A 72,089-nucleotide genomic window follows, 5' to 3' on the forward strand; every position below is an offset into this window, starting at 1 on the left:
AGGATAGGAGGTTGGAGGTTGCAGACTTTCGACTTGTGTGTCCAATCTTCAGTTATTAGGCTTGAGTGATTAGAGCTAAAGATCTGGTCTAATTTTCCTGTAACTTGAAACATTGTTAGGAATAAGGTAAGACAGGTTTATTATCTATCTCTACTGAGAATATCAGAGATAACAAGCTAAAGCTATCACAAGAGAGATAGAAAGAGATCTTACAAATGATTTTTTCTTCACGTGCACCCCAAGGAGTTTAGAAACTCTTTACACCCATACTAAAGGCACTTTCTCATAACTCCTTTGCTCTACTGAAACTTAGATGGAGTCCTGTGATTAAGCATAATGTAGTAGCCGTGGAGACCCAATACCATCATTTGGTTAATGATTCATATTCTGTTAGAAAATGGAGAGGAAGTTTGGTCCCAGCCCAGGTCATGATTCACATAGTAAGAGGAAATGATCAGACATCTATCTCCACTTGATAACTGCCAACTGTTCTGTTTACAGCCTAAAGGACAAGGCAAAGGTGGGTATTCCAGTACCCACAGTACTGTGTGCCCGGCCCACACACGGGCCTACTGCAAAAAGGCTTAAACACAGATTTTGAGAAGAAGAAAAAAGGGTGTAGATATTGTGAAAGAAAAAGAGGGAAGAATAAACATGAGTATCTGAGGGACAGAGCTTCATTACCAAGGAAATGAGACTGAAGAATTAAAGATAGGGATTCACAGAACTAACTCAATGATCGGGAAGTCTGCTTATTCTCACTCCTGTTTCTAGACTGAACTACCTGTAAGCCAGTCCAGACAAACTGATGTCTCTTATTCTTGATGCCTTGATGATAGCCCATCCAGATGAAAGAATCTAGTGTCTCCCAACACGGACAGCACATGATCCCTTTTTTCAAAATGTACACCTTTAATATTTCCTGTAGGAGTTTACAAGGCTCCCATAAAACTCATCCACATCGTGGAGGTAGAAGTAAGTAAGAAAGAGGAGAGGAAAAGAGGCTGTAGGTGGTCTTTTTTCGGGATTTATTCAGCTAAACTTATTTGTGGGAGGGAGGGGATGAAAAGAGAGAGGAAACGAGTTACAAAAGTGAATGGGCATTTTTCTTGGTATTATTTATCAAATAGCATCCCTCTTTTCTCCTCAAATCAATTGAACTGCTCCCTTAGACCACAAGAAGTCTCAGGATGCAAAAATGCTGCACTCAGGGTAATTTTTGTTCTGATGATCTTCCAAATGGCAGTGACATGGGAGAGGGTTAGAGGTGAGCAAGACATTGCCTATCTGTGAAGGAGTGTGAGAGCCTGTTGCAGGGGTTGGGGGTATGGAGAATGGGGGGCAGTCAACCGGCTTGAGGTGGAGTTTGTCCTCGTTGAAAACCGAGAAATTGGCTGTCCTGGGATTTCCCACAACCCCTTGCAAAAGTGGTGATGTCTATCTTGGCTGTGACTGCAGAAAAGATGCATAAGTTGCGGAAGGTCTTACAGGCCCCATCATGGAAACTCCGTTTCCTTTTTCTCTCCTCCCACGCTTGTTTTCACTCTCAGTCCCAATTCACAGGCACTGCTGGGGTATAGGCACAGTACAGCCAGAAGAGAAGAGAGGTCTGTCTGTCCCGGGAGGAGGCCCAGCGTGCTCAAGAGAAACCTAAGGCTGGGTTTTGGAAACCAAGAGTGAGGAGGAAGGCTGTGTGTTATAAAGGAAGAAAGCACACACCTGGGACTCAGAACTTGTGTGTGTCCTGTTGATAACAGTTAATATTCTATGTGACTTCAGATAAGCCTCTCTCTCTCTTTCTGCCTCTGTCTGTCTCTCTGTGTCAGTTTCCTTCACTGCAAAATGAGCGATCAGGATTAGATGATCTCTCTGATCGCTTTGGGCATTAAGTAAGAACAGAGGGCCTATTTACTGCTTATTTTTTATCTCTTCTGAACAGCATCATCCTTCTTTCACCATCTGGATCTGATGCACACTTCTGTACCCTGCTGCCCACTCCTTCTCCTTCCTTCTTTCCTTATTCCTGAAAATATTCCAACTTTAGTGAATGGCTTAGACTGAGGGGAAATTAATAACAATAATAACTATATTTATTAAGCACCTCCTTTATACATCAGGGACTTAGTATGCATTATCTGATTTTTGATTTTTAAACCCCAATAACCCAACAACTTTGGTACACTATCTGTTTTACATATGAAGAGACTCAGGTTTAGAGGGGATAAGGAATTTCACTGAGGACACATATGCAGTAAGTAGACAGAACTGTGATTTCAGACAAGCTTTACTCTGATTGCACAGCCCCACACTCTTTCTCCAGTTTTCCTCCTCAAGAGTTGGCCATCCTTCCTAGACCCCTTCAAAATATCCCCACGGTAAGACATCTGTAACTAGAGCTGATATTTGGCAGGTACAAATTGGTAGGCCCATATGGTTGCTAAGATATTAAAATATGTTCATGTCAGATTATGATAAATATTCATCATTCCAAGACTGCTGAGTGCCTATCACTAACCCAGCTACCCCAGCTCTTCCCACAAAACTCCCCAGATGGCACCAAAAACTCAGTGCCAAGCTAGCCATGCAGTTGTATGACCCAGTCGCAGCACCGTGACTGGTATCACCTCTGAGTTGCCTGTGCTGCTCCATAACCATTGCTAAATGTTCTGAATGCCACAACAGTCTAAAAGTAACGTGAAATTCCAGGCAGACTCTCTCCTCTGAACTAGAACCTAGGTGGACCCTGGCTGCTAAGCCACTCTAAGCCTGAGGAAGGCAAAACTGCTTCATAACCGTCTAGTTGGAGTCAAGAAGGAAAACTACACTAGTAACCAAACAAAGCAACTCTTCCTTTACTAAGATTGTCACAAAGCCAAGCATAAATTACTTTTGGTTTATCTGCCTCTTCTATACTAGACTATAAAATGGAGAGTTCATCTAGCATGTGAAATAGAGAATCTGCTAACATAGTTTCTCCTTCCTTTATCCTAAATTACATTTATCACTGACACCTGCATGGTGATCTTAGGTTATTCTCTTACTCTATTATTAGTGGAAAGATGATACAACTGGGGTCAGACTAATCTGAGTTTAAATCTCAGCACCACAAGATCCTAAATATATGACCTTGGACTAGTCACATATCTCTCTGAGCTTGAGATAACAATAATTAGCTCCAAGGAGATTGTTGGGATTAAGTGAAGTAGTTTGTGGGACAGTTTTATGGATAAATATAAGGAACTCTATACATCTCAGTTATTATGAGTACCTATTGCTTTGACTTGCCCATGTTTATATAAAGTGAATCTCTGACTACATTCCTTAGAAAAGAGACTGGAAGTAAGTGATGTTCTTGGTGTAGTAATAATCACATACCCATAAAGGTTTTCTCTGCTACTAAAGTTACTGCTTCTGCTGATGATTTTAGTTGGAAGATATTCCTTTCAAAGCTCTGAAACAACTCCCTAGTCTTTTTTTAAAAAATAAATTTATTTTATTTACTTATTTTTGGCTGCGTTGGGTCTTTGTTGCTGTGTGTGGGCTTTCTCTAGTTGCGATGAGCGGGGGCTACTCTTCTTTACGGTGCATGAGCTTCTCATTGCGGTGGCTTCTCTTGTTGCGGAGCACGGGCTGTAGGCGCTCGGGCTTCAGTAGTTGTGGCTCGCAGGCTCAGTAGTTGTGGCTCGCGGGCTCTAGAGCGCAGGCTCCATAGTTGTGGCACACGGGTTTAGTTGCTCCGCGGCATGTGGGATCTTCCCCGACCAGGGATCAAACGTATGTACCTTGCATTGGCAGGCGGATTCTTAACCACCACGCTACCAGAGAAGTCCCCAGCTCCCTAGTCTTAAACCATTAATGGTGATTTCTCTTGTCTAATGGCTGCTGCAATTTCTGCTTTGAACTATAACATCCTCAGAAAAAGAGAATTCTCTCCTACTGTACTTGGTTATAGGCAGATTCCAGAACACTCAACAGATTGTGGAGAAATATTTTGGGAGCAAATCCCTAGAAAAATGTAGGAAAGAAGAAAAGACAAAGGACTGAAAATGATAGCAGAGGGGGAAAGGAGGCTTTGGGGTGGTTCAGGCAAGTAGAAACAGAACCAGCGTGGCATTCGTGTTGTTGTTTTTTGGGGGGTAGGGGGGTGGTTAGTGGGAATGTCAGAGAAAATATGTCAGCAGGCATCAGACTTTCATCCCCACAGAAGATAGGCTAAATGTAATATTATAATCTAAACCAGCATCAAGAAAAATGGTACTCAAGATTCCAGAAGGAACTTTTGACCAGGGAATAAAAACTTACAATGAAAAATTCTGGAAAATATTTTTTTTAGAATAAGAGAAGTTGATAGTTTCAACTTATAAATTCAGTCAGATTTGTGTGGCCCTATGTTCTATCAACAAAGGGGTGGCGTGACTATGCCCCAAGCCTTTTTCCTTTTCATTAGAAGGCATCCAAAATATATACATTAGGATTTGAGACCATGTGGAAAGTCGGGAGCCCCTGGCCTATGATACACACTAGAGGGGGATAATATTTCAGCAGCAGTGTGACTCTTGGTCCTCTGCAGGTACAGTATCTACTGAGACCCTTCTGTTGCAATGTACCATGCACTGGCTTGAGGTAGGATTTAGGGGACGGGTTACAAGCAATGGTGGATAACGGCCAGAAAGGTAGCCACTTACGTCTTGTTGACTGTGGTCTAGGTGCATGTGCTGGGTGCTAGTGGTGGGCAAGAGAAAGGAGATGACTTGAGGAGCCCTTCAAAGTGTAGATAGAATGTGTTTGGGTAGAGAGGAAGGTGGCTGAAACTGGGTAAGCTAAAGCAAAGAAGCAGACAAGTTCAAGAAGTGCTGGGGGTCCTTGAGCTCTCCTGACTGAATCACACTCCTTTGGGCTCCTTCTCAGCCTCCCTCATCCAGGCTCACCACTTTCCTGGGTCACTGAAGGTTTTAAGTCCAAGAACCTCGTAAATCAGTGTTAATTTGAAAGGGAATTTGTTAAATGGCAAGTAACTCCAGAGGCCACTGGACCATTTCCTAATTCTTACAGGAAAAACTACACAAATGCATCTTTTGTACAGGTATTATTCCTACAAATATTTCAGACTCAATTGGAATAAATTCATAAACATTGGTATTAGAGGCGAACTTTTACAACATTGAGTCCCACCAATTCATTTTTTAGAGGATGAAGTCAATGCCCAAATAGAAAACCCAATTGACTTGCCAGAAGTCAGTTAATTGGACAGAAAGTCTAGAAGAACGCCCAAGACTCCTGACTCCCATCAGCGCTCTTTTCACTGCACCAGACTCCATTGTACATCCAGGTGTGTGTGTGTTTTTTTTTTTTAATTAATTAATTTATTTATTTATTTTTGGCTGTGTTGGGTCTTTGTTTCTGTGCGAGGGCTTCTTCTAGTTGCGGCGAGCGGGGGCCACTCTTCATCGCGGTGCGCGGGCCTTTCACTATCGCGGCCTCTCTTGTTGCGGAGAACAGGCTCCAGACGTGCAGGCTCAGTAGTTGTGGCTCACGGGCCTAGTTGCTCCGTGGCATGTGGGATCTTCCCAGACCAGGGCTCGAACCCGTGTCCCCTGCGTTGGCAGGCAGATTCTCAACCACTGTGCCACCAGGGAAACCCCCAGGTGTGTGTTTTTGTATGACTTGTTTGGAGGAAATATCTCCATGCCCTCTCTCTATCACAAGGGCCCCCCATGCTTTCAAAGGTGCCATCTTGACAGCTGTGTGCGTCCATCCTTCAGTTCTTTCTAACACTCTCACTGCCGATGTGCTCGTCTGATAATCATGTGCCACTTCCTCCAGACTTCCACAAAGAATACCCAGTTTCTCATCTCCAAACAGCACAGCTTCCCTCTGTTACCACTAACTAATAGACAATTCTATTTCTCCCGGCCTCCAAATAACTGCTGTACTTATAGTGTTCCCACATAATGCCCTGTGAACAGCTCTCTATAACCCACGTGTGGCAGAGATTGGGGAAAATCAGTTAGGTTCTGTTTTAGGCATCAGGGACATAGCAGTGAACAACCCAGACAAAAATCTCTGTCCTTGTGGAGCTTCTATTTTAATCAGAAGAATAAACAATAAATTGGATTAACAAATAAAACATAAAGTATGTTAGTGATAAGAACAATGAAGAAGAAAATCAAGCAGGGAAGGAGCTCAGTGGAAGTGACTATCATTTGGAGGCTGTGGAAGCCAGGCCTGGCTTCACGGAGAAATTGGTTAAGAGTTGGACTTTCAGGTTAAGTGTGCCAAAGGCTGAGAGGGAAGAAGAGGGAGGGGAAAAACATGGGGAAAGCCTAGGGTTGAGCGGGGGATAAGCATTTTCAGGGGGCAGAGGGGAAATGAGCCTGTATGAGTCTGACGTATTTTCAAAGATGTAGGAGGAGTGTGGGATAGATTCGCATCACAGAGGATGCTGAAACCAAAGTAGAGGCCTCCATCACTCATCTCAATTAGTGAGATTCTGACACTGTGCTAGGCTATAACATCCTCATTGAGAAACTGAGCCCAGAGAAAGGGATTGAATTTGCCAAGGCTATACCATTAGTAAGTGGCAGAATAAAGTGTGGGAGTTAAAGGTTCCTTCTTTCCTTCTTTTTCTCCTTCCTCCCCTCCTTCCTTTCCTCCTTCCTTCCCTTCTTCCTGCCTTCTTCCCTCCCTCCCTCCCTTCCTTCCTTCCTGAATTCCTGAATTCCTTTTAAATTCCCCTGATCACCAAATTAGTTCTTCTTGTGACCTGAAGCTTTCTTGTGATTTAGGTGAGATTCATTTGCTCTGGAAATTAAAGACAATAGGCAAGTCAGCCTTTGATATTTTCTTCCCTGGACTGACTGACACCAACCTATTAAATATTTTGGATGGAGGTGCAAGACTAGGTAAATGCACACTAACAAGGCTTTTTAGACTCTTTCCCTAAATTCTTTATAGTGGCAGTTTCGTCCTCATTTTATCACCTCATAACAGCTCTGGCCAAAGGACAACAAATTCTCTCTGCTACCCCTCTTTGTGGCTTCACTATGCACCACAGACTTCATTCAGTTTAATTTCCCCTCAAAGGCACAGGCAGTGGAGAAAGGGCCGGGTGTCCAGGGTTAATAAAGTTTCATAGTGCCAACTGCTGTCTCTCTTTGGGGGAGAGACATGCCTTAGGCTGGACCTGAAGTAAAAGAATTTAGATCAGACAGCAGTAATTATGTACTATTTTTCTCTGGCTATGTTTTGTCTGTAACAAGCAGAAACATCCAAAACAATTTTATTGCCCTAGGAATGCATTTTATGTTCAGGACTTTCTTTTCAAAAATTAGTATTTTAGTGCCTAAATCGTTGAATGCTTCACTGATGATTTTGTTTTTAAGTGTTTGAGAAGCAGAAGTCTCTGGAAACTGGCACTCTTCTTATTTATTTCCCCCTTTTATTTTTCCTTACTCCATCAGTTAAAGGTGTAGCCATGAGGATGAAGCGTTTATGGCAGCTCCAGTGACAAGGGCTGGTCCCATCTCCACCTGTTCACTGTGGGGATTGTGAGTGCAGCTGGTGTGGAAGAGGCAGGAGGACAGAGTATAAGCCTGTACAATGACTGTACATTAGCCTCAAGTCTTTTTAAGCTCTATTTGGACAATCGAATGATTCATCCTCTCTGTCTTCCTCTTTGAATAAGTGCTTCGTGCCATCAGAATGTATCTCTTGGAAGAATACAGAGGTGTGGATTAGGCAGTGTTAAATGAAATATTAGCACACTGATGAACTGGACAATTAACTCAGAGCCATGGAGAAGCCCAAGCTGACAAATTAGAAAGTGATGATCCTGAAAGTGGTAACTGCTAATTGCTTCAGGCAATGTCTCCTTGTTGTTTTTATTATGGGATTCTCCCCACCCTCATCCCTACCGCTCCCAGAGAAATCCTATGCTAAATAAGAAACAAAACAAAACAAGCCCAGAATGACTGTAGTTAGACTGACATCCCGGTTGTGAGACCTTAGAAAATCCGTTTAACCTTTGAGATCTGAGACTTCATATATCTTTATGAGGATCAAAGAAAGTGAAATTTACACATTGCAAATTTAAAGATATTTTAATTACAATGGAAGATTCTGGGAGATAAAATTCTTAAGAACTAAAGAAAATGTTTTCTAATACAGCATTTTACCTATCATGAGAAGTAGCAGCGCTTTCTCAGTGTCCCTTACATCATATGATATTTCCAGTTTCCAAACTTGGAAGACCTGGTGTTTAGATTGCTCAGAGCATCCCTTTCGTTGGAAGATGGAGGAAGAACCAGACATCTCCTCCCTCCTCCGGAATGGGCAGAGGGTTACGCTCCTTTCTGCAGAGGTGGGAAGATGTGGGGACAGCCCTGGGAGTGGTGATTACTGACCAGAGGATGACAGAGCATCACTGTGTTCCAACTCTCAGGACAGCATCCCTGTGGCGGGAGGCCCTGAAGTCTGAACCAGCGCCATGGAGGGCTCTGTGCTGAGCCCCACGTCCTGGGAGAGGCGACGGGCCTGGCTCCGACAGAGCCGCCACTGGCAGACCCAGGTCCTGGAAGAGGAGGCCGCCGCAGCCCTGCAGGGTGTCCCAGATCCCGAGCCTTCTGGCCTGGATGATGTTTTCCAGGAAGGTAAGAGGCCATTAGACATCAAACAGACTTGCACGTTGTCTTGTGATATGGAAAACATGCCAGATGCCCAGGTCTGCAGTGCGGGCAGCAGGTCCTGGGTTTAGGCTAGACCCCCCTCCCACGAGGCTTATTTTGACTGGGTTAAATGAGTTTAAGGGAAGATGAGTAAAGTAATATGAGGCGTGAATTATGTGAGAAGGAAACAGCGTACGATTGGGAAAAAGGACGAGGCACACTTTTGTCTCGTCCTGAGCAGCTATCTGTGAGGATCCGAGGCCAGGATTCTCTATGAATGTTTGGAGTGTTTCTGTGTTGTCTGTGTAACAAGGTTACACGCAATCTGGGTGCCTGGACTCTGGCTGCAACTCAGCTGTGTGACGTGACCTTTGGCAAGTCGCTCACCGCTCTAGGACATGCTTGTCTAATTGAAGTGTTAGTACCTGAAATAGTAATAGTACCTTTTCCACATGCCTCTCAGAGCTTCTTTTAGGTTCCAATGACACTACAGACATAAGAGTAAAAAGTAAAAAATAAATTAAAAAATAAATCTTATGTAAGTGAACCTACCCTCGCTTATTTGGTAGGAAACAAAAAGCGCAAACGCAAAATTGTGCTTTTTCTTTTTTCTTTTCCTTTTTTTTTTTAAAGAGAAGGATCTATTCCTGTTCCCAAACCTTGGGGTATTTTCCAAGTTTCTGGGAGAAAGGGGGCACAGAGGCAGAGAGAGAAGAAATATCCACTATTTTTATACACCGGTATATTCCTCTTTTATCTTAAAGAAAAGTTTTATGGGAAGAAAAAAGAGTCATGAGGTGGCTTATATAATGATAAGTTTGTGGAATGGGGTGAATTTCAGGGAGGAAGTCTGATTTCCTTCAGTTTCCACGGTGATCTGATGTCTGGCTTTTCTAGGGAATCCAATCAACAAGATTGAAGACTGGCTGCAGGATTGTGGGTAAGTGCTGGTGAGGCAGCTGGACTGAGCGTGGTTGATGGTCGGGTGTGCTAACAGGCTCTGACTCTTGAGAACTCAGAGAGCAGGGACATGAATTTTAATTGGGCGTAATGATTAGAAGTGAGGTTGAAATAAGGGAGAGGGGATTGTAAAAATTTGGGGTGAGTGTGGGGATTGGGGCTATGAATCAAGTGCGTCTCTGGGCTGAGACTAAGTTAGGGTGAGGATCTGGAAGTACAGGCTGGACCTGGTCTAAAACTAAGAAGGATGGAAATGCGTAGCCTTAGGGAAGAGCTGGGCTAAATTCCAGATCCCTGTTCCATTGCTTTTCCCTTCAGACTGGAGTTTTACACTGTGTAACAAAAGAGGAGTTAGAAACCTAATTGTTCTTATGGTCAGAGTACTTCTTCCTTATGAATCATTATGTTGTTTATTTCTACTGCAGAACACAGGAAGAGGGGCTAAGGGTTTACCCCAGCTATTCAAAGCAGTGATGAATTGGAGCAGGTACTTCAAGGCAAAATGTAGTATCTCTTTCCTGAGAAACACTTTAAAATTGGAAACCCTACACCCCCTCTGCCTGTACCATTTTAGGTTCAGTCTACCCAGACACAGAGGGAAAGCTTCTGTGACCTATTTAAGTGTGATCATTTGTGTGATAATGAATTCTCAGAACTTATCACTCCTGCCTACTCTTTATTTCCTCTTCAGAAATGTTTCAAGCTTTATATAGCCTTTCATCTAAACTTGTTTATTAACATATGAATAAACCCATCCTGGCTTATTTGGTAGGAAATAAATAGCACTGCAGAATCCAAGGTTGTTTATTTTAACTCTGCCCTGGGAGGTAAGGCCAGGAAGAATTTATTTTGTGTTTTTGTTGTTTACAAAACATGTTGTCTTTATTGTCATAATCTGGTTCGGAATTGCAAAGTCAATTAAGGGTAATCAAAATATAGGGAAGTAAATGGATGGTGGTAATGTTTGCAGGTTTGGGTGTGTGAGAACTGTCCCAGGATTTAAAATGCTTCTCCAGATACGTACAGGAGAACCAGTGGGCTCAGTTACTGTCTTTATCCCATTAACTATTCTTCAGTCTTATCAATTCAAGTCGATAATTATTATTAACTGTGCGTTTGCTAACTGTCTGATTGTCTAAATGGCCTAGAGGGGTGCCAAGTAGTTTAAAATATGCTCCTTGACCGCAAACATACTACATTCTAGTTGAAAAGAATAAATTCCCAGAAATACAAGATTGTAAATTCCAGAAATCACTTTTCCCACCTATATTCTACCAAGATAAACCCTGAACCAAAATTTATGATGAAAAAGTAGTCTGGTGAGTGGAAAGGCTCCAAGATTTGAGCCTAATTCTTGTGCTAACCATCTGTATAACCAGCTGTAAGCAGACAACTGAAATTCTATCTCAAACTCGTCTTCTGTAAAGTGGAGAGCTAGAATAATAAAGTTCCAAAAGATTCGTGTGAGATTTAAATGATATATGTGTACAAGTGCTTTATACTCTGTAGTAATATGTGAGTGGTGTCAGGGAGGAAAGAATTTTCCTCTACCCTTCTTTCTAGGTTCTTCTTTAATTCTTTAATCTGAGAATTAAATTGACATGAGACAGATTAACAGGAGAAAATCAAACAAAAGTTTAATAACATGTATACATGGGAGACACCCCGGAGAACTGAGTAACTCACCAAAATGGTGAAACCCTCACCTTAAATACCATCCTCAGCTAAAGACAAAAGATGATTTTGGGGATAGTGGTTTGGGACTTCAAAGGGGAGGAAGGCAATTCACATGGAGATGAAAAAGCAAATGTTTGGTAAACAAATATTTACTGGACTATGTAAAGACAATGGGATACCGAGCAGACTCTGATTTCCAACACACCTAGTTCATATTCTCTAGTGAGATCTCTATTCCTGTTACCGTCCCTCTATCCAAATTCTTTAGGCAGATAAGGGAGAAGGTCAAAGTTTCTTCCTGAGTCTTTTGAGCCTTGGTTGTTTTCAGCTTGAAATAATCCACATGCCAAAGAGACATTTCAGGGTGGCAAATTTTGCTCCCCTACATGAAGTTTATAAAGGTGAGCTTTATGCTACTTTAAAATTTCACAAAATAAGTCCATCTATCTATTTACCTGGCATCTATCTGTATCCTTTTATTTATCAGAAAAGTGTGTCCAGATATGATACATATCAACTTCAGGTCAGTGGTTACCTCTAGGAAGGAAGAAAGTTAGGAAGGAATGGGAGTAAAACTTCTCCTGAAAATATCTAACTATCTGAGGGCCAGTTCTGTCAGTTTTCCCAGAGCACAAAAGTGCCTTCTCCTGATTTTTGCCCTGAAATTCCTTCAAGGTGTATTGTAGGTCAGCGATTGCAGTGGCTAATGACTTGATTCTTGTAGAACTGGATGGTGGGCAACATTCTTCATTTTGCAATCCCTTCCCTTTCAGTCTTAATTTCGACCAAGCTTTGAGAGGCATTTAATGACCAGTTTGTCCCATGGCACTAGGAATGCTTATTCCCAGGTCAGGTGAGGATTTCTTTGATAGGCCACTTAATATGCTATTACTGGATTAGGCCTTGTTAACAGTAGCCAAAAGCCTCTGGACCACCTGTCTTACTGGTCTGTTATGGTCCAGGAAATTGTTTCCCCTTGCTGTTTCTTCCTATATCTAGACTTACACTATCACTATCATTGATCTTATAGAACTACATATTTGATCAATCATTTCAAGTCGCCTAATCATCATTAATTTGATCTGAGGCTCAGTCACACATACGGTAATGCAAGAAAATATAATCTTGTAAAATAAGATTACAAGTAATATAGCTAGTAACGTTAATAGGTCATAAGTAAGTATTGAAGCTAAGCACTTCTATTAGGTGCTGCCCTGTATCTCCCCAGGTCATCTGACCAGTCTGTTCTGCACCAGTCACTATCTTTAAGGGAAATGACATATTGGAATTGTACATAAAGTTCACCAAAGATGTCTGCACGTACAAGGCGAGAGGTGGGTCATCACGACCCCATACATAGAATTGAGAAAGAAATATTATCATCTAGGGCATTACATGGCTGGTGCCAGAAGAAGAAAAATTGATCTCTATGGTTGAGCAGGTATTTCTGCCATTGCAGAGGTCTGGTTAATGCATAATGCAGGTGTACAATGCACACCAGAGGGGAGGAAGGAGGCCAAAATGGGCAGAAAAAAAAATTTGTTTAAATTTCTGTCCTGCCTTAAAATGAATTTTTATTACATCAGTCTCTGCAGGCAGAATCTATGGAAATTGCTGGAAGAAGCTAAAAATAGCCACATGCTTCTTCTCACAGTCCAATCCTCCTCCCTACTCTTTGTTTATGAATTGGGTATACAGGAAGAGCAGTAGCTTGGCTCTTCTATGTCAGACTTGAAATGATGCTAAGGAACCTTTCAGTGCAAATGTGGAGAGGAGCAGCTATGGATCTAGTCTCTAGTCATTGATTTTATGTTCTAAGCAATAACTCATGAAAGGCCTGGGACTTGGATGAGGGACATGAAATTTCAGACCATCATGCTCAGAGGAGCTGAGCATGGATCAACAGATCCAGGCCTATGTCCATACTTCTGTGGTGTATTCCACATACACATAGAAAAGCATACCATCACAAGGGTCAGCCTGAGCTGGTCCTCATATAGAGACTATGGACATGCCTGCTAGGGCACAGCTAGAAAATAGAAATGAAGGATGCACACCCAACAAATATTGTGTTACTAAATTTTGCTTTGGGCAAATAAGGAATTTTATCAGTGGTATTTTTTAATGTAAATTTTATTGAAGTATAGCATACATATCACTAGCATTTTTCTTTTTAATATAAATTGTAGTGCAACTCAATGGATGTAAATTTCAGCTATGCTAGATGAATAAATTCTAGCGACCTGCTGTACAACATAGTGCCTATAGCTAACAATATGGTATTGTGCACTTCAAAATTTGTTAAGAGGGTAAATCTCATATTAAGTGTTCTTACCTCAAAAAAAAAAAAATCAAAGGGAAACAAGGATACTCTGGGAGTTGTTGGATGTGTCTGTTAGTTCGATTGGTGATGGATGGTATCACAAGTGTTTACATATGTCCAAGCTCATCAAGTTGCACACATTAAATACGTGCAGTTCCTTGTTTATCAATTATACCTAAATAAAGCTGTATATAAATATACATATAAATGTATACATATAAATATACATATAAATATAAATATAAAATAATAGCAATATAAATTGTGTTGAAGTATAAAGTATTTACTGAAAAATAAACGAGTCTTAAATATATGGTTCAATGAATTTTCTCAAAGGGAATATAGTGATGAAATCTGAAATAGAACATCACTAGCACTCCAGAAGCTCCTTCTGTCCCCTTCTGTTCACTGCCCTGCTTCCAAGGGTAACCAATACCCTGACTTGTAGCATCAAAGATAAATTTTGTACTTTTTAAACTTTATATAAATAGAATCATACAATATGCACTGTTTTATGTGTCTTTTTTTTGTTCGGCATTATGTTTGTGATGTTCATCCATGTGTTTGCATCCAGCAGTAGCTCATTCTTTTCCATTGTTGTGTAGCATTGTCTATTGATCATGCAATTTATCCATTTTATAGTAACTAGAGATTTGAGGGTCTGCCGATTCTGAGTTATTGTAAACATTATTTCTTTTGGTGAACGTATACAGGCATTTCCATTGATTGCATACCTAGAAGTGTAACAGTAGTGTGTTTTATTGTAGTTATAGTAATTGTAGGCTTTAGTAGTTGCATTACTGTGTAGCTACAGCACAAGCATTAAATGCAACAGTAGATCTCAGCATTCTAGTAGTTGACTATATTGTTATCGTAGTGTGTTTTAATAGTAATAGGAAATATTAATTTATACTAATATTTGCAATGTTATATATACTAACACGTTTGTAGTATTATAATATATATCTTTATGTAATTATATATTAGGAAGAGAAGTATGTATTTGTAGTTCTAGTTGTGTTTATTAGAGTTACCCATTCTTAATTACCTTGAGTATCATTCCACATTTTATAGCATATATTGATGTACAGTTTTTCTCATGAGGACCTGTAAAAATCCAGATTTTAGACAATATTGTTGACTTTTTCACTATTGAAAGGAAAGTACCAGCAAAAGATGTCTATATATGTAAGGATTTATTTTGTAAAATTAAACACAGCTCGTTCTACAGATGTTGAGTCTGTAAGCCCATTTTCATTATTAAACATTTTGTGAACTGATACTCCAATAGCCTGAGAGGTGCCTGGATCTCTGGAGACTGAAAAAGGAGAAGACTTGTTTAAGACCAGCTCCAATGGATGCTCTCCAGTCAGTTTCCCTGTTAACTCACTTGAACAACTCTTCTTTATTCCAGCCTCCATTTGAGATTACATTCAAAGCATCATGCGCAACTTCCATTTTTAAAACTTTCAGGAAAGCCAACTATAAAACTCACAACACGTCAGTGTTTGAAGTGAACTTAGATAATGATAATATCTAGGCATCTAAATCCCCTTACTTAATAATAGGGAACATAGCAGCAGCCAGGAGCCAGGACTGGAATCCAGGTGCTCTGGTCCCTGTTCAAAGCTTTTTCACAGACAACTTCAATCACCCGTTTGAGACAGCGAATTTCTTCCTCATTTAAGTTGTTTCTCACTACCATGTATGCTGAATTCCGATTGTTCTTCCTGTGGAGACAGTAAATGTTTGATAAGCCCATATCACAAAATGTAGAAATGTAATCTCTAACCAAGATGCGGTTCCTGCTGCTTCCTGAAAGACGTGATATTCAGCAAGAACGGGGCTCAGAGAAAAGGAAGGAGGTGTAGGTAGATAAGATGACCTCCTAAAAGTTTTTTCTTGGTTTCAATATTTGTATTTGTGATGGAAAGTTTATGGCACCCAGACCCCTGCTTCTGTGAATATATTTCTCCAGTTTTGCTTCCGTATCTTTCCTATTTCCTAGCTACTGAAGAATCATTGCTAAACTGACTTGGGACACTGTTATCAGCACAATGGCAGCACAATCTAAAATACAGCACCATGGCAGTTTATGAAGTTTTATGTATATACATATATATGTGTGTGTATCATACTGATAATTTCCTTGGGATGTAAAATTATTTTATGTAAGAGATTGTGGTGTGTGTCTGTGTGTTGGCAAGATCCCTAACACCTCTCAAATCCATTATCTAACAAATCTCAAATCCATTATTCCTGCTTTAACTAATTCTATTTATTATTAATTAGGATGAAAATGAATAAATGTGATGAACAAAAAATAAATAAATAAATTAATTAAATAAAATACAGCACCTTCTGACTACCTCTATGGATTTGTCCGTCAAATCATCACTCTCCATTTTCTTCAACATAAAAGCAATTTAAATACTACTGACCCTCATTGGAAAATTACGTGAACTTGTGGGAAATATTTGAAGAAAAGCCCTTTCGAAAATGTAGTGATTTAAATCTATGAGATTCTTTTTGGTTTTTAGATACTTTGAAGAAGGGTTTTTTGAGGAAGCAGGACAGCCGATCCACAACGGTAAGTAGAGGCTCTGTTCTTTCTCCTCTTGTTCCTCTACCTTAGGCAGCTACACGGCTGTGTGTGTGTGTGTGTGTGTGTGTGTGTGTGTGTACATGCACATGTGTATGCGTGCGTAAGATGCTATCTTTTCACTGCCTACAGAACACCTATTAGTGGTCATAAGACAGTCCAGGAGGCCCAGAAGATAGAGTAAGTGTTGGGTCAGAGCCCACAGGCTGACTAATCCTCAAAGGTTATCTTCTGTTAGTGGCTGCTCAGCTAACAACCACTGCTATGGAAAACGAGCTTTATAAAATATGTGTGTCTATGTAGAGAACAAACGTATGGACACCAAGGGGGAAAAGTGATGGGGGGGTGGTGGTGGGATGAATTGGGAGATTGGGATTGACATAGATACACTAATATGTATAAAATGGATAACTAAAAAGAACCTGCTGTATAAAAAAATAAATAAAATAAAATTCAAAAATTCAAAATAAAGTAAAATATGTGTGCCTATGTATGTATGTTTATGTGTGAGTGCATACCCCCATGTGCCAATTCTTTGGCAGAGGATTGTGTACATGACTATGTGATATAGGGGACAGGTTAATTATAGGTGAGTTTTTACACGATTTTTTTTTTTTTTTTTTTTAATTTTATTTATTTATTTATTTATTTTTGGCTGTGTTGGGTCTTCGTTCCTGTGTGAGGGCTTTCTCTAGTTGTGGCGAGCGGGGGCCACTCTTCATCGCAGTGCACGGGCCTCTCACTGTTGTGGCCTCTCTTGTTGCGGAGCACAGGCTACAGACACGCAGGCTCAGCAGTTGTGGCTCACGGGCCCAGTCGCTCCGTGGCATGTGGGATCCTCCCAGACCAGGGCTCGAACCCGTGTCCCCTGCATTAGCAGGCAGACTCTCAACCACTGCGCCACCAGGGAAGCCCTACACGATTTTTTAAATTAAAATATGAATGTGATTTCTGAGGTAGTATATGTATGGCTGGGGTAGTTTTTCAAACATGTGGATGTATGATGTAATTGTGTGGTTGTAGATGTGTATACAAATGTGTGATTGTGTGTGTGCGTGTGTGTGTGAGTCCAAGCCTGATTTTCTGCAGCCTTTGCCTTATTATTTGACAGGGTGCCCCAGCCATGGAACCAGCTTTGAAGATGACTTGACCCTCGGAGCAGAAGGTAAGTGGCACAGCTCTCTGAGGTTGGGATTGAGGAAGAGGCTATCCACTGGATGAATTAAGGATAGAATGGAAGGGGAGAACTGCAGAAAGAAGCAGCCCATCCCTGGGGTCTTATCTGCAGGGAAAGAGCAATCTCATATGATCTAATGGAAAACTCAGAAAGTGTCACATGCCCAGAAATACTTCCTCACCAGCCTATCAAGACATCTACTGGTCCATCATTGGAGCTTTCCTTCGGCCCCTGAATATATAAAATCACCATAAACGTGGCTGCCCAGACATCTTTGAGATGGTTTTCTGTATAGGAAGCCCCAGGCAGCCTGAGTACTGGGTGTAAGAGAGAGACTCCATTGGAGGAAAATAAGGGCTGGGATAAAGGATGGAGGTACCGCAACCTACCAGTGTCTTCTGGGACCCATAGAGACTCAAAGTGGTGAGGCAGGAACACTAGCCTGGGGGCCTGAATGACTCTGTCCTCCTCAGGACAGAGAAACTCTTGTCTGGACACCAGGCATGGTTCAGAAGTTCAGAGGCTCGGGGCCAGTTTTTCTCTGCTATATTTGTCCAAGTCTGTGTTTGATAATCTTCAGATACTTATATAAAGAACAGAGTTCATGGAATTCAGGGGCCTATAGTAGTGGCAGAGGGGAACAGAGGGGGCTGAGTTTTAAGCTCGGAGGGGCAGCTTAGGTGATTTGCATTTTCCCTTCTAACTTTTTCTTTGCCTTTCTGTTCCTTGTCCAGCCACACTGTTGGCCGCCAACAGCAAACTCTTCTCCAGGTAAGTATTCGGCTGAGCCAGGCTGAACGATGTCTTCTTCAGGACCTACTGAACTGGGGTGAGTGTCAGAGTCCAAGAAATTAAAAACAAAGAGCTGAAGATTCACAATAGAGTGTGAGATTTCCAACTAGGAATGAGACCATAGATTGAGTTTTTACAGTAGATGGTTCAAAGGTACCCAGCAGGGAGTGACAATGCCCAGTAGGGCATGTCTAGGAACCAGGGTGCAGACTGCTTACAAGATTAGTATGACTTCAGCGTTGATCCCTGCAGGAGTTTCCTGGAGACAGCCCGGCCTGGGCAGCTACTGGATCTTGGCTGCAGTTTGGCTTCCAGCAGCATGACTGGTGGGACCAACAAGACTAGTTCAAGGTAGGTGCCAAGTTTGGCAGGGGTGTAAGGGCGGGGAAGATGAGAGGTAGAAGAGAATGGAACTAAGAACCATTGCCAGTTTTTTTCTGGGATATAGAAAAATGTAGTATGTAGTCACATACTTGACAAGCATAACAATATTTGCTTCAAGAATAGTAGGGATGCAGAGGAATCTACTGCTCAGAGCTGGATGCTGTGTGTAAAATACAGGTGTCTCCTCCCCTGAACCTTGTACCCCAGGAGGTGTAGTACTGGTACCATCACAGTTCCTGGACTTATAAGTACTCAGTAAACAATCAATAAATATATTAATTGATTGATTGATTGGTTGATTGAGGCAATAAAATATTGATTCAGATAATTTTGTACCCCCAAATGCAGGCCAGGCAATGACTGTCTGGAATTTGAAGATGAAGCAGACAAAGAGTTTGCCCCCAGGAGCCCACCAAGCCTATAGGGTGAACAAAATACACACACAAATAACTTTAAAACAAGATGGAAAGTGATGAAAACTAGTGTGCTATAATAAAAATTGTTTGGAATTTGGAGTCAAAGTTTGAATTTGAGACCTTATTAGCTATTAACTATCTTTAGTGATTTGTCTTTACTGAACCTTAGCCCTGGCAACACTCCAGTTCAGTTAACACAGAATCTCTGGAGATGAGACTCAAATATCTGCATTAAAAATTTTTTTCGAAGTATATTTGATTTACAATGCTTCAGGTGTACAGCAAAGTGATTCAGATATATATATATAGATAGATATATATATATATTCTTTTTCAGATTCTTTCCCATTATAGGTTATTGCAAGATATTGAGTATAGTTCCCTGTGCTATATAGTAGGTCCTTATTGTTTACTGTTTTATATATAGTAGTGTATATGTGTTAATTGCAAACCCCTAATTTATCTCTCCCCATCCTCTGCTATCGCCTTTGGTAACCTTAAGTTTGTTTTCTATGTCTGTGAGTCTATTTCTGTTTTGTAAATAAGTTTATTGGAATCATTTTTTTAGATTCCACATATAAGTGATATCATATGTTATCTGTCTCTGTCTGACTTACTTCACTTAGTATGATAATTTCTAGATTTATTCATGTTGCTGCAAATGGCATTAGTTCATTCTTTTTTATGGCTGAGTAATATTCCATTGTATATATATACCACATTTTCTTTATCCATTCATCTGTTGATGGACATTTAAGTTGCTTCCGTGTCTTGGCTATTGTAAATAGTGCTGCTATGAACAATGGGGTGAATGTATCTTTTCGAATTAGAGTTTTCATCTTTTCTGGATATGTGTCCAGGAGTAGGATTGCTGGATCATATGGTAACTCTGTTTTTAGTTTTTTTGAGGAACCTCCATACTGTTCTGCATAGTGACTGCCCAATTTACATTCCCACCAACAGTGTAGGAGGGTTCCCTTTTTTCCACACCCTCTCCAGCACTTATTATTTGTAGACTTTTTTTTTTAAATTTATTTTTGGCTGTGTTGGGTCTTCGTTGCTGCACGTGGGCTTTCTCTAATTGTGGTGAGCGGGGCTACTCTTCGTTGTAGTGTGCAGGCTTCTCATTGCAGTGGCTTCTCTTGTTGTGGAGCACAGGCTCTAGGCGCATGGGCTTCAGTAGTTGCAGCATGCGGGCTCAGTAGTTGTGGCTCATGGGCTCTAGAGTGCAGGCTCGGTAGTTTTGGCACACTGGCTTAGTTGCTTCACGGCATGTGGGATCTTCCCCTACCAGGGATCAAATGCATGTACCCTGCATTGGCAGGCTGATTCTTAACCACTGTGCCACCAGGGAAGCCCTTAGACTTTTTGATGATGGCCATTCTGACTGGTGTGAAGTGATAACTCATTGTAGTTTTGATTTTCAGTTCTCTAATAATTAGCAATGTTGAGCATCTTTTCATGTGCCTACTGGCCATCTGTATGTTTTCTTTGGGAAAATGTCTATTGAGGTCTTCTGCCCATTTTCTAATTACATTCTTTGTTTTTTGATATTGAGATGTATGAGCTATTTATACATTTTGGATATCAACCCATTATCAGTCATATCATTTGAAAATATTTTCTCCCATTTAGTAAGTTGTCTTTTCATTCTATCAGTGATTTCCTTTGCTGTGCAAAAGGCTTTAAGTTTAATTAAGTGCCACTTGTCCATTTTAGCTTTTGTTTCCTTTGCCTTATGAGAGAGATCCAAAAAATATTGCTACAATTTATGTCAAAGAGTGTTCTGCCTGTGTTTTCTTCTAGGAGTTTTATGACTTCTGTTCTTATGGAACAGTGTTTACCCATTTTGAGTTTAATTTTTTTATACAGGGTGAGAAAATTTTCTAATTCTTTTACATGTAGCTGTCCAATTTCCCAGCACCACTTATTAAAGAGACAGTCTTTTCCCCCTTGTATACTCTTACTTCCTTTATCATGCACTATAAGTGCATGGTTTTTTTTCTGGGCTCTCTATTCTGTTCCATTGATCTATATATCTGTTTTTGTGCCAGTACCAAACTGTTCTGATGATTATAGCTTTATAGCTGGGTCTGAAGTGGACACAAGTCGCCTCTTCCCCCCGGGGTGTGCTGGCAGCTATCACCTTAGTGGAAGCTGTGGCTGGAGATGGAGGGGCTAGAGCCAGAGCCTGGTGTGAGCCAGGGCTTATCCTGCGCTCAGTGGCTCACAGCACCCTATCCGGGGCAAGATTGTGTCCTAAGTTGTTGGAGCAGAATTCCTGAGGGTCAGGTCTGAGCTGGTTCCATTCTCTCTGAGTGTGTGCTCTCCTGCATCCCAGCATTGGTACCTTCACCCCAGAGTGGGGCAGGGCTGGAGCAAGAAGGGCCGGGGCAGGTGCCCATTGCAAGCAAGGGCCCATTGGGGAGCGGTCCTGGCATACGAGTCAGAGTTCCAGACCGCTCTCCATCTGCCTCTGCTGGGAGCACCAGTAATGGCTGCCATCGCCCCATTCAGATGTAGCGCCAGGTCCAAGCCAGCTCCATCGCCCACAACTACACACTCTTCTCAGTAATGGCAGCCTTCACCCTAGTGGAGAGCTGCACCATGGAGCAAGAGGGACTAGAGTGGGTGCCCCGTGTGGGTCGCAGGAAGCTGGCCAGAGACAAGGCACTTTCAATCTGCTTCCTCCTCCTTGTCTCAGGGAGTCAGCGAGTGAGTGCGCTCTCTTCGCGAGGTGAGTCTAGGGTTCCTGCAGCCCTCCTGTTAGTCCCACTGGTTTTCAAGCCAGCTAATGGGACTCCTCTGCCCAGCATCATACCCTAGGGCTGGGGTGCCCAATTTGTGGTTTGAACCGCCCACTCCCCAGAGAGGATCTCAGAGCCCATGTAATCCCCCTCTTCCTCTGTGTCCCCTTGCAGGGACGCAGGTCCTGACCTGACTGTTTTTCTTCTCTTCCTACCCAATTCCGTGTAGATCTTGCTTTACAGCCTTGGCTGTGTAGGAGTGTATCAGTCTCCAACGTGTTTTCAGTGAGAATTGCTCCTCATGGAGATGTATTTTTGATCTGTTCGTTGGGGTGGGTGAACTCAGCATCTTCCTTCTCTGCCACCTTGATGTCCCCTCTCCTCGGTGATCTAGTCTTATGCCCACAATTCAGATAAGGAAACTTAGGATCATGAAGATAAAATTGGCAGTTAGGAGGAATGCACAAGAATAGATCCAGGGATTCCAATTATCCAGCTATTACTTGAATAAGATGGTCTCGATTTGGATCAAAAAGCCCAGCATCCTTTCTGAAGAGAGTAACAGTGATTAGTCAAAGCCTCAAATAATTCACAGCTCCCCTACCTACATTGTTGTTTGGAACACATAGTTGGTGAGCTCTAGTGTCACCCAGCTTGGTGCTACCAAGCTTTGGATGTAGACATATGTTGGTGCCATACCGAGAGAGAGACAGAGACAGAGACAGACAGACAGAGACAGAGAGAAAGTGTTTGGTCTGTAATGCAGGACTTCTGTCCTGAAATTGTGCTGTAAAGGGGCCTACTTCTCAAAATCAGGTTTTGAGCATACCTGCATAGATAAAATTTTATCCTCAGGGTGAGAATAAAATGAGTTTTATGTTCCTTACACACTCATTGCCTGGTTGTTCCACACAGCCACTGGCACAAGCTGGGTAGCAAGTTACAAAGCGCTTGGCAAAAGCCAGCTGTATCATAGTATGTGCAAGTGGGAACTGACAGGTTAATAACACAACCGCAAGGTTTCTTTGCATCTAGACTGCTTTTGATTTTTCAGATCCCTCTCATAGCAAATTTTCATTCATCTGTAATCACAGTAGTCATGACAGAATCTTGTTCAATTTTTAAACCAGGGCGAGATTGTAATTCCCATGTTTCAGACAGAGAGTTTAGATTCAGAGAAGTGAAAGCTTTTCTCAGTCACAGTGGTAGATGGAGAAATGGCCAGAAAGGTATCTCAGTCTCCTGACACTTTTATTAGATACTCTGGATTACCCTGTGTCTCAAAGCTTTGCTTGTTTACCCAAACCCCCTCTTTGCAGCATCTCAGAGATTCTGGACAAGGTGCAAGAAGATGCAGAAGATGTCCTTTTCAGTCTGGGCTTTGGCCAGGAGGACCACAAAGACACTTCTCGAATTCCTGCCCGATTTTTCACCACCCCCTCTCAGGCCAAAGGCATTGATTTCCAGCTCTTCCTGAAGTCCCAGATGCGGAGGATTGAGATGGAAGACCCGTGCCTCATGCTGGCCAGTGAGTGTTACCACAGATATATGCTCAACTTCTCTCCCAGCCTCCAGTCATTCACAACAGGGATCAGTGGTTCTAAATCCTACTTTCTCTTGGTTAGCTTCACTAGACCCTTTGTCTCTTGTGTCTATTTCTTCCTGTGCTGTCTTCAGTGAAGATAGAGAACTTTGAGTTCTGCTTCTCTCTCTTGAAGAAATTGTCTTCAAGAGACCTCATATCACTATCACTTTCTTTAGATCTTCTCTCTTTTAGCTGAATCAAATAGGAACAATGTCTTTAAATCTTGTCCCCATTTTCTATTTCTCAGTTGGAATTATTGAATGTTCCTCATTTATAGCCACTACATTCAAATCATTTCCATTTAGGGCAGTGGTTCTGTTAATTATGTTAAATTGTGCAGGAGTTAATAAAACATTCATGTTCATAGGCTTTTCTTCCAGAGAAGGAAGGGCCCAGGAATATTTATTTTAAGTAAGCACGCCGATGATTCTTATGTACAATCCTCAGACCACATCTAGAGAAACAATGACTTAAGTTGTCCCAATTCCATACTAAGGAAAGATATGAGAGGGCTTCTCTACCTGGATGAGGGATAAAAGACTCTAATTTATTCTATATGTTAGAATATATTTCAAATTATATTCTTTTACAGCCCCCCAACATAGTGTTTCTGATAGTGCTGTTTCAGATTCTTTGTAACAGATTCAACTTAAAAACTTGGTAAAACTACGCTTCTGAGCTCCACCTGCTGGAACAAGGATTTTGAGTTGGAGTATTTGCACAAGCACTTTGGATGATTCTTTTGCACACTAAAGATTGAGGATGATTTATTGAATTTATTTTATGTGCCAAGTACATAATTAGTTGTTAAATTCTGGAAGAACAGTAGCTAGGCAAGAGAAACATGATTCTTGCCTTTAGGACACTTACAGTTTAATTGGGTATATGGTTTATCACAGTGCTTTTCCAACATGGGTGTATGTATGAATTACTGAAGGATATTGTTAAAATGTGTGGGATACAGGCTGAGAGTCTGTATTTACAATAAATTCCCAAGTAATGCCAATGCTACTGGACTACTGGCCACTCTTTGAGAAGCAAAGTCTAGCAGAAATGATATAGTCCATCTAAATTTCTCTACCCCTGTCCATTGCCTAGTATTTGCTATCCCTCAAATTTGCTACTATCACAGAAGACTTCTATAACCCTAAAGGTTTCTTACTAAGAAAATAATGTTAGTTTTGCCCTTTCTAGTCATGTTTGTCATCTAAGGCAAACACAGTGATAGAGACCATTGTATACTGACAGCAGAAAGGATATGCTAAATCAAGATACAGAAAAGTTTTTCATCCCATATAGAATTAATTTTTGGACTATTTGGGATAGGGAGTCAAAAAGTCAAGAAGGTCAAGAAAGAGAATCCTGGATGTCAGAAATCTAAATGGGAGAAACGCTGGTAGAGAAAATGGCACCTTCTTTCTGAATTTTGGGTTTTAGGAAGGCTATTGAAGGGAAAGATTCAAGAAGTAATTTGCTGATGACCCCTAGACTCACCATCTTCAACCCTTGCACTCAGGCAGGTTTAAGCAAGTGCAAACACTGGCCGTCACCGCCGATGCCTTCTTCTGTCTCTACTCCTACGTATCTAAGACCCCTGTCCAAAAGTTCACACCATCCCACATGTTCTGGAATTGCAACCCAACTGATGTGCCATCCGTCAAGATTCTGGCCCCAGAACCTGAACCTCACTCACCCAGAGAGCGCCTCCGGAAAGCCATCTCCAAAATGTGCCTGTACACATGCCCACGAGATAGGCTATCACCACCCGACCACACCCCCAAAAGGAACAGTTTAGACCAGGTGGTGTGGGAAGTGATGGACAGAGTGCGAGGAGAGAAGTTGGTCCTCCAGCAAGACCCTGGGTTTGGGCCAGTCCCACAGGGAGATCCTGTGCCCCCCATCAGGGGTACAAAGCTGCCCACTTCTTCCTGTCCATGTGCCCTCTGCTTTAAAGAGGAAACACAGCAGGGGATGTCCACATTGCAAGAACCATCAGAAACTCTGGATTCTAACCCCTGTTGCACACATTCTCTGCCCAGGGCAGATCTACAGTGGAGCACAGACCCTGCACAGGTAAAGAGACAGCTGTGGGGTCTACAAGCCACCAGTAAGGAAGCCCATTTAGCCAAGGATGAGACCTTCTGGAAAAGAAAGAGCAGAGCAAGAAAGAGTCTGTTTCAGAAGAATCCCATGGGCAGGAAGGTTAAATCACTGGACCTGTCCATCATCCAACAGCAATGGAAACAGGGCCAAGAGAGAACAGAACTGCACCGATCTCTAACCCAGCAGCTGCAGGACACTTTGGACTTGGAGGTGAGTGGGTTGAAAGTGAGGGAGAGGCTGGCAGAGAAAGGCTCTGGATTCCTGCCCTTGGGTAAAGGAAATCCAGGCTCCTTTTCCTTGCCAGATATATCAATTCTTGAATTACATTCAGAAACCTTTGGGAATGGGTTAATATACAAGGAGGGAGAAAAAGAAATGAGCCTGGTTTCTTAAGAGTGCCCAGGTTTCTAGCACTATTTTTCTAATTCCTTACCTAATCTGATCTTCACTGAAGTTTCTCATCAAGCACACCTGCCCCTGTCATTTGTGGGATCCACACAAGAGTACAGATAGAGGTTACGCACTAGGCTAAACACGATTAAATAAAATCTTCTCTTCTACCTTGACAAGTATGTAACCACAAAGTCCTAGAAGTTCAGGTTCAAATCTAGAATTCTCACTCTTAGGACTTCAGTGCTAGAACATGGCAGGGTGGGCAGAGCCCCTCCCTATCCTGTCTCCTTCTCTTCCCATGGCCAGATCTGCCCTGCACCATAAGGGATTTTGCACATACATATGTGAACACCCCAGCCGGCATATACAAATGCCACAAACCCCCTACCCACACATATAACCACCATTAGTCATCACTCAGGCCTGGGAGTGCATACACTAGGAGAAATGCTGGTCTTTGAGAGAAAAGACACCAGGCAAAGCCAATGTGTTTCCCTGAAACAGGCTTGGGGCCATTTGAATAGCATTTGGGGGAATTCTGGGTATCCAGAGCATGGTCTAGAAGGGGTAGTACGAGATCAAAGTGGACACATCCTCTAGGTCCACCAACTCTTCATCCCATGAGCTCTCTAAAACTCGGAATTCTTCTTGCCTGGGTCTATAGACAGTACTGCCATCAAGTGCTAGAGTCTCGAGGAAAAGCCCTCAAATCCTTGCCACAAAGAGAAGCCATGATGATTTGCAGTGCCATTTGCATGTGTGTCACCTCTCATTGAATGTAGAGCTGTTCCTGCCTTCCTCACTACCAGGCTCCTACCACAAGAGAAGAGGCCAAGTCTCTCAAGTACATTCAGCCTCTTTCCCTTACAGCTATCTGCCATTCAGCACTTTTCTCCAACACTGGCACTGACTGAGTTCTGCCGGGATCTTGGTTACAGGTGCAAAGCAACAGTGAGGAGGAGGAGAGCCACTGGCCCAGCAGATCCAGAAACCACCACCTCTACCAGACGTTTGCTGGCAAAGACTCAGGAAGTAAGTGAAGTGGATCTCTCTCTCTCTCTCTCTCTCTCTCTCTCTCTCTCTCTCTCTCTCTCTCGTGTGTGTGTGTGTGTGTGTGCGCGGTTCTCAAACCTCACTGCACATTGTAAGCACATGGGAAGATTTTTAAAAATACTCACAGTGAAGTGTCCCACATCCTGCCTTCTGATTTAATTGGTATGGCGTGGAGCCCAGGGACTGATTTTTTTGCTTTTAAGCTCCTAGGGTAATTCTATTATGGCTGGATAAATACTTTGCTAGATCAGTGGTTCTCAAACTTTAGCATCAAAATCACCTGGAGAGCTTGTGACACTACGGATGGCTGGGTCCCAACTCCCAGAGTTTCTGATTGAATAGATCTGGACAGGGCCTAGGTATTTGCATTTCTAACAAATTCTCAAGTGATGTCAATGCTGTTGGTCTGGTGATCACAGTCTGAGAACTGTTGTTTGGGGGGAAAATTCTGTATAACCTTAATATTCAAAATGTAGTCTGCAGATCAGTAGTATTAGCATCATTTGGGATTTTGTTAGAAATGTGGAATCCCAGCCCTTCCCCACCCCCGACCTAATGGATCAAATTTTATTAAGATCCTTAGGTGATTTACTTGCACATTGAAGTTTGAGAAGCATTGTAGTTTGCAACAGGTGAAGACCAACCAGATGAAGACCAACCATGGAGATTTATACCCCAGCACCTGCTTTTAGCTACTTTCTAATCAGCCCAAATCATAGGACTTAGGCAAGAGTCCTCAATGTATCTCACATCTATGTTCATTTAGGCTCTGAGTTCCATTCTGCAGCTAGGGTCTGATGTACATAGCTCTCCTTCCCTCCTCAAAGGACAATGAATCTCACGTAGGTAGTTATTGCAGCTAAAATGTCTTTCCTCTAGATATGAATTTCGAGTATTAACTCTTTCAGAGCTTTCCTTTATTTTTTGAAAATTTTGGCTAAAGATTTATTATTTAAACTAAGCAGAAATTAATCTCCTGCTATTTCAACTGCCTATCCGCTAGGACCACAGAGAATATGGCATCAGAGATAATGATTTTTCCAAGATAGGAAGAATTGAAATATTTCTTGAATTAAGTAAATGAATCATCTTGCTTAGGGTTCCCTCCATTTTGAACGTCTTAGTACTATTTACTGCACTTCCTAGTCCAATAGCTTTTTGTTTAACACCAAAATTTCATTGTTACTGGTCCAGAATCACAAAGGTCTTTATGATTCTAACTCCTTTAATTCTAATTATCTGTGGTTTTAGGGTCCTAATCACTCTACTTTCTCTCTTACTCATAACTTTCATCTCCAGATATATAGCTTGTATGTATCAGTCACTCACAAAAGAGGTAAATATCAGAAGACAGCAACCTACTATATGTAGTTGAAAAAATTTAAGATATGGAGTCAAATGACCTACCTCCTACTAGCTCAATAATCTTGCCAAAATCACTTAACTTTGTTTGTTCCTATGAAACCTCACAGAGAGTTTGTGAAGGTAATGTACCATGCTGGAATAACTGTTATGATGTTGTTGTTGCTGCTGCTGCTGATTTTAGAAAAGGTAATCATGGGCAAAATATTTAGATCAGTGAATCCCAATCTTACAAGCTTTTTAAAAAATTGCTATTTCCTGGACTCCACCTAATAGAATTAAATACAAATCTCTTAGGTTTGGACTTGGGCATTATTGTTTATTCTTCTTTAAAAGTTTCCTAGTGTTAGCAGTTACCTATTTTTGCATAATAAACCACCCAAAATGTAGTGACTTAAAGGAAAACTTAGTTATTATTTCTTGCTATTTCGTGGGTTTACTGGGGGGATTCTTCTGCTTGGTTCATCTGAGTTCACTTATGCAGCTACTTTTGGCTAGTTGACTGGGCTGGCCTAGAAGGTCTAAATGGGCTCACCCTATTGGTGCTAGCCTTGGTGCTGAATCTCGCTGCTGACTGTCAGCCAGGCAGGCACTCTCTCCATGTGGTGAGTCATTCTTCAGTAGTCTAACTTGTCCTTCTTACGTGGATGTTCAGCAAAAACTGAAGTTGCAATGGCTCTTTTTAAGGATATGTTTTAAGTTGTACAATGCCCCCTCTACCGCATGTTATTGCTCAAATCAAAGCACAAAGCCAACCTAGATTCAAAAGGAAGGAAAACAGACTTTACTTTTTTAATAGGAGTGGCAAAGTCACACTGTGAAAAGGCAATGTGGAATGGGAGGGTTGCTGTGGGCATCATTATAAACAGTCTACCACAGACAGTGATTCTGGCACCCCATGAGGGTTAAGAAAGACTAGTTTAATTAAAGGGCTTTATCCTCACATATTAAAGATGCCCTGAGGCTAAGCTCTCATTCTAAAGCTCATTGAAACTCAGCCACAGCATATGAAATTTGAAAAGGAAATTAACTGCTAAACTTATCAAATTCAAATAGAAAATGTGGAGTATATGCACCACAGCTAGGTTTCCCTGCCAAAAATTTTAATTTATTCTAAAATAGCAAAACAAAGCTTTGCTCAAGTGTTAGTTGTCCAGCAGATGTCAGCCTTGCACAAGAAAATGCCAAGATGTCCAGCAAAGCAGCTGTGCAGGATCTATATGATTATACCTTTCTAGACAATTCATGCAATACCCAAAACATCAGTTCCTCTCACAAACATCCCATCTTTGACTAAAGGTCAGTATACAGAAAGATTGGAATTAAGTTGCCAGGGAGGAAGTTTCTAGGAGTTAAACATTTCAAATAAGTAACTAGATGTAACTAGACTCCATTTTCTGCTAGGGTGATGGGATTTCATTACAGCAGGAGTTACTGTGGTTAGAGATGCTGTATTTCACTTATTCTAAGATGTACATTTTTCTGCACTTGAATATCTCTGAAATAGAATGGGTCTAACATTTGGCAGTGTCAACCAATATACTTGTGTGTGTGGGGGTGTATATATGTATGAAATACATATACTTGTCTTCTTAATGGAATACAAAAATAATTATGTCTTACAAACAATGGTTTATCAGATTCAATGAAACACAGTAACTTTAGAAATTCAATGCACTTAGCCTCTCAGGTAAATGAGGAGGTGATTTTATAGATTTTCCTTTTATGATTCCCCTAGAAAAATGAGAGATCTCTTCTTCACTGACACAGACTTCAGCTGAGGCAGGGGGTCACAGTGGTTCCCAAATCATTCCAATGTTCTATGAGTTTCTTTAATAATCTTCTCACAAAGCTATAAGCTATCTCTCTCAATCCACTCCTCTATCATCCTTTAGGAGATCACAAGGAGTGGGAAGTAGCTATGAAAACAACTCAGTACTGCCAAGATTAAAGACTGCATAAGAAACATGGGTAGGGAAATTCACTCACCACCATCAAAGGCAGAACTAGGTGGGACAGTTCCTCAGATCTACTGCCCCTTCCAGGATCTGTAATTATCCGCAGGATCTCTGTATCTAGTCCCAGGTGTTAATCTACTACTTGTTATCAAGCATAGGAGAGGTGCAAGCATAGATAGAAAGTGGTAGCAGCACCCAGCCAGCAGCTGTGTCTGGTTGTGTGGTCCTCATATTTCACAAAGACACTCACTTGAAGAGGCAAATAGGGGTTGGAACCCAGCTCTACTGAGCTTACCTTCCATAATCTCTAGGGTCTTCTTCTTCTAAGAGGGAGTTTCTTTTTTTCCCCTAATTTATCTATATAAGATGAGCGCCTTTCTGTAATTAGCACAAGGGCACATTTTCTGTTAAAAGAGGATCTTGTTCCCAGCTATCAGCTATCATCCCTCCCACTCCATCTTTTAGTCTCTTCCAGAGAAGTCTTAATCTTCCTCCAAGTTCCTGGAAAAGAATGACACTCATCCCTCATAATTTGCACCTTGCTCAAGAATTTCAACTTCACGGCCCTTTTATTGGTGCCCTGTTGCTGAAATTTAAATCATTTGACCTTTACCACATTTATGAGAAGCAGGGCTAAGGAGAATATTTTTATTTTTATTTTTATTTTGTTGTTGTTGTTGTTTCTTTTACCAGATCTGAGGTAGCACAGCATAATATATATCCTGTTTGTGAAGTGGTCATATCTAGAGGTGAGAGGTTTCATTTTATTGTCAACACTGCTAACAGCAGTGGGAGAAGAGTCAGGAAGGATTAGGTGGGGAGGCTGGTGCAGAGCACAGGATAAAGAAGAAAACTAGTCTGAGATAATCCCAAATGATGGGTAACTCAACACACTATCTGTTTGTACTTGGTGGAAACTCTGTGAGCCAGGTAGCTACAGACTTGCTCTTTGATGAAAGATTTTGCCATATGATAATATTAACAATAACAAATATATATAGTGCTTATTACATGTCACACACTATCCTTAGCACTTTGTGGGAATTAAGTCACTTAATCCTGTGATATAAGTTGTTTTATTGTTCCCCATTTTATAGGTGATGACCCTGGGCACAGTTATTTTTATACCAAAATAAATTCTCAAGAGGAACTATCAGATAGGAAGTGTAAGGAGAGATAAGAAAAGGGAGAGGAAAGAGAGAGAGGACTATGAGAATGTGATAATTATTTTTCTGCCTCATTTACAATTCTTACCAAGGTTGTTTTGTGTCTGTGGGGGAAATATAATTAAAAACAAAATCTTCTGCCACCCCAGAATCCCTCTCCAGAAAGGTATAAGAGAAAGAAAAAAGTTTTGTTTTTGAATAAGCATTAAACCAGAATATGATGTGCATCGCAGGCAAAAGATGTGCTAAAGAGACTGCAGAGACAGAAAGGGATCTTACCCTCTTATATATCCAAGAAGATACAACCCATTACATACATGTTGTCAAAATAAACAATAACTAGTCCTCAAGTAAGAGGACTTGACAGCGCCATTTTTCACACATAGTTCATCCTAGATTCACCTGGTAACTGAGGCGGCCAACCATATTAGCTAATTGCCTTTAGCCAGAGGAATAATAAATACCTCTCATGTTTTTACGGCAATTCGTGGTTTTGCAGTTGGAGCCAGGCATCTAAGTTAGACTGGAGACTGGGAGATGGGGGCTCTATGATCCTTGATACATTTCAAAGCAATGGCTTCCATATCCTTGAGAGAGACATTTCTGGTTTGTAAAGGTGTCAAGGGGCTTATTTAGCCTTTAAAAAAGATTTACATACATTTCAAAGAAACAAAGAATTTACAAGTTTCCTAAAGAAACATGTTTTAACCTGCCAGGTGAGTGACCTGCCCCTGTGCACTACTCCCCCATGGCCCTACCAAAGTGGCCAGGTGAGCACAGCCCACACAGGGAATGCTCCTTGAGTCAACCTAGTTCTGATGGCCAATAGGATTGCCTTTCTGGGCTCCACAGGTCTGAAACAATTAGAGAGATAGTTCTTGGCCGGCTACCACCCCCAGGGCACTGCACAGACAGCAGACTGAAACAACCCCCAGTCTTCCCGTGCAAAAGGCCTATTTGCTTGTCCTGGAGCGTCAGCCTGAGAAGTAGGATTCAAGTTAACCACACATCTAGATGCTACAGAAGTGTTCTCAGGGAACATTAGCCAGTACTCTCACTTGACTTCACTACAACTCACCAGTACCTCCCAGAAAGGTGCTTATACACTCAACTGGAGCCCAGAATTTTGCAACATTCTCAAAGGGACGCCTCCGGGTTCTTGGTCTTGATGCCAGCAGAGTCTACAATTTCAGTCCCACAGGACCGTATATATTTGCATATCTTAAAAGCTGCTGCCTGGAGGTCTAACTTTCAATCAGCCCAAAACTGAGATCCCTCCTCTAGGACACTCACAGGTCATGGCACATTCTCAACAACTGGGACCTACCAAGAATAAATCAGGCTGCTTAGACAAACACAAATGTTTGAGAGACAACAAGCTAGGGAAAGGTTAAATGATAAGGTTCATATCCTACACAAGGCCATTCCGTCAAGACTGGGAGACCTAGCTATTTCACATAGAAACAACACAGAGAGTCAAGCAAAAATGAGGAGTCAAAGGAATATGTTTCAAATGAAAGAACAAGATAAAAACCCAGGGAAAAGAAACAAAAAAACCTCAATGAAACGGAGACAAGTAATTTACCTGATAAAGCGTTCAAAGTAATGGTCATTAAAGTGCTCACCAAACACAGGAGAAGAATGGATAAACACAGTGAGAACTTTAAACAAAGTTATAGATAATAAAAGAAAGTAGAAAACAAACATCACAGGTTTGAAGAATACAATAACTGAACTGAAATGTACATTAGCAGTGTTCAACAGCACACTAGATGAAGCAGAAGAAAGAATCAGTGATCTGGAAGACATAGCAGTGGAACTCACCCAACAGAGCAGCAAAAAGAAAAAAGAAATTTAAAAAGTGAAGATAGCTTAAAGGACCTATGAGGCAACATCAAGAGGAATAACATTTGAATTGTAGGGGTACCAGAAGGAGAAGAGAGAAAGAAAGGGGCAGAAAACATATTTGAAGAAATAATGGCTGAAAATGTCCCTAACTTTGTGACGGAAACAGACATCTAGATCCAAGAAGCCCAGAGTATTCCACACAAGATGAGCCCAAAGAGAGCCACACCAAGATTATAATTAAAATGTCAAACGTTAAAGATAAAGAGAGACTCTTAAAAATAGCAAGAGAAAAACAACTTGTTATGCAGAAGCTAACCCCCATAAGACTATCAGCCAATTTCTCAGCAAAAACTGCAGGCTGGGAGTGGCATGATATATTCAAAGTGCTGAAAGAAATAAACTTCCAACCAATTAATACTCTACCCAGCAAGGTAATCATTTAGAATTGAAAAAAAGATGAAGAACTTTCCAGACAAACAAAAGCTAAAGGAGTTCATCACCACTAAACCAGTCTTGCAGTAAATGTTAAAGAACCTTCATTAAGCTGAAAAAAGGGGGCACTAATTACTAACAAGAGAACATATGAAAGTGAAAATCTCACTGGTAAAGGTAAATATATATTAAAGATAGTGGATTAATAACTTATAAATCCAGTATGAAGGTTAAAATACAAAAGCAGTAAAAATAACTAGAACTAAAATAATTAGGTAAGAGGTACACAAAATAAAAAGATGTAAAATGTGACATCAAAAACACAAAATGTGAAACAACAAGGTCCTACTATATAGCAGAGGGAACTATATCCAATCTCCTGGGACAAACCATAATGGAAAAGAATATTTTAAAAGAATGTATAATGTGAAAAACTGAGTCACTTTGCTGTACAGCAGAGATTTGTACAACATTGCAAATCCACTATACTTCAATTAAAAAACAAAAATAAATAAAAATAAAAAACACAAAATTTGGATGGGGGGGTTAAAATATAGAGTTTTAGAATGCATTCAAACTTAACTTGCTATCAACTTAAATATATCAAAACTCTCAACAAAGTGGGCATAGAGGGAACATGACTCAGCATAATAAAGGCCATATATGACAAGCCCACAGCCAGCATCATACTCAATGGGGAAAAGCTGAAAGCTTTTCCTTTAAGATGAGGAGCAAGGAAAGGATGATCACGCTCACCACTTTTATTCAACATAGTACTGGAAGTCCTAGCCAGAGCAATTAGTCAAGAAAAAGAAATAAAAGGCATCCAAATTGGAAAGAAAGAAGTAAAATTGTCACTATTTGCAGATGACATGTTTTTATATATGGAAAATCCTAAAGCCTCCTCCAAAAAACTGTGAGAACAAATAAACAAATTCAGTAAAGGTGCAGGATACAAAATTGATATACAAAAATCTGTTGCATTTTAAAACACTAACAATGAACTATCAGAAAGAGAAATTAAGAAAACAATCCCATTTATAATTGCTTCATAAAGTAAATTAAAATACCTAGAATAAATTTAACCTAGGAGGTGAAAGACCTCTACACTGAAAACTGTAAGACATTAATGAAAGGATTGAAGAAGACACAAATAAATGGAAAGATATTTTGCACTCATGGAGTAGAAGAATTAATATTATTAAAACTTCCATACTACCCAAAGCAATATACAGATTCAGTACAATCTCTTTCAAAATACCAAGGGTATTTTTCACATAAATCAAATACACAATCATAAAATTTATATGGAATCACAAAAGATCCTGAACAGCCAAAGCAATCTTGAGAAAGAAAAACAAAGCTGGAGGCATCACACTCCCCGATTTCAAACTATACTACAAAACTATAGTAATAAAAACAATTTGGCATTGGCATAAAAACAGACACATAGATTGATGCAACAGGTAAGAGAGCCCAGAAATAAACCCACCCGTATATGGTTAACCAATTTACAACAAAGGAGGCAAGAAGATACAGTGAAGAAAGGAGAGTCTCTTCAATAAATGATGTTGAGAAAACTAGACAACCACATGCAAAAGTATGAAACTGGACCACTATCTTACACCATACATAAAAATTAACTCAAAATGGATTAAAGACTTGAATGTAAAACCAGAAACCATAAAAATCCTAGGGAAAAAAAGCATAGGCAGTAAGCTCCTTAACATTGATCTTAGCAATATTTTTTTTTTTGGCTCTGACTGCAGGAACAATGGAAACAAAGCAAAAGTAAACACATAGGACTATATCAAACTAAAAAGCTTCTGCACAGTGAAGGAAACCATCAACAAAATAAAAAGGCAACCAACTGAATGGGAGAAGATATTTTCAAATCATATACCCAATAAGCAGTTAATATCCAAAGTATGTAAGAACTCATATAACTCAATTAATAAGAAAAACAAACAATCTATTTAAAAAATAAGCAGGATCTGAATAGATGTTTTTCCAAGGAAGACATACAGATCAGGTCAATAGGCACATGAAAAGATGCTCAACATCACTAATGCAAGTCAAAACCACAATGTGATCTCACCTCACACCTGTCAAAATGGTAAAAAAGACAACAAATATCAAGTGTTGGCAAGGATGTGGAAAAAAGAGAACACTCAGGAACTGCTGATGGGAGTGTAAATTGGTGCAGCTGCTATGGAACACAGTATGGTGGTTCCTCAAAAAATTAAAATTAGAACTACCAGTAAATGCTTTTCTGAGTGCTTATCCAAATAAAATGAAAACACTAATTTGAAAAGATATATGCACCCTTGTGTTCATTGCAGCACTATTTACAATAGCCAAGATATGGAAACAACCTGTGCCCATCAATGGATAAATGGATAAAGAAGAGGTGGTATATGTATACAATAGAATACTACTCAGCCATTAAAAAAAAAAGAAAGAAATCTTACCATTTTCAACAACATACATGGACCTCAAGAGTATAAAGGCGCAGACCTACTAGAGAATGGACTTGAGGACACGGGGAGGGGAAAGGGTAAGCTGGGACAAAGAGAGTGGTAGTGTATATATGGACATATAAACACTACCAAATGTAAAATAGATAGCTAGTGGGAAGCAGTCACATAGCACAGGGAGATCAGCTCAGTGCTTTGTGACCAGCTAGAGGGGTGGGATAGGGAGGGTGGGAGGGAGGGAGACGCAAGAGGGAAGAGATATGGGGATATATGTATATGTATAACTGATTCACTTTGTTATAAAGCAGAAACTAACACACCATTGTAAAGCAATTATACTCCAATAAAAACGTTAAAAAAAAAGAGTATTATGCTAAAGGAAATCAGTCTGACAGAGAAGACAAATACCATATGATTGCACTTCTATGTGGAATCTAAAAACAAAAGAAAACTCATTATACAGAGAACAGATGGGGGTTGCCAGAGGGGTAAAGTGTTGGAGGGTAAGTGAAATGGGTTACGGGGATCAAGAGGTACAAACTTTCAGTTATAAAATAAATAAGCTATGGGGATATAGTATACAGCCTGGATACAGTAGTCAATAATATTGTATTGCAAATTTGAAAGTTGCTAAGAAAGTAAATCTTAAGAGTTCTCATCACCCCCCCCACACACACACACACAAAAGAACCATGCTTTAAGAAAAGGGGGGTGGAGGCAAAGCCTATTTCTCGACAAGGAAATTTAACTTCTTATTTTGAATTTGTATTTGCCATTACACTTCTTTGCATCTTTGTTTCTCTTCCTTTGCTTTCCCTTTATCTGTACTGCCTCATTCTTCTTTGGAACTGTGGAAGGCAGAAGAACATTATGCATAACATAATGTTCATTTTCTGAGTTACACATTTCAAATATTCCAATGGATTACCAAGGCTGTATCCAAGGCAGTCACGCCACATGGCTTCATGTGTCAACATTCACATAGACTGTAGTGTAAGCATTGCTCCTGGAGATGTGCAGAGCAGAGGCCTTGGCTCCATCCACACTACCTCACCTAGCCCTACATGTGAATGGCCTTTAGTGATTATATAACCTTTTTGGAGATATTACCTCACATAAACCTTATAATCACATAGAGAGCAAAAACCGTTTTATGCTTGATAAGGCTCAGAGCAGGAAAATTACTTAGGAAGATTATGTAATTAGTTAGTTAATATCAGAATCAGAGCTAGAACTTAGGTCTCCTGACTCCAAACCAGTGCTGTTTTCATCAGTGCACACTGCCCACACTGCAGGAGCTCGGACTGTAGCTGTGGATCAGAGCAAGCCTCACTACCTGTACTTGAATCTGACCTTCATTAACTTGTGCCCTAACCCTTTGAGCTAAGCACCAATAACCTCACTACCTTTGTCAACACTGAATTTTGCTTGCCTTCGTATAAACTCACTGGCAAGGTTAAACAGGAGCACTCACAGGCCACTTGGAGCTCATAGTTTAGTGAAAGACATGATAGGAAAATCCACAATTACTTTGATTTAATTTCATCAAATGCCATAGGGACATAGAAAAATGAACTTCCCAGAGGATGACATGTCCAGGTGAATCTGGACAGACGAGTAAAGGTTGAACAGGGGAAAGTTATGGGGGGAGGTAGAAGAAGAAACAAGACATTGATATCCTAGGCAGAGAGAGAACATGTTCAAAGGCAAAGAGGAATGGAATGTCATAATACTATATCTTCAGAAGCTACACCTTCTGCCTAGTGGTCGAAAGGGAATATGTGGGAGAAGATCAAAATTAAGAATAGGAAAGATAAATAGAAATCAGATTATGAAACAAAGTCTTCTGTGTTATTTTCAGTGTTTTGATTTAGTCTAGGAAGATAGGAAACTACTTAAAAATTTATGAAGGAAGTGACATGATTAGACTTATCTTTTAGAAAGATCATTCTAGCAGAGGTATGGGAGATGGATTAAATAGGGAGCCAGTGGAGTAAGGAAAATCATCTCAGAGTCTACCACAAAAGATTGAGGAGAAATGTAATGACCAGAAATAAGACAAGAGTGCTGGGAATAGAGAGGAAGAAGAGTGAGATTTTGAGATATTTAATATGTACAATGGCTAAGCCTAAGACCAACCATATTTGTGTTTGTGGGAGAGGGAAGGGATGAGAAAAATAAAGGAACACAGAGAAATTTACAGGTTTCATCTTAGGTAACTAAGTGAATATTAATGCCCTTTTATTAAGAACAAAATACAGTAGAAGCAACAAGTGGGAAGGCAAATATTTTAAAGTATAAGTTTAAAAAGGCAAAATACTGCTTCAAGAAGGAAGGTGTAGTGTTCAGTAACATATGTCATAAAATATCCACTAGGAAAGACAATGCAACTATACCTTTGGATTTTCCACTAGAAAATGATTAGGAAACTTGATAACAGTATTTTTATTTGTGTGACAGGGCTTTACAATATTAATGTGAAAAATGAATAGGAAATTATGCAAACAAAGTAGGTAAAGGGGTCAAGAGACTCTAAGGAGTGTTTTGTTTTGTTTTGTTTTCTAGGATGTGGAAGTTTTAAGCATGTATATTTTCTGAAGGAAAAGAATCAATAGGGTGGAGAAGGCCATGGTTCAGGAGGGAAGGGAAATGAGGATGTGAGGTCAGCGGAGAGCTGGAATGAGTTGAGATCCAAAGCACTTTTGGAAGGTTTAGCCAGGAACTGAGGTACAGATCTTTGAGTTTAGAGGAAAGGAAAAAGGACAGATGTGAATACAGTTACATTGGTTGTCTGGAGAGGAGGTCAAGAAATATATGCTTACTGGTTTCTCTCTTTTTCCTGTTGGGTCATCATTAAAAGCATGAGGCAGGAAATTTGAGGAGGATCATAAAGATTTGAGATCACCACTATGGAGAAAGGACAAGAATAATATTTATTAATAGAAATATGTATTAATAGTCAAATTGGTGAATAACATCAAGGCTCAGCTCAAGGTGCAGAACATGGATTGGGAATAGTTTTGTCATTTCCTCCAGCAATGCTCAGCAGTCTATACAAAAGAATAAGAATAAAAGCATAGGTATACTTTTATAAGTCTAAACATTAAGAAGTGAACTTTTTCAGGAATCTCATTTCATGGTGAGAAGAGCAGAAAGCCTAAGTCACATGACTCTTTGATGCCACTGATGCTGCTGCTAATAACTTTAAATATTACTTATAGTAGTGAGAAACATTTCCCCAGGTAGGGTATGAAAGTTTCTACCAATCCAGTACACAAAGTTGTCTCAAAGATGCATGATGTGACAAACAACCCAATCAAAAAATGAGCCGAAGACCTAAATAGACATTTCTCCAAAGAAGACATACAAGTGGCCAACAGGTGCATGAAAAGATGCTCAACATCACTAATTATCAGAGAAATGCAAATCAAAACTACAATGAGGTATCACCTCACACCAGTCGGAATGACCATCATTAAAAAATCCACAAACAATAAATGCTGGAGAGGGTGTGGAGAAAAGGGAACCCTCCTACACTGTTGGTGGGAATGTAAATTGGTGCGGGCACTATGGAGAACAGTATGGAGGCTCTTTTAAAAACTAAAAATAGTGTTACCATATGATCCAGCAATCCCACTCCTGGGCATATATACAGAGAAAACTCTAATTCAAAAAGATACATGCACACGAATGTTCATAGCAGCACTATTTACAATAGCCAAGACATGAAAGCAACCTATATGTCCACGGACAGATGAATGGATAAAGAAGATATGGTATATATATACAATGAAATATTACTCAACCATAAAAAAGAATGAAATAATGCAATTTGCAGCAACATGGATGGACCTAGAGATTATCGTACTAAGTGAAGTAAGTCAGACAGAGAAAGACGAATATCATATGATATCACTTATATGTGGGATCTAAAAAATGATACAAATGAACTTATTTACAAAATAGAAACATACTCACAGACATAGAAAGTGAACTTATGGTTACCAAAGGGGATAGTGGGAGAGGGGGAGAGATAAATTAGGAGTTTGGGATTAACAGATACACACTACTATATATAAAACAGATAAACAACAAGGTCTTATTGTATGGCACAGGGAATTGTATTCAATATCTTGTAATAACCTATAATGAAAAAGAATATTTGTATGTGTAACTGAATCACTTTGCTGTACACCTGAAACTAACACAACATTGTAAATCAACTATACTTCAATTTTTTAAAAAATGCATGATGTGTTTCTTTTAAATTCCCACTGCAGCCTTTCACCACCACCACAGCACATGCTCTGACAGCAGCGGCTTCATAGAAGAGCCTAACTCCCACCTCCTCTTGCAGGAGGCTGTATGGCCTCCAATATCCAGCTCCTGATCTCAGTAGGAGAAAAGCAGCATGGTACACCGGACAGAAGACCAGAGTAAGAGACTTGGAATCTCCATCCTGATGCTATCATGAACAGCATGCACAGAGACAGACCTTAGGCAGTCACTTCATTTCTCTTTGGTTTTTCTACTCTGTGGGTATTAGAATACATGATCTACATGATACGGACAGTGGTAACCTGGACAAATACTTAATTTTCTCTCAAGCTTTGACGCTGCCTAGGACAGTTAGAAGATTTAAGGATGATCAAATTTGAGGAACAAGGGTTGCTACTGGAATACTCTCAAAGGGCTCAAGCTAAATGAGGAAGCACAAATCCCACTTTCAGGCCCTGAAACCTTGGTGCAACCTACAGTAGGATTCCCTCTGATCCTCTATTCATCCCCCTGTGCTCCCAATTAAATTCCAGGAAGTCTTCCACCGTACCGGTGTCCTGTTTTTCTTCTTGAGGCCTCATCCAAGGAGATCCCCTTGGAGCCTCCCCACTAAAACCATTTTCTCCCTGTATCCTAAATTTTGGATCTTCATAGGAAAAGAGATGAGTGGGATTCAGAGTCCCTCCTCTTGGCCATTGCAAAAAATTCACAGTATTTTCTGCTGGCAGAAAACAATACAAATAAAAATATGTTTTTAAACCTTGGCATTTTTTAAAAAGAATAAGCAGTTGTGGTTTGTGTCAGAAGGAAAATGTTTTGTCAATAAACAGAGCTTGAACACTGACAGGACTCTACCAGGCCATATGTGGTATAGAGCTCTAAGATACATTCCTTCTCGAAGAAAATTTTAGTAGGGTGGGAGAGGTCACACACACGCGCGTGCGCGCTTACAGTAATGTATTACTTGGTTGCCTGATACACTGCAAGATAGTGTACGGTAGACAATTAGAATATTGCCTACCATACCAGTAAACAAAGGATGTCACAGTCATCAGTGACTGCAGCCCTTCAACGTGAGTCGGTGAGCCCTGAGGAAACTCAGGATATGAAAACACAGGATACTGGCCCCAGATAGCCGAGGTGCATATCAAAGGAATGATTTCAGTGAGCCCGTACTCCTGCATCTTCTCATACATAGAAAAGCGCTAAATTCCTTAACTTGACATATCTGATTTTCTTTAATTAACAGTAATCTTTTGATGTTCCCGACTACCTGCCCTTTGTTACAAAACTCCTGTGTATCCTAGCTCCCCTCCTTTGCCTCCTCAGAGCGGTACTCTCAGGGTTACTTGAGATTCTGCCTCCCAGGCTTGAAGTCCTAAAAATTCCCACCAAATAAAACATAACTCTCAGGGCTTCCCTGGTGGCGCAGTGGTTAAGAATCTGCCTGCCAATGCAGGAGACATGGGTTCGAGCCCTGGTCCCGGAAGATTCCCACATGCCGCGGAGCAACTAAGCCCGTGCGCCACAACTACTGAGGCTGTGTGCCACAACTGCTGAAGCCCACATGCCTAGAGCCCATGCTCCACAACAAGAGAAGCCACCGCAATGAGAAGCCCGCGCACTGCAACAAAGAGTAGCCTCCGCTCGCTGCAACTAAAGAAAAGCCCAGGCGCAGCAACGAAGACCCAATGCAGCCAAAAGTAAATAAATAAGTTTATTTAAAAAAAAAAAAAACTCTCAACTTTTAGGTTGTGAATATTTTTTTAGTCGACAATAGCAAAGATCAGGAGAGAGGGATTAGAGAGAAAGGATAACCATGAGTGTTAAAGAAAAAAGAATCATACCAGATATTGTGAGCAAACAGAACTCTATTTTATTTTGATACTATTGCCAGTCATAGAGCATAGACCAGTCTGGTTGCCTAGCTAGGTGGAAACAAAGGGCTGGAGAGTTTTTAAGAGCTGTAGTGGCAGGCATCTTAGACCATCTCTGTTTGCTAATTGTCCTTACCCAAAGGAAAAGTAAACTTTCTGGTATCTTCTTGACAGGAGGTAGTTTTGCAACTTGGAACTAGCCCTCCTCCCCCCACCCCTAAGTTAGGCTCCTACCCTCCCACAGAAACTGGGGAAACTTCTCCATTCTTTTTTAGATTCTTTTGCCATATAGACCATTACAGAGTATTGACTAGAGTTCCCTGTGCTCTACAGTAGGTCCTTATTAGTTATCTGTTATATATATAGTAGTGTGTATATGTCAATCCCAGTCTCCCAATTTATCCCTCCCCATCCTTTCCCCCCCACTGGTAAGCATAAGTTTGTTTTCTACATCTGTGACTCTATTTCTGTTTTGTAAATAAGTTCATTTGTATCATTTTTTTAGATTCTACATATAAGCAATACCATATGATATTTGTCTTTCTCTGTCTGACTTACTTCACTCAGTATGACAATATCTAGGTCCATCCATGTTGCTGCAAATGGCATTATTTCATTCTTTTTTATGACTGAGTAATATTCCATTTGTGTGTGTGTGTGTGTGTGTGTGTGTATACACACACACAATGGAATACATATATATATATATATATATATATATATATATATATATATATATATATACCACATCTTCTTTATCCATCCCTCTGTTGATGGACATTTAGGTTGCTTCCATGTCCTGGCTATTGTAAATAGTGCTGCAGTGAATACTGGGGTGCATGTATCTTTTCAAATTATGGTTTTCTACAGATATATGCCCAGGAGTGGGACTGCCAGATCATATGATAGCTCTATTTTTAGTTTTTTAAGGAACCTCCATACTGTTCTTCATAGTGACTTTACCAATTTACATTCCCACCAACAGTGTAGGAGGGTTCCTTTTCTCCACACCCTCTCCAGCCTTTATTGTTTGTAGATTTTTTGATGATGGCCATTCTGACTGGTGTGAGGTGATACCTCATTGTGGTTTTGATTTGCATTTCTCTAATAATTAGCAGTGATGAGCATCTTTTCATGTGCCTATTGGCCATCTATATGTCTTCTTTGGAGAAATGTCTATTTAGATCTTCTGCCCATTTTTTGATTGGGTTGTTTGTTTTTTGATATTGAGCTGCGTGAGTTGTTGGTATATTTTGGAGATTAATCCCTAACACCCTTTCAATGCTGATTTCTCTCTGCCACAACTACTCCCACCTCACCCCCATTGCCCTCACTGCCATCCTGGGTCACCTAGGAAACCCTGTGAAAGGAGAGGAGCCAATCTGGGATGTAGGACACCCACAAGAAACAGGCTGCTCATACTTGCAGCCCCACAAGGCAAAGTGACAAGAGTCCATATACAAATTGCAGTTTCTAAGTGAATTCTAAGTATAGGCTGGGAAAGACAGGGTCATTACAGGGAGCTGGTTCAAAGGAAAGTAATGTGGGTGGAAAAGGCTTTAGGAGATGGCTTTCCCTAACTACATGAAGGCCTCTGGAGGCTGCTGGGTGGAATAGTGGGGAGAGGGACCATTGGAATGGGGATGGAGGGACCAGAGGTACTTAGCTTGTTGGGAGAGGGTATAAGCTTTCAGAGTTGCCAAAATCTGAGGATTGGGTGGGTATTTCAAGTTATCCCTTCCCAGGTATCTGGCTCCACTTAGATTCACAACTCCAGAGTGCAACGAGGGTATAAACCCTACTTGGGGCCCCAAACATGAAAGCCTATACCCTCATCATTCACTAGCCAGCTGTATGATTTAGGCACGGTGTTTAACCTCCCTAAGTTCTCAACTGTAAAGTAAAGATACTGAGAACTGTCCTGTCTAGTATACTGGATTGGAATAAGCAAAGTAATGGTATAAAAGTGCTTTTAGCACAGCAATGTTTATTCTAGGAAGGATTCTAATGAGACAGAAAGCCCTGACTCACAGCATCAGAATGTCAGTAAAGTGAGGGGTAGGATTAGAATCTAGACACTCACTAACTGTGTTACTTTATTCATGGCTATTGCAATATGGAGAGAGGCCAGAACTAAGCCTGAACTCAACTCTGCTGAAGCAGGAGTGATAGTTTTTAAGGGTGAGAGTGAGCTAATGGAAAAACACCAAAGGACCTTAGAAGTTGGCCATAGGCCATCTGTATTTGCTAACTGGCTTTATCCAAAGGAAAAATCTCTCTCATATCTTTGTGACACGAGATAGTTTTTCAACTTAGGGCTAGGCATCCTATGATGTTAGGCTCCTACCCTCCCACAGAAACTGGGAGATAAAGGTGCTAATTCTCTTTCGATGATTATATTCCAAAGAGATGGCTCCCAGGTCCTCGTAAAAGACAGTCCTGAGTTGTAGAACTGGCAAGAGTGTTTTTCTTTTTTTTTTACTTTTTATTATTTTTATTTATTTATTTATTTTTTAAACATCTTTATTAGAGTATAATTGCTTTACAATGGTGTGTTAGTTTCTGCTTTATAACACGGTGAATCAGTTTTACATATACATATGTCCCCATATCTCTTCCCTCTTGCGTCTCCCTCCCTCCCACCTTTTTTACTTCTTAAAATTGAAGTATAGTTGATTTACAATGTTGTGTTAGTTTCAGGTGTACAGCATAATGGTTCAGTTTTATATATATATATATATATATATATATATATATATACACATTCTTTATATATATTTCAGATTCTTTTCCATTATAGGTTATTACAAAATATAGAATGTAGTTCCCTGTGCTATACAGTAGGTCTTTGTTGGTTATCTATTTTATATATAGTAGTGTGTATAGGTTAATCCCAAACTCCTAATTTATCCCTCACCCCCTTTCCCCTTTTGTAACCATAAGTTTGTTTTCCACATCTGTGAGTCTGTTTCTGTTTTATAAATAAGTTCATTTGTATCATTTTTTAGATTCCACATGTAAGTGATATCATATAATATTTGTCTTTCTCTGTCTAATTACTTCACTTAGTATGATAGTCTCTAGATCCATCCATGTTGCTGCAAATGGCATTATTTCATTCCTTTTTATGGCTATTATTCCACTGTGTGTGTATATATATATATATATATACACACACACACACACCACATCTTCTTTATCCATTCATCTGTCCATGGACATTTAGGTTGCTTTCATGTCTTGGCTATCGTAAATATAGTGCTGATATGAACATTGGGGAGCATGTTTCTTTTTGAATTAGAGTTTTCATCTTTTCCGGATATATGCCCAGGAGTGGGATTGCTGGATCATATGGCAACTTTATTTTTAGTTTTTTAAGGAACCTCCATACTGTTTTCCACAGTGGCTGCACCAATTTCATTCCCACCAACAGTGTAGGAGGGTTCCCTATTCTCTACACCCTCTCCAGCATTTATTGTTTGTAAACTTTTTGATGATGACCATTTTGACCAGTGTGAGGTGATACCTCATTGTAGTTTTGATTTGCATTTCTCTAATAATTAGTGATATTGAGCATCTTTTCATGTCCCTCCTTGGCCATCTCTATGTCTTCTTTGGAGAAATGTCTATTTAGGTCTTCTGCCCATTTTTTGGCTGGGTTGTTTTTTTTTTAATATTGGGCTGCATGAGCTGTTTGTATATTTTGGAGATGAATCCTTTGTCGGTCGCATCATTTGCAAATATTTTCTCCCAGTCTGTAGGTTGTCTTTTTGCTTTGCCTATGGTTTCCTTTGCTGTGCAAAAACATAAGTTTGATTAGGTCCCATTTGTTTATTTTTGCTTTTTTTTCTTTTGCCTTGGGAGACTGACCTAAGAAAACATTGCTACAATTTATGTCAGAGAATGTTTTGCCTATGTTCTCTTCTAGGAATTTTATGGTGCCATGTCTTATATTTAAGTCTTTAAGCCTACAATGGCAAGTTTTCTAAAAAAAATGCTCTAAGAAAATGGAGGTCAGGAGCCTAGAATCAAGAAGAAGACTGCCTAAAGCTCAGTTAAGTTGAAGGGAACATTAAGGCCATCTTGTTCAATACTAATTATAATAATATTTACTCCATAAGCTTGCTGTGAGCATCAAATGAGTTATTTTCTGGAAGAGCAGAGCAGAGTGACTGGCACTTATTAATCATGAGTGAAGGGTTTGAAATTATTAATATTATAAATGATATCTGAGATTTCTTCCATTTCTGAGGTTTGTTAATTCTTTAGGACATAATGACTTTAATACAGAAAAACAGTATTTTCTCATAAAACAACTGTAAGTCTCAATTTCCTGGGCATCAGTTTGTATTCTTCGGCAGTTTTCCAAGGTGAACATTTAATCTCCAGTCACTTTCCTGCCCTTGCTCAGCACACATTTGCTGCCTATTCTAACACATTCACAGCCCCTAAGGTCTCAAGACTTCACAGTTTTTATAAACCAAACCAAATTAGTGATGTGACTCTTCTAGGGGTGGAGAGGGCTGATGTTTGTTGCTTATTAATATCTAATGCAAAATGACTATTTTATTATCTGCTGGTTGGCATGATCATTTTCCCTGTACCCACCTCTTCGTTAGTGTGAGGATGGGAATTAATAGCATGAGGGTATCTAAGGAAGACCTCTGCTTCATCCATCCTTCCTCAGTCCTGTCTCTATGGGGAAATGTTTCCATAAAGGTCTATAATAAGACACCCGAGCTTGGACAGCAAATGGCTCAAGACAGTTCTTTTTTTATTTTTCATGATGTAGCAAGTATGTATTTATAATTATTTATGTTTTCACTTTATTTTTTTTTCACATGCACACACTGTATTTTATTTTTACAAGAGATAAATAGACTGACACCAAGCATTGTAAATGGATGACCACAACAAAAGCAACAATGATTGCAATTACCAAACACGAAACACACTCATACTATGTCATAATATTGACATTCAGTCCAGTAATCCTCCACTGTAACAGCTCCTTTACTTTGCAGTGAAAATTGATTTGTATATTCTTTGACAATTCTAATGACACTGTTTTGTAAAGATTTTCTATCCTAAGAAAATTTCTTTCTCAGATGTTTAGTGCATGATAAAATTACCATTCTTTAATACAACTTTCTCCTTCTGTACATTCCTATGGCTATACTTGGTCACCAGTAAACAATCATATGCAAGCAGATGATTTCTATGCATGAAAGCAAACAGTAAATCATATATATATATAAAGGCATTATATTATTTCTTTTCATAAGTTGCAATTTAAGGCACAACTAGTCTCTTTTTATATCCTATACCACTTCCCAAATGTACTTGTAAATTCAACTTTTATACTATAATCAAAATCAAGGTTACTGTATTTATAGCATTTTAAGAAAAATGCGTTGTTCAGCATTTTTCCCTGTGGCCTCTCATTAGTGAGTCAGGATGCAGTAACCTTCAGTAGGGTGTCTTCTGATCTTGGTGCATGCAGAAGAAATAGAGGAATGAACACAGGACTGAGAGTAAGAAATGTTAGCTTGTGCATTGTCATGGCTCTAAACCTGCCTCCTGACCCTGGACAAGTCTCTTTCTCTCTCTCAGCCTCAGAGTCCTCATCAACTCCCTATTACAGCTGTCGAAGCCCCTTTAATCCATATCCCCCTTTCCTGCCATAATTTTTCTCTACAGAACTTACACTACTTCACATTCTATGTTTACTTACATGTTTATTGCCTCTTTTTCCTTAATAGAATGTGCAGGAAGACACTTAGCTGTTTTGTTCACTAATGTCCTCGGGGCTAGAAAACCACCTGATGCATAAGCGTCACTCTGTTTCTTAAATAAATGAACAAATGAGGAATGAGGAGACCAGATTAGATGATCTCAAATCTTAACCATTGAATCTTTGATTTAGTCATGAGGTATTTCACCATTTGGTTTCGTTCCACCTTGTTGCATCCTCATCCTCCCAAATGAACTGTAATAAAATACTTCCACCATCTCATGAACTTAACAATAGCAACAAAGATTTAGGTTAGATGCAAAGCCTTCCTCATACATTCAAATAAATTCTATGTTAGCTCTTACACCAGAAATGGCTCCCAATTTGTTCCTTATATAAAATTTATCTCCCAATATATATTAAAACAGGCACTGGGACCTTCTCTTTATCTGTACACCCAAAGGAAGAAAGTAAGAAATTTGGAAGTAGAGCTTTAGTGGCTATGTAAAGAAACAGTAGGAGGAAAGTCTGGGAATTGTTCCCTCCCCTTGAGGATCTTAATACTTCAGAAGGAAGAAAGAATATTGCTCTACCAGGCAAAAAGTGATCCTGCCTAGATGCAGAGAGATGGGTGAGTGAATTTTCTAAGTTGTCTGTTGCCAAAAGTGCCTTAAAAATAGATTGGACTATTTCAGTCTGTCCAGTGGGCATTAGGATGATTTAGCTGAAGAGAGAGCAGATTGAGTGAGAACTGAGTCATTGCTTACACGTGTAAGCCACGTTATTACCTGCAGAGAATGGGGAACAATTGTTCTTCCCTGCTGAAGAATGGGAGGAGAGAAATGAGCTAAGATTTCAGCAGAATGAAGTTAAGACTAAACCCAAGGGGGCACTAACTGTCAGTAATAACCATAAGGCAAACATAGCAATGATGACTGAGCAAGATGTTACAGTGCATTTCTGCTTTGGAACTCCTTGCAAACAAAAACAAACAAAAATTCTTTAAAGAGTTCAAAGGGCTGTGAACTCAGAAAAACTTCAAGAATTCATGGCAATTGGGAAATGTCCCTTAAAAATCGCATATGCTTGTAGGCAGGGAGAAGTATTGGAAGTGGAAAGGGATAATTAATCCCAGATGACCAATTTTCCAGGTCTTACCCAAGAAAGAAAATTGGTTCCCTTGGTCCCTCAATGTGGCTATATCCCTTTTAGAATGCCTATGAAGGAGCTGAAATATGAGAGTTTTATGGTGCATATGAGAAGCATTGGTTGTTTAAATGTCAAAGGGGACATATTCAAGAGCCAGGGGTCTTCTACTGAGACAAGAACTCTGTGTTTGCAGGTGTAGGCAATTAAGAGGGAAGATGGTGACAAGTAGGAAAGAGAAAGCTCAGCTAAGTCTCACTTGAACACATGCTCAGGCCTCTGTGGTCACACCCACATTTATCCAGAACCTGAAGACATAAATGATCATTAGTTTCATTGCTAATTTTTACTATTGCTACACATAACAATAATTAACTATTGCTACTAATACAAAAACATTTTCAAGACAAATACCTCTATCACATGCCAGTCACTAGTCTACAGGCTGATGAGTACTTTTTTAAATGCCTTATGTTTGTGCAACTTTGTTCTAATAGAAATGACTTTGATTGTATCAAAAATCTCAAATGGTCTAAGGTAATAATGGACATGTATTGTCTCATGTGCCCAAGAATTTAGAGATAGAGCTGTCTTCAGTTGAGGCTTGAGTTTATAGCACAAATAATGGGACCAAGCAGTTTATTCTTTCCATTTCTTGCCTCTGCTTCTTTGATAATTGTTCTATTTTCAATTAGTTTTGCCTTTCATAATCCAAAAATGGCTGCCATTCAATCCTGGACTAAATGCTTCCTCAAGTACATGTCACATGAAGAATAAATCTCTTTCCCCTATTTCAATACAAACGTTTTTGGCTTCAGTCTGATTGGTTCAACTTAGGTCACTTGCCACTCAACAACTAGGACGACCTAGAAGAAATGGACAAATTCTTAGAAATGTACAATCTCCCAAGACTGAACCAGGAATAAATAATTTGAACAGACCAATTACCTGTAATGAAATCAAAGAAGTAATTTAAAAACTTCCAGCAAACAAAAATCCAAGACAAGATGGCTTCACAGATAAATTCTACCAAACATTTAGAAGAGAGTGAACACCTATATCCTTCTCAAACCATTCCAAAAAATTAGGAATAAATCTAACCAAGGAAGTGAAAGACGTACACTCTGAAAACTGTAAGACACTGAAGAAGAATATTGAAGATGAAAGAAGTAAATAGAAAGATAGCCCATATTCATGAATTGGAGGAATTAATATTGTTAAAACGTCCCATCTGTCTATCCAAGGCAACTATGTAATGCAATCTCTATCAAAATACCCATGACATTTTTCACAGAGTTAAAACAAATAATTCTAAAATTTATATGCAACCAGAAAAGACCCCAAATAGCCAAAGAAATCTTAAGAAAAAAGAACAAAGCTGAAGTTATCACACTCCCTGACTTCGGACTATACTACAAAGCTATAGTCATCAAAACAGCATGGTGCTAGCACTAAAACAGACACATAGATCAATGAAACAAAATAGAGATCCCAGAAATAAATCCACACATATATGGTCAATTAATCTACAACAAAGGAGGCAAGAATATACAGTGGAGTAAAGACAGTCTCTTCAATAAATTGTGCTGGGAAAGCTGGACAGCTACATATAAAAGACCGAAATCAGAACATTTTCTTACACCATATACAAAAATAAACTCAAAACAGATGAAAAACCTAAATATAAGATCTTAATCATAAAACTTCTAGAAGAAAACATAGGTAGTACACCTTTTGGCATAGGTATAGGCAGTATTATTTTGGATCTGTCTTCCCATGCAAGGGAAAGAAGAACAAAAATAAACAAATGGGACTTAATTGAACTTAAAGCTTTTGCACAATGAAGATAACCATCAACAAAACAAAAAGGCAACTTACTGAATGGGAGAAGATAATTGCCAATGATATGTCTGATAAGGGGTTAATATCCAAAATATATAGAGAACTCATACAACTCAATATCTAAAAAACAAACAACTCAATTAAAAATGGGCAGAGGACCTGAATAGGCATTTTTCCAAAGAAGACATACTGATGGCCAAAAGGCACATGAAAATATGCTCAACATCACTAATTATCAGGGAAATGCAAATCAAAACCACAATGAGATATCACCTCACACCTGTCAGAATGGCTATTGTCAAGAAACAAGAAATAACAGGTGTTGGTGAGGACGTGTAGAAAAGAAATCATAGTACACTGTTGGTGGGAATGTAACTTGGTACAACCACTATGGAAAACAGTATGGAGGTTCCTCAAAAACTTAAAAATAGAACTATCATATGACCCAGCAATTCCCCTCCTGGGTATACATCTGAGGAAAATGAAAATGCTAATTTTAAAATACAGATACACCACAATATTCATTGCAGCGTGATTTACAATAACCAAGATATGGAAGGAACCTAAGTGTTCATCAACAGATGAATGGGTAAAGAAAATGTGATATATATATATGCAGTGGAATATTACTCAGCCATAAAAAGAATGAAATTTTGTCATTTGCAATGCATGGATGGACCTGGAGGGGGACAGAGAAAGACAAATACTGTATGTTTTCACTTACATGTGCAATCTAAAAAATAAAATAAAATATATAACAAAACAGAAAAAGACTCACAGAAACAGAGAATAAACTAGTGGTTACCATTAGGGACAGAGGTAAGGGGAGGGGTAAAATAGATGAAGGACATTAAAAGGTACAAACTACTAAGTAAAAAATAAATAAGATATAAGGATACAATGTACAGCATAAGAAATATAGCCAATATTTAATAATAACTTATATGGAGTGTAATCTATAAAAATATTGAATCATTATGTTGTGTAACTGAAACTAATATAACATTGTAAATCAATAATACTTCAATTTAAAAAATTCAAAACCCAGTCATGTTTAAAAGGAAAAAAGAAAAATCTCAGTAAACCAGGAATAGAAGAAAATTTTTTCGATCTGATATGTAGCATCTACAAAATACTACAACTAATTGTATATGTAATGGAGAAGAATTGAAATCCTTCCCTAAAATCAGGAATTAGATTTAGTAAGTATTTCTGTTCTTATCACTTCTATTTAATATCATTCTGGATGTCCTAGCCAGTGCAATAGGCAAGAAAAAAAGTTACAGAAATGTAAAAAGCTCAGAAACAATGAAGTAAACTGAGTTTACATGCAGATGACACAGTTGTATTCATGTATAACTACATATACACACATACACACAAGTCTGCTAGAAACAATAAGTAAATTAAGGAAGGACATAAGATAGAAAGTCAATATGTAAAAATCAAATGTATTTCCACATGTTACCAATGATCAATTGAATAATGAAAAATTTAAAAACAATATTTAAAACAGCATCAAAATATTTAATTATTTATGAATAAATTTACTGAAAAATACTTGGCTTCTATAGTGAAAGCTACAAAACTTTGATGAAAGACATCAAATAACCCTAAATAAATGTATGTATATTTATGTCTTAGAAGAAACAATAATGTTAAATATCAATTTATCTATAACTTCATTTCAATCCTAATCAACATTTCAGCAGGCTATTTTGTTAAAGTTGACAAATAGATCCCAAAATGTATGTGACAAAATAAAAAGCATCAGGTAACCAAAACAATCTCAAAAAAGAACAAAGTTTGAAGAATCACACCCCTGATTTCCAAACTTATACAGCTATATTAATCAAATCATGTTGATACTGACATAAATAGAAAAACACATCAATGAAGAAGAATAGAGAGTCTAAAAATAAACTGACTTAAGTGCAGATAATTGGTTTTGACAAAAATGCTGACTATTCAATAAAGTAAAGTCTTTCAACAAATTATGCTGAATAAACACAGAACTACCTATATGAGAACAAAAACATGATTCATACCTCATACCATACACAATAATCAAAGATTTAATCATAAATGTTAAAAATATAAATCACCTAGAAGAAAACCAAAAAGTGCATTTTTCTAAACTTAGGAAATGTGAACATTTCTTAGAAAAAAAAACACTAATAGGAAAAAGAAAATCAAAAAACTGGATTTCATCAAAAAACATTGTTTCCTTAATCACTTCTGAGCATTAAGTAGTAGTTCATAGTAACAGTAAAATTTGTAACTAGGGAAGAAATATATTCAAGTTGACCAAATTGATGAAGAATTTGGTTATTTGTTCCAAACTTTGTATCTCCAGGGTTGCTCCTTTACAGGATAAGGAAATCCTAGTGTAGCATGAGTATTCAGTACTTACACCTAGTTACAGAACCCTGGGGCTACCAACAGAGGTCCAATGTGATCCACTTGCCCGGGTCAAGTGATTTCACTCACAGCCATTTCCTGTTAATACTGAATTCATAAAATATATTCCAAAAAATACACTATTTTGATATTGCTCATTATTTTTTATTTGAAAGCAGGTAAACTGATCAGAGATAAGAGAGTTATGGAGGAAGGCCTGGAAAGTAGTTGCATGAAATCAAATCAAGGGACAATCTGGCCCAGCCCAGCAGGATCATTGCAGAAGGCCCTACCTGATTCCATCTCAATGATAACTCATAGATAGTAAATTCATAAGACATGCAAAAAATCTGCAAAGGTAAAAAGATATTGTCAAGAGAGTTCCAAAAAAAGATGAAGAATGTGGCTTCATTCTTCAGAATCTGCAAGGAGACTAACAAATGCCCAATGGCACTGAATACAGTGGAGTCAAAAAGACCATGAGATTTATACCCCTGGAAGATAAACACCTAATTCCTGTCCAGAAGAAATTGGTTATGAAGCCTGGGATGGAAGCATAGGTAGGCTGGAAGTTTAAACAGAAAGAAAACCAATATGTATGAATTTTCCATACACCATGGCAATAAGCAACCCAGCCTTCTTCTGATAATGGATAAATACTCATTTTCTCACCCATAGGCTACCCAGAAGAGATCCCTGAGCCAGGTGCCAAGCATTGGCCCAGACACTGAAAGAGTATAAATCATCATTGTAAAAGATTCCTCAGGACTTGCATTGTTTATGTACAATTCCAATACCTTTGCTTACTGCCCATGTACAGGGGAAAGTTTCTTATTGAAATTTGTCCACTTTGTCATCTTGAAAATATTTATTTCATAGAGTTACTATGAAATTTAAATTACATTATATATGTGAATTCTATACCATGATGCCTGTCATATATTCAGAATCAATATATTTAGAAATTAATCTTACATGAAAGTTGAAGGAGAGGAAAAAAATGAACCAGGAATATGAACACTGTACCTTGACCCAAATGGATTTCCAAATTCCCAGAAATATCCTGAATAAAATTCAAAGCATTCAACCTCAAGGAAGCTCATTCTAAAGCTCTTTGCCATTTTTGAAAATTCTTTTTAAAAAAACAAAGAATTTCCTGATAAAAAATAAGCGTAAACAGGTACATGACCACATGGAGGCATGTACTTTGGTCTTTGCAGTGATATTTCTACTAAACATGAATTTTCCCTATTAAGTGCCAATATTTCAAGAGCTATACATGTAAAATTGTTAACAAGAAGCTGCAAACTCCTGGTTCCTCTGATGTCAATCTGTTGATTTGTAAAATCAAAAGTAATTAGATAAAAATGAAAAGAAAATAGGGCTTTCCTCATGATTTCTCCTCAATGCCCCCAAAATGTACTGTGAGAATAGAGAGTTCAGGGAATCCAGGAGACCCATAAAGAAAGCATTTAGATGGGGTGGTCATACTGCGTATTTTGAGTAAACGAATAGCTGTAGTCGTGGTGGAAGTAGCAATGGTCGTGGTGGCAGCAGCTAAAGCTGAAATTAGAAGGAAACATTCCAAACAAGACATTTGACTCTTCCTCAGGGAACAAAATTTGTGCGACCCAAGCTTGGATGTGCATTTCTCATTCTGAATTCACCTCTGCAAATGTCATCAGTTCTGTCACACCTTTACCCTGGCTACCCACTCTCCTCTTGCCTCATCTTCCTAGCCCTGTCCTTGGTGAGGCAAAAAGAATTTAGGGTTTCCCTGCAAGAACAATGAGCCTGATAGAAGAGACAGGCAAATACTTTCTCTGGGGCAAGAGCACAAAAGACAAAATCCACATGTGTCTCTGTTCACAGGGGCCACTGCTCAGAAGCAACAAGGAAATCCCTGTGGACTGACATTCTGGTACCTTCCCACTGAATAACTTAGAACTGAACAGTTTCCATTGCAGCATGAGGAGAAGAAAAGAAAGAATGCTTCTTTTTTTCCGTAAAAACACCAAATGGCGGATGACGCCGGTGCTGCGGGAGCGCCCGGAGGCCCCGGGGGCCCTGGCATGGGAGGCCGCGGTGGCTTCCGCAGAGGCTTCGGCAGCGGCGTCCAGGGCCGGGGGCCGGGGTTGCGGTCGGGGCCGGGGCCGAGGCCGCGGAGCTCACGGAGGCAAGGCCGAGGACAAGGAGTGGCTCCTCGTCACCAAGCTGGGCCGCCTGGTCAAGGACATGAAGATGAAGTCCCTGGAGGAGATCTCTTTTCTCTGCCCATCAAGGAATCTGAGATCACTGACATTTTCTTGGGGTCACAAACCCGGCCCCATCACCAGTGCACACTCTAATTTGCAGCTTTTAGTAAAGGAGCCAGGCCCTGAGAGGAAACCAGAAAAGAAACCAAAGCCTGAGGGGCGATCTTGAGAGAAGAAGCATCAAGGACTTGGTCCAAAATCAGGCCCCTTGCAGCTCGTCATACACCACACAAAGTCTGGAAGATTCTGCAGCAGTCCTGGACTGGGATGGGCAAGGACACATGAATGAGTTTCATAAAAACAAGAATTAACTAGACACAGACAAACAAGGGGATAAGATACTGAGCTTATAACAGAGAATAGATGTGATTAGAAGGCCTAGGGTGATATGAGGCCCAGCAGGATTTGGTGTTAGGATCAAAGGTCAGCTCTCATCCTGTTCTTCCAATCAGAGGAGCTGAGGAACACACAGGGCTGCGCAGTGACTGTCCAGCATTAGAAATCTGACTGTGTGCGCGAAGCATGGTGTGCAGACACAGCACGTTTCTACTAGTTACCAATACCTGTGACTTGTCATCCATTATCACAGCTCAGTCTCAAATATCACCTCCTCATGGAAGTCTCCAATGGCTTCCAAATTAAGTAGCCCTCAACTTATGAGTAGATAACTTGATTCTATTTTCATACAATATTTATCACTCCCTGATACTTTCTTGTGTCATTGTTTCTTTGCTCTTGGCTTCTCTGGTTTTCTGTCTCTCTTCAAATAAATGACCTCTAAGAGAACAAAAAACTTAACGTTGTTCAACTCTATTTCACAAGACCTAGAAGAGTGCCAAGCACTGGGTAGGCTCTTGAGAAATGCGAGTTAACTAGATGAATAAATGAATGAGTGAATGAATATAATATAAATACAAATATTAAGCATAAGAGAAAGGAGGAGGACTTTGAGTATCAGAGAGGGAGTATACTGTGAAAAGTAAGGATTAAGCAGGACGTGGATGAGATCTTGCAAGGTTGAACCTCAGGCTATGATTGTGAGTTATGATGTAAAATAGACACAGAAGGGTTAGGAAGGCAGGAATCCCATGAACAGAATTACCTATGGAAGAATTCCAAGGGTGTTTAGGGACAAAGATTCATTACTGTCTCAAATCTCCTAGTCACAGAAATCTGGATATACAGGGTTACACAAAAAACAGAATGCACTTACACATGAAGATAGGAGTTCCCCACACCAGTGAACCATAGTCATCACTCAGCTGTACCTGATAAACCTCACAATGCTTCCTGTACTGAAAATTCAGGGAAGGTCTTTCACAACTTCCCTGTGTCCTGGTTCATTAATTTACTGTCAGAAAAGATCTCTCCTAAGTACAAATTCCCTCCACCATTGGCTTTTCCTAGTTAAGGAAAAAAACTTCTAATCCTTTCCCTAATTCTCATTCTTTTCCCAGTCCAGGCTCATCCCACTCACTGCTTTATATCTATTCCCTGTAAGTGCTCCATCTTGTTCCTATGAATTTTGAATGGCTGCTCCATGCTGGAAACCGAGAACAAACCACAAAATACCATTTTGTGAAGCTAAGCAATCAGAAGAATATTATTCCTGTGTTATTACTTTACTTTTTTTTTCTCTGTCTCTCTGGGAATACCCCACTGTTTCTTCTTCCTTTATTATGGTTTGTTTTCTTTTTCTTTTTCTGAATATCTTCCCATATCTTTCTACAAGTCTCTCTGTCTCTCTGGATGTCTTTGTCACACTCAGTTCATCTATAGCTCCCATCAGCCTTTACCCTCATCCAGACTTTGCTAACAAATTGCTTTTATTTTAGTTAGATAAATATTACAGGCTGTGCAACATTCTCAGGCTTCCCAAACTCCCTTCCTGAAAATCTGAAAATAATTACACACCAAGACTGTCCTCGCTGACACCTTGGGAAAACATCCTTCTGAACACTGGGTCAGGTTTACCCTGGAATACTTAGATGAGCATCCTTTATTCTCATCCTCAGCCCCCTCAACCTTCACACTTATGCTGTCAATCTTTGAGCATCACATTACGCTCCTGGACATCTGACAGCACTTCTATTACAAGAGTGTCCTTCCTGACACCTGAGGGCACTATCATTGTGAATATGGGGCCAAGCAGACCTTGAAATACCTTCAATCCTCCTTCTTCCTGCTCACCTCCCTCTACCCTGACACTTACCTTAGTCTTGCATCATCACACTTGCTGGATATTTACTTTGCACACTGTCAATTATTTATTCAAAAACCTGATCAAGTTACTTGGACATTCTAATAATTTTTATCTGGAATTACTCTTGAATTATTCAGCACTATTCTCAAAAAAAACGGTGAAAGATTTTGATAAGAGGAATGGATTCTGGGTTGAGAATAATTCATAATGAAACTCAAGGACACATCTTTTCTTTATTTTCTTTTTTAAATTTTTTTATTGAGGTATATTTGATTTACTATATTATATTACTTTCAGGTGTACAACAGTGATTCAAAATTTTTATAGGTTATATTCCATTTTACAGCCAATAAAATATTGGCTTTATTCCCCATGCTGTACAATATATCCTTGTAGCTTATTTATTTTATAATTAGTAGTGTATACCTCTTCATCCCCTACTTCTATATTACCTCTCCCCACTTTCGTCTCTCAACTGGTAACCCATAGTTTGTTCTCTATATCTGCGAGACTGATTCTTTTTTGTGTAATCACTACTTTGTTTTATTTTTTAGATTCCACATATAACTGATAACATACTGTTTTTGTCTTTCTCTGTCTGACTTATTTTACTAAGCATAATACCCTACAGAACCATCTATGTTGTTGCAAATGGCAAAATTTCATTCTTTTTCTATGGCTGAGTCATATTCCATTGTACATACACCCCGTATCTTCTTTATCCACTCATCTGTTGATGGACACTTAGGTTGCTTCCATATCTTGTCTGTTGTAAATAATGCTACTATAAACATTGGGGTGCTTATATCTTTCTGAATTAGTGTTTTAACTTTCTTCAGATAGATATCCACGAGTGGAATTGCTGGGTCATATGTAGTTTTACTTTTAATTTTTGGAGGAACCTCCATACTGTTCTCCATAGTGGCTGTACCAATTTCCATTCCCACCAACAGTGCACGAGAGTTCCCTTTTCTCCACATCCTCACTTGTTATTTACTGTCATTTTGATAATAGCCATTCTGACGGAAGTGAGGTGATATCTCATTGTGGTTTTGATTTGCATTTCTCAGATGGTTACAAATTTAAGCATGTGTCTTTTCATGTGTCTGTTGGGCATCTGTATTTCTTCCTTAAAAAAAAGTCCAAAACGTATGGACACCAAGGGGGGAAAACTGCGGTGGGGTGGGGATGGTGGTGTGCTGAATTGGGCAATTGGAATTGACATGTATACACTGATGTGTATAAAATTGATGACTAATAAGTACCTGCAGTATAAACAAACAAACAAACAAACAAAACAACTAATACTAAACTTTGAGTAATTTGTATGGAAATATGTTAATATAAATGTTTCAGACATTACATGAAATTTCTAAAAATCTTATATGTTCTGGTATAATGTTATAAGTCATAATTCTAGTTATTACTTTAAAATGTATATCTCAGAAATAACTAAATTTCCTTGGCAATTGCATTATTATGAACTTTCATCAAATCTTTAACCGTGGTCATTTTTAAGTCTTTTGTCATTTACAGACAGTTCTGGGTGTACTCTGATGCTTTTGCAAAAATGTTCCTATAAAAGGGTTTCATCTTCAAGGAATTCATGGAAAAGACTCTGACAAGTACAGGTTTCTGGTAACTGACTATACTGCTGAACTGAATGAATAAGCATTTTCAGAACTCTAATGGAAAACTGATGAATTCATAAAAGTGCTAACAAAAGATCAAGATGAAAAAAAAATTAATTACATGGGACTGAGTGAACTGATGAGGATGATTATAATTTTTGTGACTTTCTGTTTGAATAAAAAAAAAAATCCCACAAGGACTCAGAGGCAAAAAATATACAAATCAATTTTCACTGCAAAGTAAAGGAGCTGTTACAGTGGAGGATTACTGGACTGAATGTCAATATTATGACATAGTATGAGTGTGTTTCGTGTTTGGTAGTTGCAATCATTGTTGCTTTTGTTGTGGTCATCCATTTACAATGCTTGGTGTCAGTTTATTTATCTCTTGTAAAAATAAAATACAGTGTGTGTGTGTGTGAAAAAAAAAACAGAAAAGAGAATACAGCATTAGAGAAAGTACTCTAAGGAATTACAATGAAGGGGGGGAAAAGCTAAATCCACATAATACCTAAGACTAAGATAATCTCTTCTAATCTTTTCCAACTTGCTCAGTGAGAAATGAGAAAGTTCAGCAGAACTTGATTACAAAAGATTCAGTAAGGGAAAAAAAAGGTAAAACCGTGCCATGCATTTGCATTCTATCTTAATTTCTTTCTTGCAGTAAGTTTAATATATTGTTAATTGAATCATAAACATACCATAATAAAGTTTTTAAATTGCTTTAAAAAAAAAAAGTCTATTTAGGTCTTCTGCCGAATTTTTAATGGGATTGGTTTTTGATGTTGCGTTGTATGAGCTTTTTATATATTAGGGATATTAACCCCTTGATGGGCATTTCATTTGCAAATATTGTCTCTCATTCATTAAGTTGTCTGTGTTCTGTCCAAGGTTTACTTCACTGCAAAAAAGCTTTTAAGTTTATATAGGTCCAATTTGTTTATTTTGTTTGTGTTTCCTTTGCCTTAGGAGATGAATTCAAAAAATAATTGCTACAATTTATGTCGAAGAGTGTTCTGCCTGTTTTCTTCTAGGAGTTTTATGCTTTCTGGACTTACATTTCGGTCTTTAATCCATTTTGAGTTTACTTTTGTATAAGGTGTGGGAAAATGTTCTAATTTCATTTTTTTCCATGTAGCTGTCCAGTTTTCCCAGCACCACTGTCTTTTCTCCATTGTATATTCTTGCCTCCTTCGTTGAATGTTCATTGACCATAAGTGTGTGAGTTGATTTCTGGGCAATCTGTTCTGTTCCATTGATGTATGTGTCTGTTTGGGTATCAGTGCCATAACGTTTTGATAACTGCAGCTATGTATTGATAGTATGGTCTGAAGTCAGGGAGCATGATCCCTCCAGATCTGTTCTTCCTTCTCAAGATTGTTTTAGCTATTCAGACTTTTTTGGATTTCCATACAAATTTTTTAATTATTCTAGTTCTGTCAGAAATGTCATGTGTATTTTCACAGGAATTGCATTGAATCTGTAGATTGCCTTAGGTATTACGGTCATTTTAACGGTATTAATTCTTCCATTTTATGATCATGCTATATCTTTGCATCTGTTTTTGTTGCCTTCAATTCTTTCATCAGGGTCTTATAGTTTTCCAAGTACAGGTCATTTACCTCCTTAAGTAGGTTTATTCCTAGGTATTTTATTCTTTTTGATGCAATTTTAAATGGGATTGTTTACTTAATTTCTCTCTCTCATAGTTCATGATTAGTGTATAGATGCAATAACTAAGTTAAGATCATAAGATAGAAAGTCAATATATAAAAATCAAATGTATTTCCACATACTACCAACAATCAAATAGATATTGTAAACTTTAAAAACATTATTTAAAACAGCATCAATAATATATAATTATTGATGGAAAAATTTATAAAAAATAAGTGAAACTTCTACAGTGAATGCTATAAAACTTAATAAAAAAACACCTAACTCTTGTCCGGAAGAAACTGGACATGCAGCCTGGGATGGAACCCTAGGTAGGCTGGAAGTTTAGAGAAAACAGAGAGAAGCCCAATATGGATTAGTGAGGTAAGTCAGACAGAGAAGGATAAATACTGTGTTTTCACTTGCATGTATAATCTAAAAAATTTAACAAAGAGTATAACAAAAGAGAAAGACTCACAGATACAGAGAACAAACTAGTGGTTACCAGAGTGGAGAGGGGTGGAGGGAGGAGCAAGATAGGGGAAGGTGATTAAGGGGTACAAACTACTAGGTATAAAATAAATAAGCTACAAGGATGTAAAGTATAGCACAGGGAATATAGCCAATATTTATAATAACTTTAAATGGAAAATAATCTATAAAAATATCAAATCACTGTGTTGTATACCTGAAACTAATACAATATTGTAAACCAAATATACTTCAATTAAACAAAAAAAGAAAGAAATCCAGAATCTCATAGAAGCTTTCACCTTGGTCCTTAAGCTCTCTAAGGATTTCATGAATGTATGTCACAGACACTTCCTGTTAAACTAGAAGGCCTCTAGGAATTATAAGAGCATTGTTCTTCAATAACCGCTCAGGGGGCCAGACAAAGATCTCTCTAGAGGAAACAATAAATTTGAATAGTCATATATCTATTAAATAAATGAATTCATAATGCATCTTCCCAATAATAAAATTGTAGCCACAGATGGCTTAACCAAGAACTCTATCTAAAATTCAGGGAAGAAAATAACAATCTTATCCAAATTCTTCCCAAATGTTGAAAAACTATGAAAGATTTTTAATCTAGTTTTATGAAACCAATGTATCTTTGACGTCAAACCCTGAAAAAGATATTATGAGAAAGAAAAATTATAAAACCATTGTTATCATGACCATAAAAGCCAAAATTATAAAAAATAAATTACCAAAATAACTCCAGTGATAAATACAAAGGATTAGACAACATGACCAATTCAGTTTATTCCAGAAATGCAAAATAGGTTTAATATTTGAAAATCAATCAATGTCATTATGTTAGTTTCCAATTACTTCATAACAAATTATCAATAAACTTAGTGCCTTAAAACAATGAAAAAAATTTTATCTTACAGATTTGGAGGTCAGAAGTTTGAAATGGGCCTCACTAGACAAATATCAAGGTGTCAATAGGGTTGCATTCCTTCTGAAATCTCTAGAGGAAAATAAATTTCCTTTTTTTCCCCAATTTCTAGAGGCCATTCACATTTCTTAGCCTTCCATCCTCAAAGCCAGCAATGGATAGTTGAGTGTTTTTTATCCTGCATCACTCTGACACTGACTTTTCTGCCTCCCTCTTCCATAAAGGACCCTTGTTGTACATCAGCCCTACCCAGATAAGCCAGGGTAACTTCTCTATTTTATGTTCATTTTATTAGCAACTTTAATTCCATTTGCAACTTTAATCCCACTTTTTCATGTAATCTAACATGTATTCAGGTTGAAGGATGCAAACATCTTTGTGGACTCATTATTCTACCAGTTAGTCAACCAATTAACAGAATAAAGGAAGAAAATTATATGATTATCTCAGCTGATACATAAAAAAATTTAATAAAATTCAATACCTATTCATTATGTTTTTAAAATTTTAATATAAATAGAATTGTCTTAATCCACAGCAAACATCATACTAAAGGTTGAAACATTAAAAGCATTCTCCAGAGTTTAAGATGTATGCCATTTATATTATCATTGCACTAGAGATTCAACCAGGGCAATCAGGTGAGAAATAAAAAAAAGAGGAATAGAAAGAAAAATATGAACTGTAACTAATTATTTAAAAACAACAAAACTGTGTTCACAGAACATCTAAAAGAATCTACAGAAAAACAATGAGATGGGGACTTCCCTGGTGGTCTAGTGGTTAAGACTTCACCTTCCAGTGCAGGAGGTACAGGTTTGATCCCTGTTCAGGGAGCTAAGATCCCACATGCCTTGTGGCCAAAAAAAAAAAAACAGCTTTTCTGTTTTGCCATCACATTTAAATCTAAAATCTTCCTGAAATTTATTTTTTGTGAGCAATGATATAGAAGTCAAATTTCATTTTATTCCTTATGGATATCCAAGTGTCCCAGCACCACTTACTTGAAAACAAACAAACATTATTTTCTGACCACTCTGCATTGCTACCTTTGTGGTAAAAAAAATGTATAATTCTTCTATTTCAGTTGTCTACATTATGTTCTGTTTTCCTATTTGTCTATTCTTGCATGGTACCACACTGTCTTAATTATTGTAGCTTTATATTGTCTTTTTTTTTTTGTAGGTCCTTATTGGTTATCTATTTTATATATAGCAGTGTGTACATGTCAATTCCAAACTCCCAATCTATCCCTCCCCTTCCCCTTCCCCCTCAGTAACCAAAAATTCATTCTCTAAGTCTGTAAGTCTGTTTCTGTTTTGTACATAAGTTCCTTTGTATCATTTAAAAAAAAAATATTCCACATATAAGCGCTTATATGTGGCAGAACAGAAAAGCTTCCAGAAGATAGAAGAATATATTGAGATGAGACCTTGAGAAGGCAGCAGAAACATAAAAGAATGAGGGCCAGAGAACAATGCCAGAAGGCTATCTAAATCAGATTCTATTTGAATGTAAATGTGACCCAGTAGGAAAAAGAAGTAAAAATGTTGAAACAACTTTGGTCTCCAATTGTATTTGTTATTAAAACAAAGTGAATTCTCTCTGGAAATGAACAACACAGCCTCCCGGACACTACATGGCATAATGGATAGAAGAAAATGGTGTCAAATAGAATAGGTTATCTATTTCTATAATACTGTCCTATAATTTACTTTTGTTTTTATTTTACAATCCCAATAAATAAAAATTTGTGCTACAAATTGATGTGTAAATTACACAATACCTATTGTAGCTGCTACATTATTTAAAGGAATGTAAGCCAATGTGAGTGTCCCCCAAAATGGGAAATTAGAGCTCTTGTCTTTCTAGAGGAAAAAAAAAATCTAATTAATTGAACCAAAGAAATACAGTGAAAGCATAATGTATCATTAAGAAGGTGACAAAGAAAATGGAGACACACAGAAAAACTTCTAGGAGGCTGAAAGAGAAACTAAGGCATATCCTGAAAGACTTCCATGCTGTTTTCTTTTATAAACTGGCTATAAGCCCTCACAAGCCATTTGTCCTCACGTAACACAACTTTGATCCGTGTACGTGCAGACTGTCAAGAGTTTGTTCTGCTAATATTTCCTTTGACACCAGTGTTGCCCAATCCTGGCAGCGATGATCTAGGGTAAAGGACAAAATTGTAAGGAAGTGGATATGAATTTGGTGGACATAATGGTTCCCTAAGGTCACCTGAAGCCCAAGGTCTGGCTTCTAACTCTTCTAAGCCCTGAGTCTCTACTGATTTCCCTGAGCTTGAGAAATAGAAGAGAGAACTAGGAAAAACAACTGTGTCAGCCTCTGTTGTGACTTTGTTAAACCAACGTTTAACTAGAGCCTTAGGGTGTCAAATGGTGAGCCGTGGTTCAACAAAAGACCACAGGGGAAATTGAAATAGAGTTTATTACAGGTCCTGGAGGAGGAACACAGCACACCTAACGGGGCCACACAGGGAAGTCAAGGCTGGGTGCAGGCAGAGAGAGGGCGGCAGGACCTGGGCCACACGCCTTTAGTAGGGTCTGTGGGTGGAGTGCTTTGGGGTGCCTGAGCTAAAGCCAGAATGGTCAATTCAAACCAAGAAGAGCGGGGTTTTGGTAAACTCTCCAGGGGTCTCACCTAAGGGACACCAGAGGAAGGGCCCTGGGAGGCAGGGGAGACTTGCTCACAAGGGCTGCGGGGGAAGTCATCTCAGGAACTTGCATTCGCTTGTGGCTGTTATCTGAGGTGTGCGTTTGCGGGAGGGGTTCACGTCAGTTCAAGGCCCCTGCAGGCTGCCTGGCCACACATGGAGTTGTTAGCTAAACTCTCACTGGTCCATTTTGTGATGCCCCAGCATCAGGAATAGCAATCACTTGTGTAGCAGATAGGTTAAAAGACATAGGTATTGTTTTCTGAGGTCTCTGCAATGTACATTTAACCAAGGCAATAATGATGAAGCCCATGATGAATAGACTTGCTTCTGTTTGAAATCCAGTTCTTAGCCTTTGCCCCCAGGTGAATGGAGAGATCCCTGAGAACAAATCAGGAACCTCAGGGAGTGTGGGAATTTGTTGAAATACTTTAGTTATATTATACATGACCTGTATATTTTAAGACGCCTTCTAGAGGTTGGCCTGTGTGTGTCCTGAGTTGTTGATGTACATGCAGCAAGAGGTGCCCTGTAAAGAACAGACTCCGGACTCCACACTTTTCAGCCAATAGGAAATCAATATATTGGATATACTTCCCTGTGCTATACAGTAGGTCCTTGTTGTTACCTATTTCATATATAGTAGTGTGTGTATGTTAATCCCAAACTCCTGATTTATCTCTCCCCTACCCCCTTTCCATTTTGGTAACCATAGTTTGTTTTCTATGTCTGTGAGTCTGTTCCTGCTTCGTAAATCAGTTCACTCGTATCATTTTTGTTTAGATTCCATGTATAAGTGATATCATATGATATTTGTCTTTCCCTTCTGACTTACTTCACTTAGTATGATAATCTCTAGTTGTATCCATGTTGCTGCAAATGGCATTATTTCATTCTCTTTAATGGCTGAGTAATTTCCATTGTACATGTGTACCACATCTTCTTTATCCATTCCTCTGTCGATGGACATTTAGGTTGCTTCCATGTCTTGGTTATTATAAACAGCACTGCAGTGAACATTGGGGGGCATGTATCCTTTCAAACCATGTTTTTCTCTGGATAAATGCCCAGGAGTGGGATTGCTGGATTATATTTTTAGTTTTTTAAATTTAATTAGGTCCCATTTATATAATCAAGTCTTTGAGATTCTTTATTGTGCCAGGATGGGATCATTCCAGTGAATGAAATTGTCTGGAAAAACAAAGCCAAGTATATCCTATGTATGAGCTCTTTTTAACACAGTGTATGCTACAGAGTGGGGCTTAATTTCCCAAACTCTTTCATCATTTTAACAGAATATACTAACACAAACCATATTGATTAAGGATTTTTCAAAGGATGGTGCAAATAAATAGTGTGGATATGCTACAAAAGATCCAGGGTATAATATATTTATTCTAGTCAAGACTTCTATCTGTAATTGGTGAAAACTCTGCTATTGGGAAATGCCAGTATATTCTCATGTTTTTCTTAATTATGCCTAATTCCTCAACTCTTCTTGGTCCATGATGGGCAAAGTTAATAGACAGTTGACATAAAAAGTTGGTTCTAAAACCAACAAATGTCCAATATTTAAAATAATTAGGGAACTGCAGAAAATCAACCAAATAACACTTTTAATAGAAAAAATGAGCAAAGGATATGAATAGGCAACTTACAAGAAAAGGAACTCAAAAAGCTAATCAGCAATCGCAAGATGCTTGAATTTACTGACTAGCAAATGCTGATTAAACTCAGCAAGAATATGCGAATATCATCCTTCATGTACGTTGTATGGCTTTATTTAGTCCTCATCCTATTAAAATATGGATGTCTTTCTTACCATTCTAATAAAAATAGTTCTTATTAAATATAAAAAACTCAGCAAGAGTTAGCATTATACATCTATTAAACTTGAGAAAAAATTAGAAAGATTCACCAACTATTGGGCAATTGCAAATAAAGTTTCTGTGAATTATCGTTTATGAAACCATTTGTGACATATTGCCAAACACTTTTCCGAAGTCCTTGTTCTATCCTACACTCCCACCAGCAATGAATGAGAATTCTGGTTCATCCACATCCTTGCCAACATCTGTTGTCATACTTTTTCATTTTAATCACTCTAGTGGATATGTAGTGATATCTCATTTTGGTTTTATTTTGTATTTCTTTGATGGCTAATGAACCTGAGCGTTTTTTTACGTGCTTATTTACATCTTTGTTTGTAAATTATATCTTCAGGGGTTTTGCCCATTACAATTTGCTTGTTTGTCTTTTCATTATTAATTCATAAGTTATCAGATATGTGTTGTTAGTATTTTATCTCAATTGGTGGCTTGTTTATTCTCTCTTGATGGTGGTTTTGATGAGTCAAACTTTTTTATTTTGACAAAGTCCAACTCATCAATTTTTTGTTTTAATATTGATGCATTTTGTATTCCTTCTGAGAAATTTTTGGCTACCATAAGCTCATAAAATACCCTTCTGTGTTTTTACTAGTAGCTTTCTCATTTAGCTTTTAGGTTTATATCTATAATCTATCTTAAATTTATTTTTTGGAATGGTATTACATAAGGTTTAGATTCTCTTTTGTAATATTGATATTTATCAAGTACCATTTGTTGAAGAGTTTTTATATTTCCTCATTGAATTGTTTGGCTAGCTTTTCAAAAATCCTTTGATCATATGTGTGTATCTTTGTAGTAAGTCAGGAATGAGCTACAGTATGTGTTCCAGGTTTAAAGTTCAAGATTGCTTTGCCACTTCTAAGTCCTTTGGGATTCCAAGTACATTTTTTACATATCTTATCAATTTTTTAGGAGGGAAAATTTGCTGGGATTTTGATTGGAATTACATTGAATTTACAGTTGATATTGGGTAAAATTGACATCTTAACAATGGGTCATAGAACCTGAACATGATATCTCCATTTATTTATGTCTTCTTGATTTCTCTCAGCAATGTTTCATAGTTTTTAGATTAGAAGTCTGCACAACTTTTGTTAAACTTATACCAAATAATTCATCTATTTTGGTGCTATGGTGTATGGTATTTTTAATTTGATTCTCAAATTATTCATTGCTAGTATGTAGGGAAAATTTAATTTTTATACTAATATTTTATCTGAGAGCTTGCTAAATCATTTTAATTTCAGTAGTTCTCCAGTAGTTTCCACAGAATTTTCTACATACACAATCATGTCATCTGCAAATAAAAATAAACCATACTCTAAGGCTTTTATTTGTTTTACTTCTCTCGTTGCAGTGGCTAGGACCTCCACTAGTGGAGGTAGTGAACTTAGATATCCTCAACTTGCTTCTGAGAGTAAGGAGAAAACATTCAGTATTTTGCCATTGAGTTGGTTTTTTTTTTTTTTTTTTTGCCATTGAGTTTTATACTGGGCTTGAGGTTTTTCAAAGATACTCATTATTATTTTAAGGGGTTTCCTTCTAGTCTTAGTCTACTGAAAGTTTATCATAAATATTTGTTGTCTTGTAGCAAATTATATTCACTGCATGTATTGAATTAACTATATGATTTTTCCTCCACAATATGTTAATGTGGTGACTTGAATTGATTGAATTTTGTATTTAATATAACTACATAAAAAAGTGGTAAAGAATCAAAAAGAATAAAATACCTAGGAATAAACCTACCAAAGGAAGCAAAAAACGTGTAATCCAAAAATTTTAAAACTGATGAAAGAAATTGAAGATGACAAAAACAGATGAAAAGATACAACACGTTCCTGGATTGGAAGAATCAATATTGTTAAAATGACCATACTACCCAAGGCAATCTACAGACTCAGTGCAATCCCTATCAAATTACCAAAGGCATTTTCCACAAAACTAGTACAAAAAAATTTTACAATTTGTATGGAAACACAAGAGACCCTGAATAGCCAAAGAAATCTTGAAAAGAAAAACAAAGCTGGAGAAATTAGGCTCCCTGACCTCAGAATATACTACAAGGCTACAGTCATCAAAACAGTATGGTACTGGCACAAAAACAGACATATAGATCAATGGAACAGGATAAAAAGTCCAGAAATAAACCCACGCACTTTTGGTCAATTAATCTATGACAAAGGAACCAAGAATACACAATGGAGAAAAGACAGTCTCTCCAACAAGTGGTGCTGGGAAAACTGGAGAGTTACATGTAAGAGAATGAAATTAGAATATTTTCTAACACCATATACAAAAATAAAATCAAAATGGATTAAAGACCTAAATGTAAGACCAGATACTGTAAAACTCTTAGAGGAAAACATAGGCAGAACACTCTTTGACATAAATTGCAGCAATATGTTTTTGGATCTATCTCCGAGAGCAATGGAAATAAAAACAAAAATAAAAAAATGCGACCTAATGAAACTTAAAAGCTTTTGCATAGCAAAGAAAACCATAAACAAAATGAAAAGACAACCCTAAGAATGGGAGAAAATATTTGCAAATGATGCTACAGACAAGGGATTAATTTCCAATACATACAAACGCTCATACAGCTTAATATCAAAAAAACATACAACTGAATCAAAAAATGGGCACACCTAAATAGACATTTCTCCAAAGAAGACATACAGATGGCCAACAGGCACATGAAAAGATGCTCAATATTGCTAATTATTAGAGAAATGCACATCAAAACTAAAATGAGGTATCACCTCACACCAGTCAGAATGGCCATCATTAAAAAGTTTACAAATAATAACTGCTGGAGAGGGTGTGGAGAAAAAGGAACCCTCCTACACTGTTGGGAGGACTGTAAATTTGTACAGCCACTATGGAGAAGAGTATGGAGGTTCGTTACAAAACTAAAAATAGAGCTACCATATGATCCTGCAATCACACTCCTGGGCATATATCTGGAGAAAACTCTGATTTTCACCTCTATGTTTATAGCAGCACTATTTACAATAGCTAAGACATGGAAGCAACCTAAATGTCCATCAACAGATAAATGGATGAAGAAGATGTGGTATATATACACAATGGATATTAGCCATAAAAAACTATAAAATAATGCTATTTGTAGCAACATGGATGGACCTAGAGATAATCATACTAAGTGAAGTAAGTCAGACAAAGACAAATATCATATATCACTTATATGTGGAATCTAAAAAAATAATAGAAACTTATTTACAAGACAGAAATAGACTCACAGACATAGAAAACAAACTTATGTTTAACAAAAGGGCTAGTGTGGGGGAGGCGGAGAGGAGAGATAAATTAGTAATTTGGGATTAACATACTCACCACCATATATAAAATAGATAACCAACAAGAACCTACTGTATAGCACAGGGAACTATATTCAACATCTTGCAATAACCTATAATGGAAAAGAATATGAAAAAGAAGATATGTATATATCCTAAAGTTGGTATAAGATTAAAATTTAAAAAAAAATTTTTTTTTTTGGCAGCATTGGGTCTTCGTTGCTGCACGCAGGCTTTTCTCTAGTTGTGGTGAGCGGGGGCTACTCTTCATTGTGGTGTGCGGGCTTCTCATTGCAGTGGCTTCTCGTTGCAGAGCATGGGCTCTAGGCACGTGGGCTTCAGTAGTTGTGGCACACGGGCTCAGTAGTTATGGCGCACAGACTTAGTTGCTCCGCAGCATGTGGGATCTTCCCAGACCAGGGCTCGAACCCATGTCCCCTGCATTTGCAGGCAGATTCTTATCCACTGTGCCACCAGGGAAGCCGTTAAATAAAATTTTATATGTGAAATGATTAAATGAAATGTATGGCTGACATAGCCATTTCCAGAAATCTGTGCTCATAAATCTATAGATTCTGGGATTATTTACTATAAGTAATCCTAAATCTGGATATCCAGCTAAGGCCATTCTACAAATATGGTCTCTGCCTCTTAGTAATGAATATTCGTCTACTTACCCAACATCCAGCTGATAACAGGATTCCACTGGGTCACCTGCATTCCTTTACTTCCTTGATGGTTTGTCTTCAACAAAAGAAGATTGACCAACTTGGTTATATTGATTAAATAATTAAGCAGCCAGAAAAAAAAACAAACAAAAAACTATCATTTTGGGCAGAACGAAACTACCTATAACCTGGGTTCTTAAGGTCTTTTGCATGTTTAGCACACATTTTATATCGCAGATTATATTATTTAATGCAGATACTCCATATTTATTACTCTAAGTTTCCAAAGTGCAGCTCTAATTCTGTTTCCTGAGATTTCTCCATTCCTATCTGGATAGTTTTATAAGAGGAAATGAATTTTACTTTTAATGTGGCTTTATTTGAATACTGATAAATTTGTTGAGAAGAGTAGATGTGAAGAGAAGGTAGGCAATCAGGTGAGATGAACTGTGGGCACATTCCAGCCAAGCAGGGCCATAGGCAGAAAAGGCAATGTGTGCCTGTGACTGACCAGCTGGGTGACTTCACCAAATATCCCCCACTAGTGAGGCAATTCATGCAAATAAACCTGTAACACACATTAAAAGAAGAGAGAAAGAGAGAGAGATTGTCGACAGTTCCATAGACGTTTACAGAATGTGGCTCCCTTATTTACTATCTGCCAGGGGAACAACAGTGCCTAATGTCACTGAATTCATAAGAGTCAAAGGATCTGAGTTTTGAGCTCCTAGAGCCCAGTACATGGGAGAAGATCAACTTTTCTCCAAAAGAATATGGTGGTCTATGAAACCCAGCATGGTAGCCTACCACAAGCTGAAAGTTTGACAATGAGAAGAATCCCAAGACTTATTAAATCTTTTTCCAAAAATATGCAATAAGACAGCCTTACTGTGAAAAGAAGGAAGATCACATTTTTAGTCACAGGCAGTCCAATACAGATCCTTGATCATGTGCCAACATATGGCCAGACAGTGAAATAATATAAAG

General features: G+C 38.7%; 1 protein-coding gene and 1 pseudogene across 1 annotated transcript; both read left to right on the top strand.

Annotated features, from left to right (window-relative positions):
• The first annotated feature begins 8,485 nt into the window (after positions 1-8,485).
• Positions 8,486-40,508, top strand: TESPA1 (thymocyte expressed, positive selection associated 1). Its single transcript, XM_061205650.1, has 10 exons — positions 8,486-8,648; positions 9,561-9,603; positions 16,164-16,213; positions 17,337-17,390; positions 18,137-18,173; positions 18,447-18,545; positions 23,061-23,269; positions 24,843-25,639; positions 26,761-26,854; positions 40,399-40,508. Exons 1-10 carry the CDS (start codon positions 8,486-8,488, stop codon positions 40,506-40,508), a joined length of 1,656 nt encoding a protein of 551 aa, XP_061061633.1.
• A 14,905-nt stretch (positions 40,509-55,413) lies between these two features.
• On the top strand, positions 55,414-55,743 carry LOC133101677 (small ribosomal subunit protein uS5-like; annotated as a pseudogene).
• Positions 55,744-72,089: the final 16,346 nt, after the last annotated feature.

Source organism: Eubalaena glacialis, chromosome 11 (assembly GCF_028564815.1).
Source record: "Eubalaena glacialis isolate mEubGla1 chromosome 11, mEubGla1.1.hap2.+ XY, whole genome shotgun sequence".
In the NCBI taxonomy this organism is placed as follows: domain Eukaryota; kingdom Metazoa; phylum Chordata; class Mammalia; order Artiodactyla; family Balaenidae; genus Eubalaena; species Eubalaena glacialis.

Bases quoted from the DNA above. Each gene is read 5' to 3' on its own strand.
- TESPA1 (XM_061205650.1), top strand. From the start codon at position 8,486: ATGGAGGGCTCTGTGCTGAGCCCCACGTCCTGGGAGAGGCGACGGGCC. The intron at 23,270-24,842 runs GTGAGTGTTACC...CCTTGCACTCAG, and splicing joins CCCGTGCCTCATGCTGGCCA to GCAGGTTTAAGCAAGTGCAA. The intron at 25,640-26,760 runs GTGAGTGGGTTG...TCTTGGTTACAG, and splicing joins AGGACACTTTGGACTTGGAG to GTGCAAAGCAACAGTGAGGA.